The sequence below is a fragment of the Patagioenas fasciata genome, chromosome 2, assembly GCF_037038585.1.
Source record: "Patagioenas fasciata isolate bPatFas1 chromosome 2, bPatFas1.hap1, whole genome shotgun sequence".
Taxonomy (NCBI): domain Eukaryota; kingdom Metazoa; phylum Chordata; class Aves; order Columbiformes; family Columbidae; genus Patagioenas; species Patagioenas fasciata.
Genome location: NC_092521.1, coordinates 47,299,642 through 47,371,730, shown reverse-complemented (window position 1 = coordinate 47,371,730; position 72,089 = coordinate 47,299,642). Strand labels below are relative to the sequence as shown.

The 72,089-nt window shown below is 38.9% G+C and overlaps 1 protein-coding gene across 2 annotated transcripts; it reads right to left on the bottom strand.

Moving 5' to 3' along the window:
- Positions 1 to 41,522: 41,522 nt before the first annotated feature.
- Positions 41,523 to 67,390, bottom strand: LOC136098418 (desmocollin-1). Of its 2 annotated transcripts, XM_071804165.1 has the most exons (17): positions 67,113 to 67,390; positions 64,477 to 64,561; positions 61,776 to 61,978; positions 61,175 to 61,300; positions 59,858 to 60,013; positions 58,797 to 58,941; positions 57,413 to 57,579; positions 56,031 to 56,165; positions 54,464 to 54,649; positions 52,746 to 53,005; positions 52,395 to 52,537; positions 50,765 to 50,980; positions 48,928 to 49,161; positions 46,817 to 46,938; positions 45,278 to 45,514; positions 44,598 to 44,643; positions 44,429 to 44,512 (listed from the first exon to the last, which is right to left on the bottom strand). In XM_071804165.1, exons 1-16 carry the CDS (start codon positions 67,149 to 67,151, stop codon positions 44,608 to 44,610), a joined length of 2,490 nt encoding a protein of 829 aa, XP_071660266.1. In that variant the 5' UTR covers positions 67,152 to 67,390; the 3' UTR covers positions 44,429 to 44,512; positions 44,598 to 44,607. The 2 variants fall into 2 exon arrangements, with proteins under 2 accessions (XP_065687887.1, XP_071660266.1); XM_065831815.2 differs by lacking the exon at positions 44,598 to 44,643 and having other exon boundaries at positions 41,523 to 44,512; positions 67,113 to 67,387.
- Positions 67,391 to 72,089: the final 4,699 nt, after the last annotated feature.

Here is a 72,089-nt window from a genome sequence, read left to right as displayed (position 1 = left end):
ACACCAAGTTGGCTGGGAGTATTGATCTGCTTGAGGGTAGGAAGGCTCTACAGCAGCATCTGGACAGGCTGGATCAATGGACTGAGGTCAATTGTATAAGGATCAACAAGGCCAAATGCCATGTCCTGCACTTGAGTCATGACAACCCAGGCAGCGCTACAGGCTCGGGGAAGAGTGGCTGTAAAGCTACTTGACGGAAAAGAATCTGGGGGTGTTGGCTGATAAGCACCTGAACATGAGCCAGCAGTGTGCCCAGTTGGCCAAGAAGGCCAAGAGCATCCTGGCTTGTATGAGAAATAGTGTGGCCAGCAGGACTAGAGAAGTGATCATCCCCTGGTACTGGTGAGGCTGCACTTCGAGTACTGTATTCAGTTTAGGGCCCCTCACTACAGGAGAGACATTGAGGTGCTGGAGAGAGTTCAGAGAAGGGTAAAAAAGCTGGGGAAGGGTCTGGAGCACAAGTCTGATGAGGAACAGCTGAGGGTCAGATTGGATATTAGGAAAAATTTCTTCACCGAAATGGTTGTCAAACATTGGAACAGACTGCCCAGGGAAGTGGTTGAGTCACCATCCCTGGAGGTGTTCAAAATACTTGTAGATGTGGCAATTAGGAACATAGTTTAGTGGTGGACTTGAAAGTGTTATGTTTACAGTTGGACTCAGTTATCTTAAGGGATTTTTCCAATTTAAATGATTCTATGATTCCATGATTTTTGCTGTTCATATAGCTGCAATCAGTGGTGTGATGGAGTGGAAAAAAAAGCTGTGACTGGTTAGTTAATGAATGGAGGCTGCAGCAAGTTATAGATCAATGGTGGGAATCCAGAAAGGGGGCTCCTTCCAGAAAGCCCTCAAAGCCAATGCAACATCCCTGCTTTTGCTTGTGTTACAGGTGCTGGAACTTGACATAGAGCAGTTAACAAATACATTTATCTGTTGCCTCTTCTTTCTTTCTTTCTTGTTTTTAATTAAAGGCAAATATAATATTTTAGAAAATGGTATCAACATTAATGGGCAAGACAGAAGGCATTTTATATAAAAAAAAAGCATGATAATTGTTCTCCTTCACCAGTCTTTGAAAACAAGTGATGTACACTTAATTTTTTTTGCAAATTAAAAGGTTCTATACATTGACCCATAGTTCACATTTTGCTTTATTCCCTGAAGTAATGTTTTCTATACGATAATTTTCTTTCTCTGGGAATACATTGTTTGACCTAAGATGTATGCTCAATAAGGGACAGACAAAAATAAAAATACCAGGAATTTTCAGGTGCTTTGAAGGGTAAAGGCAGATGTTCATCTATTGGAAGTCACCTGTTACATTAGTTCTTGCTTATCAGCTGCCTGTAGATGTGTTGTCTTTTTCATATCTGTGCTTACATTGAATTAGTTCTGAAGTTCTCATTGTTTATTTATGAAAACATCTAATCTATTTTTTTTGATCTTCTGTTCAAATTATTTCTTTTAAATTAAGCCTGAGTCATGGTAGTGTTCCAGCGTGTTGACCTTTAACTGTCTGCATTAGTTGTAACGAATGCATCAGCATTGCCAGTCACAAGAATCCACTGCTGTAGAAACAGGAAGGCTTCAATTTCCCCCCATGAAACAAGAAAAGTAGGTTGTTGGGTTTTTTTAAACCCAAATAACAGCAGAAATAACAAGTCTATAATTATTGGCTGGAAGGTGCTAACTACTATCTTACCATGCCTTTTTCTTTATTTTTGTTAGCTGTTTACAATAAAACGGTAGTGAAAAATTACAACATATGGAGGTGGGCAAGGGAAAGGACACGTGGGTAATGGAATGTACCAAGACAAAAATAAGTAAAAGTCAAATCTGTACTGCTGGGTCATTTTGTCTCATCTCTGCATGAGGTTAATTAACAGCAAAATATGCCTTACATATACTAATGTGCTCACTGAGTCTCACAGTAAATTATTCTGTTTTCATCCATTAAATTGCAGGAATAGCTTGTGCTTCTCAGCCTTTAATTTTAACTTGAGCTGGTGAAACAGAGAAATAAATAAATGGGACTTCAAACTGAGCTTGAAAAGCATTTTGGGTCTTCAAAATATGTGACTTGGTTTACATGTGAGTCAACAATACAATGTTGTAAAACATGATTTTTGACTGCAGCTGGAAAAGGGATGAATTGTACTTTCTGTCTTAAATTCTTTAGAAGACCAAATGCTGGACAACATGAAAAGTTGTTTCCCTGGTCAAGCCTGAAAGAGCAACAATGCTTTAATTCTCAAATTCTACAGGTTTTGTTTGTGTTATCTGCTCCATTTAATTGCCTTTGTAAATAAATTCTTGGGCTTGTTACAAGCCTGACAGTATTCAAGAAGCAATTGGACAATGCCCTCAGACACATGGTGTGAATTTTGGGGTTGTCATATGCAGGGACAGGAGTTGGACTCAATTATCCTTGTGTGTCCCTTCCAACACAGGTTGTTCTTTGATTCTGTGATTCTAAGAAAAGTAAAATGTGTTCTGTTTTTAATTTAATTTAAGGGAGCAAGGAGAAGACCATGGCTTTTAGTCTTAGAGAGATGTTGTTTCTCCTGTTGACACGTGTTGGCAAAAGCAGCATTTGTGTTGCTGGTAGATGAGCTGTTGTGCTTTGACTAGCAGATTACAAGTAGTCTTGGCAGAGTCGGTAATTGTAACAGCAATAGATTCTAGCTACAGTAGAGTACAGTTTGATAGGATATAGTGCTAAATGCCTAAGAGATGAAAGGATGTGCATTCAAGTTCCCCACTGAGACTTTGGATCTCATATAGGACATACTGTGTAGTAGGACAAGCACTAGAAAGGAGCACTCTCTTGAATGCAGTGCATAGAACCCAGTCTCTTTTCTCTGTTTCTCTCTCTCATTCCACCAAAAGGCAGATCTTGGAGTGCTTTCTGAAAGAAGCAAACCTAACATAATTTTTATAAGCCTACCTGTTCTTTCTCTTTGTAAAAGAGCTTCTGACTTCAGAGACTATTTGTTAGTTGGTATTGAGCTCAGTGATGGTCGTATTTGTTCTCTGTCTTTCAATTTATCAAATGCTCTGATATGTACTTGGAACAAAATACTTTAAACTTTGGTTTATCATAACCTGTTAACCTCATTACTGTCTTATTTCTTTCTCTATTATGTGTACATACATATATATTTGCTATTATCTGGGCGTTTGTTTTCTGTATTTCTGGTTACCATTTGATTTTTAATACTAAGTGCTCAAATATTCTTTCCTTAATCATCAACACAAAACTCCCATTAACTTTCTTCCCAACTTCTACTTCAGTAGTACCAGGCTTTTTTGAGTCTAAATGTTAAGCTGTGGAAAGCAACAGGTTTTATGTCCAACTATGACTGATGTCTTCAGACTTGGACTGTTGTTTTGTAACATTCTGAGGCTGTGGTGTTATCTCCAGGTAATTGTTCTAATGGGGGTCTGACCTAATTTACTTAGCTGTCCAAAACCAAGCTATTTTATAAAATATTTTGTTTCTTAACAAGAAATAGAATGGTTGAATTCCACTCTCTCAAATACAGTGAATTTTGTTGTGTTTCTAAAACAGATTTTTTTTTTCAGTTTAGTGCATGACCAAGGAGTGGAGAGAGCTTCCTACCATTCATCCAGTTCCCTCATGAAGATCAATTAAAGACTTGCTCATCATCCAAGAGCAAGGAAATTGAATGAAGCTGCATCAGGGGAAATTCAGGTTGGACATTAGGAAAAGGCTCTTCACTAAGAGAGTGGTCAGTCACTGGAACAGGGTCCCCAGGGAAGTGGTCACATCACCAAGCCTGTCAGGGTTCAAGGAGCATCTGGACAAAGCTCTTAGTTATATGGTTCAGTTTCAGGCAGTCCTGCGAGGAGCAGGGTGTTAGACTTGGTTATCATTACGATGATGATCCCTTACAACTTGATATATTCTATGATTTTCTGATCACCTGATGCTAAAATGGAGCAGTATAAAGTGTTCTTAGGACAGCTAGATATTTTCTGAAAGCAATGATTTTCCAGCATGTGCTCTATGTGCTTTCTATACCAGTGGCTGAAAAGAACAGAAATGGGTAGAGGGAACTTGATCAGCTTAGTTCTACTATGGGGCAGTGGGAAAATCTTAGCTATGCCACAGCCTCCCTCTATCAGCAGAAATGTGCAGCAACAAAAGAATAACATACTGTCTTTTAAACCTGAGACTGTCATATAGAAAGGGGGAGAAAGCCAGGTGGCTTTAAATCCTGGTCACAGATTGTGGAATGTCTTACTTGTCTTTTGAGCTACTGATATTGATACTAACCTAATAGACTCCAGAATTGTTGCTGCTGTGCTTTTGGAGTGTAATTTATCAAGAGCTATATTAGGGTCCCATGCTATCACTTGGTCTAAGCATAATGAACACCAAAGGTGGCAAATTTTGGGGTGGTCTTGATATAGGGAACTAAATAGCTAACACTTAAAGAGCTAACCCTTAGCCCACATGACAATTGTGTAGCTTAGAGCTTTGTGTAACTTATTGTATGAGAAACAGGACTTCACTGACAACTTCACAGGCCTTGCAAAGATAAAAAACCCTAGTTACATCCTTGGGTGAACTAGATAAAGAATCTTGGGCACAGGACACGAGATATGCCAGTTCTAACCAACTCATCAGTCTGAGTCCCAGCCAACTCAGCACACAGGCCAGAGGTAAAAGTGTAGAGAGATCTCATCCAGGAGAATCTGGCCCACGACCACCAGTTGGCATCGTGCAGGCACCCCAGAACTCATTGTAATAAAAACCGCCTCCTCGGGGACAGGTTATGGACATGTATAGGAGTTCCTAGAACTTTCATGAATATGCAATACTTTACAGCATTTAACCAAGCTCGCAGCTGATGGAAATTCACACACGTCTTGGGCAGAGCTATCCCCCGTGTGTCCAGCGCTGAATAAACATACCTTCTTTATAATCTCACCGACTGTAAAGTAATATCTGTGCCTCAGTCTGACTCATCTTTCTACCAGTGACATGGCTGGGTGAGAGGCAGACTAAAGGCTAGGTTCACTCTGTGCATCTGATGGCTGGGCTGACATAGATAAAACACAAGTTTCTACTGATACAGATATTGTGATTAGGCCTATGTGTAGGGTTGATATCATCATCTCAGTCTATCAAAGTCTCCACCTAGGCTGATTATTCCATTATGTTTCTTATTTATTTGCAGTAACTTGAGTGTTGTCAAAGGCAAAATCTCTGGTATGTAATAGCATTCCTTACTTTCTCAGGGGAATCCATTCAAATAGTCCAGTGTCCTAGAAAACCTCTTGAATGTTGCTTCATTTTGAGTGATTTTGTCTCCTCCTTCATAACTGATCATTGCTGGTGGTTTTAAAACTATTCCTGTAATAATTACCTGTACAACAAGGAATGTTTCCCTTGGGCTGTTGCATGACACCATGCACTTAGTAGAATGTGGAACAGGGGGATATAATTGCCCTATGATTGCTATGAGGCTTTATGTGGTATATCACATCTTACTGGTCTGGACAATTCATCTGGGCAAGTACCATTGCTCTTCACACACACGTGGTGGCTTGCGGACTAATGGGTTCAAGTCTCTGCTAATTTGGGCATCTCTGCAGTTTAACCCTTTGGAGAGCATCAAATCTATTGATAGAGCTAAGAGCTGTCAGATAACTGAAGAATGAGGCCTTAATTGCTGTTCTCTAATGGGGACAGATCTTTGGAGGTGGTATATAAATGTCCATAAAACAAGTAAGCAAAACATGAAATGTGATGGGCTTCCCATTTAATTTGGAGCTACCTTTCTTATCTGAAATGAATACTCTTCAGGTAAAGCTCTTCTTTCTGTACTGTTTTAAATACAACTAGCTCGGAACACCAGAGTCAGGCAACCTAATTACTGGGACATGATTGTATTGCCTAAACTCAAGGGAAAAATCAGAAAAAAAAAAAAAAAGTGTCATTTTTGGCAAAAGAATGATAGTGAGGTCAATGCATGCCATTGGCTGCTGAAAAGTATATGTCCCAGAATTTCTGTCCAGTAGACCAATATTGCTACGTTTTCTGACTTGTTCAGTAGATAGAATTGGGTGACACTGATGAGTTCTTCCTATTATAACTGTGAGGCCTGCCTTTTATTTTTGTTACCAAAATTGTTTAACAAGTAATTGAATGGAAGATCGAAAAAAATATATCCTCTTTAAAAGCATTGATTTTATTTTTTCTTTGAAAGTTTGCCTTTTCACCTCATCACTCTAAAACAAAACCCTCCTTTATCCTAAAGGTAAGAGTATGCATATCCAGACTTTTAGAGAGCTGACCTCTACAGTGAAATAGAAGAGGCAGGAAAAGGTTCTTTGTAGAAGAGACATCTAAGTTCTGTTTTCACATCAGGATAGATTTATTTTACAATTTCGATGAATGTCAATAGAAATGTTTGTCTTTTCTGCAGAATTGTCTACATCTCTGTAAATAATTTAATTGAGCTGTGAATATGCAGTGATTGAAACCTAATTACTTTGTGGCTTAATTTGAGTACTGCCTGACTGCTCTGGAGTTGTGGGCAATTTAACAATGTAGATAGTACATGAACATAGAATGTTAAATAGTGACTGGGACAGTGTAAAAAATTAAAAAATAACTCCTACAGTTTAAAAGAATGCCACTGACTGGGCTGTTTATACCATCCAAGGGTTTTATGCAGACAGCTTATGCACAGTGCTTTCTGAAATATATGTGGGGATGTTTTTATACATCATTAAGTAATTGCTTTCCCCTCCCCATAGAATTTTGTAATCATTTTGCTCATAAAGATTAATGATGTAGCACAAGGAATCGCATTCACTCCTGTGAGCTTCAGCTTTCAATTGTAATAGCAGGTTAGGCATCATGCAGTTATTTTTCCTATGAATTTCTTTAAACATTTCCATCAACAGTCTCATTGTTTCTGGAGGGAATGTGAAGCCTGTTCTTTCCTTGAAGAGATATTTCAATCATATTAAATTGCAAAGCATGTAGTGCTTCTGCTTTGTGTGTTTCTGATACCTGTAAAATGCAGCCACCATTGAATATTTTACCTATAGGACTTTAATCCCTGTCTTCTGAGGTCACGACAAATCAAAACTGTTATTCCTCTTATATATGATTCTATGCTTCTAGTTTTGTCTGACTTGTAATAGACTCCTAGTATGAATGTTTACTGTTAAATTATGTACAGAATTAATATTTAGCTGCCCATAAAATAGTATACTTCCAAAGAACTCTGCATTTTAAATTGGATTCTCATTGTTTAGAAGTGATTAGGCAAAGTTCAGGGAATGTGTGGGGGAATTCATTTGCAAAAAAAAAAAAAATGCATACCATGGACTCTTCAGTGGAAAACAAGGGAAACACCAATAACAGAAAAATGGAAGCACATGAATAAAGATGATGCACAATGCTTGTATTGTTCATCTATTCTATGAATCAGTCATCAATAGTGATGTAATCAATAATTTACTAGCAGTTTACTGAGACAAATAAATATGAATTCCCATTAATTTTTCAGCCTATTATGTAAGTTTCTGTTCTATGCCCATATATCCCAAGGAAAAAGTGTAAGAATTGTCAGAAGAATGGGTTTAAGAGCTATAAGGGTTTCATGACAATGACCTAAAAGAATTTAAAGATGGTACTCTACTGATGTAACTACTATCATGATAAAAATATTTGTTGAGTTTGGTTCACTTTCCCTAACTATGTGCTTACACGAGTAAAATGTGAACTTTTCACAAGTAGTTCTCATCTTCAGTAAATTAGCTAAAGGCATAAGGGGAAGCACCTTGCAGTTCAGGCAGGCCTTCAGAGTCAATATGTAAGTATGTTAGATTACTGCATAGATGTTGCAAAACAAAACCTGTGAGCTTAACCCGAGCAATTCCTGAAGCAGGTCAGAGCCTGATTGTACTCTTTTAAGAAGAGGCCTCTCCTTATTGGGCATCACATTACATAAGAGATGGGTCTTCTGCAATGCCAAACAGAGTTCAGCGCTGCAAGAGCACCAAGAGGTGTCCCTGTGGCCTCATAGGGTTAGTTCTTGGGAATGACTGTAACAACCATTATAGCCTGATGCAGAAATAGTCAACCAAGCTACTGGTGCAGTAGGGAATCCTTGATCTGTTAAAACAAACAAACAACCTCCACAGGCATTCTTGATTGACTGAGGTGTTTTGGTATTTTAATATTTGTTCTGTCCTTTTCACAAATCACTGTAATAACACTGCTTAGTTTACATTATTTCCTTACTTGGTTTTTAGTCTACCAAAAATGTTTCAGCAATATTAAGGAAAATTTCTCCTCCCTAGGTTTCTTGAAGCAGAAACTCAGGCATGGATTCCAGAAATTATTCTTAAATAAATAATTTGTTGGTAAGGAACAACAAAGAGAGAAGTTTGAGCTGGGTGCCTTCGGAAGAGAGATCCAAGCAATTAAAACCCTGGGCAACTATCCATTTATGATCTAAGCATCCCACCCATCGCACATTGGTTGGGGCCAATTGTAAAATCAGAGCCTGGGGTCTCCCTGTTCTTTGTTGGATCATTTCATTTTCATCAGATGGGGTATTTCTTATTTCTGTGGGTGTTATTTGTTTTTCACCAACCAGACTGGGCGTTAATCTGAGTCCTGTCCCTCGGCTGCTGTTTTGTACCTGCAGCTGGAAAGAAAAATAAGACCTTGGCAACAGCCAAAACATTATTCTGCCTCCCATCTGCTTTAGATCTTCCATTCTGCTTTTTTCACTTATTTCTAGGGATGCATCTCCTACTGATGATAGAAAGCTCCTTTATCTTCAAGTTTGTACCAAATCTAGGACCCTTCTAGGCAGAAAGTTTGGAAGCTCATGGCTTATCGCTTAAGCAAACTTAGTTACTTATGCTAATTGAGTTGTGCAAAGCAAGTTCTATATAAGCAGTTTCTGACGATGTTCTATAAGAAGAAGTATACTAAATAATTCAATAAGCTAAGGCAGTCTATAATTCCTAGCAGTGAGTGTTCCTAAATTTGTACCTTGGCTATATCTTTACTCTGCTCATACGTATGCAATCTGCAATCTGTCAAAATAAACAGTAAACTTTTTAATCTTCGTCACATTCCAAACAATTCATAGCATGTTTAGAAATTCATGTTCTCCCAGAAACTGCACTGCATAAAGGAGACCAGAGCAGAAGCTTGATCTTGGATCCAGCCTAGCTATTGTGGCACTGCGCTTTGGCTAATACTCTCCTCTAAGAGTCCAAGCTCGTTCGGCTAGATATGTACAGTTTAAGTCCTGAACCAATGGCACTGCAGTGTATTGAAATAGCTTTGATAGTGTATCTTGCAGATTTTTCTGTTGTGATTTAGGTACTGTAGAAGGGGTGGAGGTTGGTGTGGTTTGGGTTGGTTGAGGCAGCCTACTTTGCCTCTGCTAAGAGAGGGGAAAGACCAGATTATCTCCACTACTGTAGCTTGATGGGTGGAATTGGTGATTAAACTCACCTGGTGCAACAAGAGCTATATGATTGTCTGTTTGCAGCCTGATGGGATCCAGACCTCTAGTTGCTACTCCAGGCTGTGTCTACAGGGCAGGTCCTTAAAACCTCCTTCTGCTATAGAGCCCTAGAGGCATATAATAGCTTGTGTAACATCTTTTTACTAGAAAGGCTTCCTAGGAGCCTACATAGTCCTTGGGGCAGTTGGGTGTTCCTCATCATCTCTCATAGGGTGCAAAGCTCAGGGAAGGGGTCTAAGTGGGATAAGACTTCAATTGTGACTACCATTGCTGCTACTGAGAGGACAGGTTTACCATGTGCATCCCCTTAAGGATTTGAACTGCATGAAAGGAGAGAGTTAAACTTGTCATACTGATTCAGAGCAGTAACCACACTGGATGACAGGAAATAGAGTCAGTTATCAGAAACTCCTCCATGGAGTTTCTACAGTCTGTGCCTTCCAGCAAAGCTTTCTAGAGTTATTCCGTATGTCATAAAACAGGGACAGAGCACTCAACTCACCCATAATGCAGAGGAGAGAATAATTCATAACCTGAACAGTATCCTGAGGACTAATGTGTAAGCTCCCCAAGGAAGGGTGATATTGCACTATCTTATTCAATAAAAAGTATGTAAGCTATTCCTGGATCAAGGATCTATCTATTTTTGTGGTATTCTTTTACTGCCCTATCTTATCAATCTTCCCAGTATGTCACAATACATAGTACAAAAAGCTCAGATTCTTTGAATCCTAAAACATTAATATCTGATCCCTGAAAAAAGTTCTCTGCACTCCAGAGGATATGAATAGCATCTTTCTCTGCTTCTTCTCTTTTTCCTTCCTCCACAAAACTCGCTGTGGTGGTGTTTATGAGCAACGTCTCTGGCATAAGCGGATCTGAACCCTTTTAGGGTATGCTTGCAAAATTTTTAATCACTTAATGATGTAGTTTGCCACTTCAAAGAGAACCCAAGAAGTGCCTTTAATACAATTTATGATTCCAGTTGCCTCTCCTAGGATTGTCTTCAATCCTGAGGATATTTTTCAGAAGTTGTGTATATCCAGAGGGTGGCCCCTTCAAAATTCCTACAAAATGCAGTCCCTTTACTCCTGAAAACACTATAAAAACATCCTGCTGGCCCAACCACTTTTTCCTAAAAAGTACTTTGCAACACTTGAGGTACACAAAGACCAGATTAAGTGTGAGGTTTTTTTTAACTGTAAAACTACATAGGAACAAAATAACTTTCCAAATTCCATTGGTGTAATGAACATTCTCTGGATTTATTTTTTTTTTTAACTCACAAATGCTCTTACAGTGGATACCAGTAAAGAAGTACTTCACAAATTCTACTTTTCCAGGAGGTATTTCTTCAAGTAACCCATGAATTCAATCCAGATGAGGTGCCATAAGACAACTGTAAAACTTTATTGAAAAGTAGGACATGACAAAGGGTTTTGTTGTCCTGTGTTTGAGAAGTTGGAATGAAGAGGCTGGCCATGAAAAAAAAAAAAAAAAAAAACAATCACATATTACAGCTGCTTTTTGAGACAAGACATCATTATTTTCCAGTGCTGTTATTGCTGTTATTCAACTCCACCAGTAGCAGTAGGACAGGAGCTGCAACACCGGGAAGCACAGAGAATCCTGTGCATTCTGTGTCAGATGGATAACTGAGGGATGAGTCTGTGCCAGTGTGCTCTAAGGAATATGCTGCAAGTTATGCTGCAAAATGTAGAATTTTTGAGTGACTCAACAGATTTCTATACTCCCAATGAGTTAGAAGTTGAAGAACAGGATTATCCACCACTGTGGTTTACTTTGCTCTATGAAGAGCAAAGAGTTCAGGTGAAGTCCTAGTAGTGAATGGGAGCATCACAGTAGGTTTGCAGCATTAGAAACATTTGTCACCACCAAAACAGGTTCAGTGACTCACCACAGCTTGAGTCCTTATACTGACTCTAGTCAGTAAATGCAGTGCAGGATACTTCAGACTTCCTTGTCGAATAGCATTTTTTTTCCACCCAGTATTTTGTTCCTTAATTAAGTCAATCTTCTTAAAATGTAAAGTTAATAGTGGTATGTTGTCAAATGGAACAGGTGGAGAGAGTAACCATTTGTTTAATGGGAATGGTAACAGTGGAAGTGAGTCTGCTACAGGGTTCAGTGTTAATAGCATGTGATAAGAGGGAAAAGTATCATGAAATACAAAACTAACACTTTTATTGGAATCACAGAAAAAATAGGTTGGAAGGGACCATCAGTCAAAGCAGGGGCAACTTTCAAGTGACATCAGACTGTTCATTCCAAACATAATTCAAAGTACCTCCTGGCAAGACAGTGAAGAAGATTCACATACGGATTTTTTTTGTTTCTTCCATGGCCCTGAGGAATCAGTCCATTGCATTCGCAAGTTTCTGAAGGGTTTTGATCAATTGCTGTTTAAAAGTACAGGAGTAAAATGCAAGACACAGCTCAAAAATATTACATGCTGTGTTTCTACTCTTACTCTTCCCTGGGTCTTCTTTCCTTGATGCGATTCTACATAGCACAGGGTAGGTAACAAGATAAGGTAGCAGAATTCATATAGGGAAACTACAGGTATCTGAAGTTAACCCGAGCTCAGAGAGGATTAGGCAGAGCACCAGAGCTGAAATCCCATTCTGAGCTGTTCTTTGGAACTCTGTCTCTACTAAGTAGGAGACTAATTTCCAAATCTAGGTCACTGTCAAAAGTATGAATGCCTCCCAGGATGCAAGTTGGTGTCAAACAAGAATTCCAAAAGGCCTAGGTGGCGTTACTATCCAGGAGGTCAGATATTCATAGCCAACTTTTTGCAGGTTGTCAACTGCTTACTTGTGTCTTATCTGGGTAATGCAAAGATTATTTGGGTGCATATAAGCAATCTGGCCCAGTACTATAAAGATTATACAGTCCCTTCACACACAATACACTGTTGACTTGAATTCAGTGAAAGGAATTATTTTTCTCCTGCAAAATCACCACTAGTTTCATTTTTTTTTCTTATGCTTCTAGCTGTTAAAATACTTAGTCATTCTAACGTGCTTCCCTACTCTACTTACTTTTCAGCATCTGAGTAAGTGATAAGTGGAAATAGCCAATTAACAACTGTTTCTTAGTTGTATTTTTCTCATTTTAGGGAAGCATTCTCTTAGTCAATTTTGAAACAGATACTGTAGCTCCTCATATGACCTGACACTTGTACAAACCTGTCCCTCGTATAAGAAGTGTTGTCCAAACTGGCTGCAAACTGGGAGCTTCACATCTACTGGTAACGGTAAACCTTCCTCTGGAAAGACTGAGACGTTATTGTTTGCTCCCCTCTGTACTTTTGCCTCCTCTCTCAAAGGAGCTTCCCAAAGTAATTGCTATTTAATGCAGTTACTTGGATCACACACACATGCACACACACCCCGGCCATGAAGGATCAGTAATTACTTTGACTTAAAATTACTACTCTTAGACATTTTCATGATGACTCAGGTCTTTCTTAGACCTGTGTTGACCAGCAGAGATTCAGATGAGCTGTTTCTTATTCACATTTCTTCATGGATGACTAGTTTGGGAAGCAAGAAGCCTGGTTTCTTTTGTTCTCTACTCTTGAGCATTGCTTTCACAAGCATGCAAACACTCTTCTTTCCTATTGCCATAGCTGCAATGAAAACTTCTTTATAGATTTAAATTACATTCATTTATTGTTTTGAGGGTTTTTTTGTACTGTTACCTTCATGTAGAAGGGAGATTTTCTAGCTATCAGTAAATTTTGTGAAGACTTTCAAGCCAAGCTCTTCTTGCAGTTTGAATAGCAAGTGATCACTTGTCAGATTTGATGTACATTTGCCTCAGGTACAGATAGGAAATGGATAAAGTTAAGAATTTTTCTTGCTGTCTTGCAAATTTGATCTACTCTTCCCACTCTTGCAGGAACAGTAGAGTAACACAAGCTACTAACTACTGTTTCTTTCCAGTGTAATAAAGATCTGAAGGTCTCTCTTCACAGTTTCAAATACAACACCTTTACATAACACTAATTATTCTTCCACTAGGATTAGAGAACTACAGTCACGCAATTTAATAAAAAAAGGTGCTTAAATATGGCATCTTTTGACTTAAAAGTGCTGGACATTGATAAAAGAAATGTCAAAAAAAGGTCCTTGATACAGGCAAAAGAGAAAAGGAAATATATTCAGCTTACTCTAGGGCTGGCTTGCAGCATGCAGGCCGTAGATATTGAAGGGGAACCTGCCTACAGGTTCAGTAATGAAGTTCCTCCTGTCAGATGAAGGGAATTCAAACTGCTTTACTTCTCAAGGGGCTACTTCCCCAGGTAAGGGCAAGAAAAGAATCCTGTTTGAACGCGGAAACTACACTTAAGAAATGTTATGTGATAGGATGTAGGACTGAGCTGACAGAGAAATGTTTTTCTTTGAACTTAAACTAGCTTTGCATGTGGTGAGACTGTACTTTTTACTCTCTTCATGCATTGTATCTCATTCAATATTCCCCAAAGCCTTTGTTAATGCTTGAATGTATTCCAGCAGATGGATCAGCAGGAGTAATGAAGGTTTACCAAACCTGGGTAGTCCAATCCTCCTTAAAAGTCCGCTGAAGCTGTAGGGCCTTGGTTGGTCAGTCACTATCTCCAACAAAAATTCAAGTTTCAGATTATAGCAATGGTTCTGTTTATTCTGATGACTGTTCATTGTGTTCACTGTGTATTAATCCTTCACAAATATATGACAAAGTATATTTTAATAGAAAACCTAATTTTCCTTATCACTGCTTTAGCATTTGAACTAACTTGAAATTCTGATATAACTATTACCAATGGATACCGTAGGATAATATCTAGCATTTATAGTCACATTTATCCAATACTAAATGCAGTAATATTGCTTGATTAGTCCAAACTGTGTGAAGTAACTGAAAATAAGCTTATTAACATACAGCTTGGTTTGAGGTAAAATCACATAAGAGACCTTAAAGTATAAACTATTTTCTTCATATTAACCCTTTCAATAGCACAAAATGCTAAAGCATAAGTTTAGAACATTAAGGAAATTCAGAAAAGAGGGATGTTATTTATAGTGTTTTTCAGCGCAGCTATTTCTGTTCTCAATTATTATGGTTTTTTTTCTTATTTGCCAGTCTGTAGTTAATCTCTAAGGCGCTGCTGTATACTATCATTTTCTACCTTTCAAGACATAGATACAATCAATTGTTTAGGTTCTGCACACAATGCCAGGGGAAAGAAATTTGAAACTTTATCCTTCTGAGTGCCATAAATAAATAGCATCAGATAGTGGAAAAAAAAAAAAAAAAAAAAGAACACCAATACTTTTGGGCATAAAAAGAACTGAGAAAGCACATGCTATTACTTTCATTTTTACTGTGCTCCCTAGACTTTCCCTTTAACCTGATTATGCCTGAGATTGTTATGGAAAGCTAAGAATCTGACTATATTTGGTTCTCACTGATGGTTTCTGTGAAAGTCTGCAAGCAGTAACAGTGCTCTGAAACACTGCAGCGATTCTGAAATGGGAATTTCTCTCTCTGTCTTCATACATATTCCAAAGGATTGTCCAGGGTCTCTTCTCAAGCTGTGCAAGAGATATCAGCTTTCCAGAACAGTCCAACATAACCAGTGATGGAAAGCTATCTAGCATTGACAGTATAATATTTTACTCTCACATACTATTTGACAATGTTTGGGATTAACATTTTTTTATTAATTCCTTTGAGCTTTAGTCTAATATTTCTTACCAATCAGGGGAAGAATAAGTCAGAAACAGTTTTATTTAGAGAAGAGCTTTCTTAAAAGGAAAAGCACACATGCAATTTTCTGCTGTATTACTTATCACGTGTTTGAGCGGTTTTGTATGTTTTATAAGTAAACACATAGTATAGTAAACGCTCTAACAAAATATATTGAAAAATTTGTTAAAGAACAAATATGACAGTGACAAGATTATTCAAATGGTCACCTTGTCAAAGAAGGAGATTGTTAGTTGTCCCATATGTGCCACCTGATGGCACTCAGGATGATCTGCTCCATGACCTTACGCAGCGCTGAGGTTAGACTGTCAGGCTTGTAGTACCCGTATCTTCCTTCCAGCCTTTCTTGTAGATAGGTGTCAAATTTTTCAACTTCCAGTCAAAAGGGACCTCCCCGATTCGCCAGGACTTCCAATATAATAAATAATTGAAAGTGGCTTGGTGAGCACCTCCACCAGCTCCCTTGGTACCCTTGGGTGGTTCTCACTTGAATGTGTTGAAGTGCCTAAGTGGTGTAGCAGGTCACTACCCAGCTCAGGGGCCTGGGTACCTGGAGAGTCACTGGTTTTACTATGAAAGGCTGAGACAAAAAAGGCATCAAGTACCTCAGCCTTTTCCTCATCCTTTGTCACTCTGCTTCTCATCACATCCAATAAAAGATGGAGATTCTCCTTACCACTCTTTTCGTTACTAATGTATTTATAGAAACATTTTTATTGTATTTTACAGCAGTGGGCAGGCTCCGGTTTAGTTGGATTTTGTGCCTTTTAATTTTCTCCCTGCATCACATCTTTGTAGTCTTCCTGAGCTGCCTACCCCTTCTTTCAGCATTCATAAACTCTCCTTTTCTTCCTCAGTTCCAGACAAAGCTCCCTGTTCACTCCAGCCAGTCTTCTTCCCTAATGCCTCATCTTTCAGCACATGGGGACACCCTGGTCCTGTGCTTTTAATATTTCCTTCTTGAAGAATGTCCAGCCTTCCTGGACTCCTTGGCCCTTCAGAATTGCCTCCCAATAGCTTCTTTTTAACAAAGACAAGCCTGAAGTATCAAAAACATCAGCTCCACTTTGTTTGTATTAGGTTGTTGCAGAATACATATTTGTTTAAACAGATTTCATAACCACAGAATAATTAGGTTTGAAGGAATATCTGAAGCCATCTATTCCAACGCCTGCTCAAAGCTTATCAAATAAGATCAGGTTGCTTAAGATGGTGTCCAGTTGCACCCTAAATATCTCTAATATTATGAGCCTATCTGGGCATGTTTGTGTTTGACCACCCTAATGAGTTGGAATTTTTGTATATGTTTTGAATAATCAAAAATGATCAGAATTTTGTGTTTTCTGAATTGTGTTAATTGGATCTTGTTTTATCACTGTACACTGCCAATAAAATCTCAAAGTCATCTTCTGTCTATCTTCTAATAAAGTAGTTATAATACTCTTCCTCATAACTCCATGAAGAAAGGTTTCATGAAAACTACCAATAATAATAGTATGTGTTGCTCATTTTTTAACCAATTTTTAAATAAATTGGTCATGCCTGAAAACAATACAGTGTAGGCAAAAATATATAGGCTGCAGAAGTTCTTATTATGTCATTAGCTGATTTATTCACCCTCTGACACTGTGGAAAAAAATGTAAGAAATCATATAGAATTCATAAAGCTTTCAAAGTTTTTTGAAAACTGAATTCATTAGATGATTTATTTCTAGGAAATAATTCAGCTACTTTGACTTATAATGGAGCCTGAAGTGGGGAAAACAGTATCCTCCTAACAAAAATCAGACAGATTGGTTTCTAATTACGCTCTTATATGTTCCAGAGCCATGTAGTCTTTTGGGTTTTGTTTGTATTTTTCTCTGAGAAGAAACATCCATATAAAGCAGCTGCAGCTCCAAAAGGACTTTCAGTGGTAAATTGATTTGATTGATTCAAATTTGATTACATACTGGAAACACATTTAGTTCAAGTTAAGCACATTAGCACACATCAGCTAGAATAAAATTCCAATTGCTTCTTTGTTATTCATTAATGGAACTTAATTACTCCAACAAAACATTAATGAAGAAAAAAATGCTGGCTTGCATAATTCATTTGGAAAAATTAATTAATTGTTGTATTAAGGGCAGCTTGTTCGATATAGTAATTACTGAAGCTTTGGTGGGGAATTACTTCACGATATTTATTTTGCAAACTGTTGTTTACTCCTTTCATTTCACATTGATTTTGTTATGAAGATATATTTCTCTTACAGAAATAAATTAAACGCACTTTGAAATGATCATAACTAAGTATTTACAATTGATATGGTGACTGGATGTTTACACTCAAGCTGTTAACACAATGTTTACTACATTCAGCATCTGTTGGAAAGATAAGAAAAATTGTCTAGACATAATATATGAAGTCAGGAAAGACATTTGCAAGAACTAATTAACCAGTTCCAGTAGATAACAGAAATAGTCACTTTGGCTGAGCTGTACCATTTTAACAAGTAGAAAATAACTTCTGGGGACCTATTTTCTTCTTGCTAAGTTCTGTTAAGAAATGTGTGAGGACTTTCCATAAGATCTTAATATTAAGGCATCTTCAAGAAACTTTTTTTTTGTTCTTTTGTTCACAAGTTACTTGACAGCCACAAGCAGAAATTTATTTTAATGGACCTAAAACTTTAAGTAGAGCTAGACCTAAATTAAGTCCCTACATCAATCAGGTAGGAAGACTTGCAGTCCAATCCCCTTTCCCTCACACATGGTTTAATACTACGTTTATTTCGGGTCTAATGGAAGAATAAATCCAGTACAGGTGAGATTTTTACAGGTTATAGTTTGCAGTGGAGTTTTTTGGTGCGGGGTTTGTTTTTGTTTGTTTATTTGGGGTTTTTGGGGGGTTTGGTTTGGTTTGGCTTGGCTTGGTTTTTAGGCTCCTAGCACCCAGAACTAATAATCAATGAAGGCCTGGGTCTGCTACTTACTCCGATCATGTTTTGTTGAAAGTACTTTGCAGCTCTCACAGGTGCTATAGGTTGAAGTTTACTTAGCACGGAATCCAGATCAGTACGGAAAGAAAGGGATGGAGCAGACTGAAGTGTCGAGGGGACTGGAGTGTGCCCTAAACCCCAGAAAACGAGGTGTTGTGAGGTTCCCATATCCATCCATCTATCTGTGAGTGGCTCCAGCTTACATCCCAAGCATTGTGATATATAAATGAAACACATAATAAGGAAGTCCAAAAATGTAAACTAGATCAAGCCAACAAAAGTGTTGCACATAATTTTTTCTCTCCTTTTTGTTCTAGGTTCATGGTTCAGCATGCTGCTCCTTTTACTTTATGTCAGTGTCAGATCAGTTTCAGTGGAAGGGAAGGATGAGCAGATAAACACTTAGGAAGGGAGAACAGGTGCTCCTCTCATGATCCTGGCCCTATTCTGTAAATTAGGCCAACAGAAGCTCAATATGTAATTCTCACTTTTAAAGGAGTCTTAGTTCTTTACTGGAGCTAACCTTTAGCTGATTTTTAATTGAAATCTGACATGAGAGTGACTTTAGGTTAAATAGCAGCCAGCGTCATTCAGTAGTATTGTTGACAGCAAAACCAAAGTTTGCCTGGAGGGATACAGTTGAGTGGAGCCAAGTGTCACTTACTTAATAATGGACAACCAAAAAAGAAAAAAAAAAACACAAAACAAAAACAAAAACAACACAGCACTTCTTTAAGTGTTTCCCCAAGGGCAGTAGGACTTTGGTTTTGTTCTGTTTCTGTCCCTGGAAAAGAAATGTTCTTTTATCAGTGTAAGGTGAAAGGGAAATATGTGAGTGAAAATATTGCAGGCTTCTAACCAGACTCCCAGAAGAGTCAGTTCACCAAACACTTGGAAGATTCTCCAGACTCTAAATGTAACATGGAACCGTAAGTCATCATAACGATAAAACTGTACAAAATAAATAAGAGGTTTGTTTTGTAGTTGGCTTCTCATTGCTGCTTAGAAATTTGGGTGTTTCAATGAACAGTGCTTGGTCATTTAACTACTGCTTTAATAGAAAAGTAAATGTTGCTTATATATCTTTTGGCATTTTGATCACAGCCCATGTACCATGTATAGTTTGAGTTTTCTTCTCTTGCCTGACCACAGGAGATATGATCCAAAGCTAACTGTAATTTATGTGATCTTCTTGCTGCATTTAGTAGGATTTGCATTAAATTTTGTACTTAGAAATATGCATTAAACTTACTAGAACAGAAAACAGATACTGGAGATGCATTAATTTAGGTGGTCACAGTTGAAATGAATTGCTAAAATCCTCTAGAAATAGTTTTCTTAGGTGGCTCTTTTTCTACAAGTACAAAGTCCTCTCATTTTATGACTGAGGCATGAGACAAAACAAACTAGGTAATTCTCTTTTATGGTTTTAGGGGATCAAGAGAGGACTTTTATCCAATTTCTCCTGTGATAATGGTTAAAAGGACAAATTGTTTATGTAAACTAAGGTAGAAAGTGAAACTCTACTACCAAATAAAGACAGAAGTTTCATTCATCATAAGTGACGAAGATATGATTAGTGGAAAATGTCAACATTATTGTCATTAGCTTCTGGTCACTAGTATGTAAGGCTCTTTCCAGTGAAGCTGAGAATGACCCACAATATCAAAGGCTCAGCAGGGATTGACCAGCATGACTGGCTGGATTTTCTGCTGCTTTTGCAAGTAAAGGACGAAACCAGGAAAGAATCTGAAGAAAACTCCAAGGCACTAACCGGGATTTAAGTCTTCAGTCTCTCTCCTGACAGACACTTCTGAGCCAGCAGCATATGAAAGGGCAAGAAAGAAATGCTGGAAAACAGATAAAATTTATTTTAATTTTCAACAGATGAACACGTAACATGCCACATGATGGCAGCACAGGCTGAAAAATGCAAAGGAGTTACCGTACATGGTAATCAGGGCAAACAGAGAAGATAAACTAACATTGGACCTCCTGTGTCACAAATGCTTCTGAGCGGTAGGGTATCATTGAACACAACCAGCTGCAAAGTGCAAACCTGACCTTTTCCCGTACACTACTCATGTCTATTGAGAGCACTTTTATGGTAAAGACCCTCTTCTTGAGTATTTCTGCTCAGAATGATAAGGAATTATCATCTCTAAAGACCTTCTTTTACTTTTGCACCACCCCAAATTTTCTATGCTCTCTCTAAAGAGTAATTCCTTCAACTTAGGATACACTTGCTACACTCTGGGACCTGTTCAACCTGCGTAAAGTTAAGGTTAGAGATCAGCAGGGCAGGAAACATTTCTAGCAGAAATCTCTGCTTTCCACATACAGCTGTCTGTGACACCATTTCAAAAAATTCAGGTTTCAAAAGAAAAAGTAAAATGAACCACATTGATCATGGGAAGGAAAATAGGTTGCAATTTCGCTCCATAATTGAAGGTGAGCTTGGAATCTGTGGTGAAGAAGGGATCACTTCGACAGCTGACTAAGATTAACACTTCTGGACTGCCTTTTAAATTTCTCTTTTCTTCTTTTTTGCTCCCTTTCTGTCCAAGGTTAATCCTGACCATTGGATTCTGTGCTGCTTTTTCATGTGTCAATGATTAAGAATATAGGAGATGAACATGCATAAAATGAAACTATGAAAACCATAGCACTTACAAACAGAAATAGCAACCTAGAAACAAAAACTAATAAATCACTTTATCTGGATATGAGGCAGTGGTGCCTTTTAACTCTATTTTATCCTAAACTGATTTGTGGAAGATTTTGGCCGTTTAAGAGTTACTGCAGTGTTTATTTTTCATTTTGCTTGTTTACCGCAAATCAGGATGCATATTGGGGTTGGCACAGGTATTTTAAACTCTCGCTTTACTGCCATCGTATGCTGCCATCCTGAGGCCGATGCTTGCAGCGCATATTAAACCGAGCAAACTGCACAAAGGCTGTGCTTCACTGCTTAGTGAAATATAACTCCAGATCACCATTTGTGTCTATTTTAAATCATTGCCATTTCAGAGGTAGCACATGATACTTTTTAATTTTCATTCCAAGTAGGCAAATTAAATTTCATTTTTATAACCACACAAGATTCTACTGCACTTTTGACATGTATTTTTGGTTTGAAACTGTGCTAATCACTATTTTATGATTGAAGTCTAATTTTATGTTCTCCTTCACTAGATACATACAAGTCTGCCTGATATAATTATTCTTTGACTTTTGCAAATCATAGATTATCTGTCTAAAAGTGGTATATAACCTACAACTTGTTATCTTTGAGTTCTAAATGCTACCCTAGAATTTGAGGAGTGAATATGTTATCTTCACAGCTGCATGCTATTTCTAAAGTATGTTTTGGTCATAAGAAAAAAAGCCTGAAATGAAACTTATAGTTAAGCAATGATGTATGGAGATAGGGAAACTAGGAAGTTATATTTTTATGATTACTCAGAAAGCTGAAATACTTAACTGAACTAGTAAGAACCTTTGTAGATTATTTCCTTTGTGAATGTGTATGTAATATCTTCCTCATCTCTTTTCATTGACTGAGTCACAGAGAGTGCCAAACCTATTTTTTCACATCTTTTTAATGTCAATGATTATTTAGGTACTCATTATTTGACCTGCTCTCCTTCCTTTTTTTTTTTTGTTTAACCCTGTTTCTCAAGGAAGGAAATTAAGAATTTCCCTGAGGAGAAACAGGGTTCCAAAAGTTTCTTCCACAACCCACTAAGGCAGAACTGGTGAAAGATTCAATGTAAGATTCAATATGAGTTTATCTCATCTGTTTGCCCCAATGACTGTGTACAGTAACTCCTGTGCAGGAGATTTGCTCCTCTGTTCAACTGTGGGTTGCTGTGTTCCAGGCAGAATGGAAATCGAAATATGAACCAAGTCATGTTATAGTAGTTAATGTAGTTCTGTATCATGTTTCACATTTTAAATGACGAAGCAAAAATCCTAATTATTAGCAATGAAATTGCTTGTTTTCAACTAGTGTTGGTCTTACAGTCTGAAACGTGATAGCTTTAACTATTGTTTCTGACATCCTCCCTAATGTAATTGCAATGTTTTCTTCTTTGTATATAGTATTAACTGCTTTAGAACTAACTGCATTAGAGTTAGCCTGTCTTCTGTGGCCGACTGCAATATTTAAGATCAGTCGACACATTCAGGATGGAGCTGTATTGACAAGAAGCACAGGACAGAGCTTCAGGACATGCACTTTCTGCAGAAGGACTCAAGTTTCTCAGGCCCACTTTCAATCAATTTGAAATAGATGCTGTCAGGATCTTCAAGAAACAACAAAAAAAGCTCAGCTAAGCATCTTCTAAGGGGTTTGACATCTGGGAAGAGGGAAATATAGGAGTAGGAAGTCATGGGACAGGAGGCAGAAAACTTCCAAGCTCTCTGTACTTACCATGGGAGAGAGCATTGAGCTGTAAAACTGATTCAGTATCTTTATGCTGTGATTTTAAGTTAGATCAAGAATACCTGTAGCTAGATGCCCTTTTCAGAGTGTCTACAAACACAAATACATGAAATACGGAACTCTAATGGTTTTCTGCAAGGGTTTTTTGAGTACGCTTGAAGGCCTAGTTCCAATAAAAAGACAGTTCTGGAAATACTACTGGAAATTCATACTTCAAGTATGAATTGATATGAGTATTTATCTCTTAAAGTGCATGCAGTTAGATTTGCCTTTTTTTTTTTTTAAGCTAATTTGTGGTTTGATTAAATTCTTGCTTACGGAAGCAAGCTTGGAGAAAAACAGCTTGTAACATATTTGTTAGAATATTGTAATTAAAATATTAATGTCTTGTCAAAAGTTGTATAATTATGAAAACTGATGCAGTAAAGACACTCAGTTATCATATATGAATATTAGGAAAAGAGGAAAAGTACACATGAACTCAACTGAAATACAGAAATTTCTGTCCCTTTACACTAACATGAAATAAATTAACATGAAGTTTGTGAATAAGTAACTGTTTTACAAAAATGATAATTATCATTTTGAGAAAAAAGGTCATGTTTTCCATTGTAATCTGAAAACAAATATTTGTATTCCTATGAGTACACAAGAGAAACAGCATAAAAATAGCATCATATGATAAATATCAGGTGGAATACTTCAGTGCTGTTACATCTGTTGACTAGAGAAATAGCCAACTATGTTAGGCAATGTTTTACATCTAATGATGCTATCCGCCTTTCAATAAAATGCTTTTTAGGTTCACTTCTGTAATGGTTTAACGCTGGTGGGCAGCTAACACAGCCACTCAGTCACTCCCCTGCAGCAGGACGGTGGAGAGCATCAGAATGGTAAAGGTGTAAAAACTCATGGGTTGAAATAAGGAGAGTTTAGTAGGGAAAGACAAAACTGTGCAATAGCAAAACTAAATAAGGAGTTCATTCATTCTTTCCTATTGGCAGGCAGGTATTTAGTCATTTCCAGGAAAGCAGGGCTTCATCATGTATAATGGTTACTTGGGAAGATAGACTTCATAACTTCCTCTTTCCTTCTTCCCCCAGCTTTTATTGCTGAGCACAAGATGATACCATATGGAATATCCCTTTGGTCAGTTGAGGTCATCTATCCCAGCTGTGTCCCCTCCCAACTTCTTGTGCACCCTCAGCCTACTCACTGGTAGGGCAGCGTAAGAAGGAGAAAGGCCCTGATGCCATGTAAGTTCTGTTCAGCAATAACTGAAACATCCCTAAGCTATTAACACTGTTTTCATCAAAAATCCTAACTGCAGCACAATACAAGCTACTATGAAGAAAATTAACTCTACCCCAGCCCAAACCAGTGCAACTTCTTTAGAATATATACTCTATAGTGTGGTTTCTTTTCGTTTGCTATCTCCTTTTATAGGTTGGGCACAGTGAACCTCTGACCTATGAGCTTTACCGTTAATGGGAGTGACTTAAGACACTTAAGTCTTTAGCTACAAGGCTAAAGGTTCGAGGTAAAGAAAAATATCTACTGCAATCTAAAAAGCATAAGCAATTTCTTCAGCATTAAACACCATCATACTTTTTTATTCCCAACCTTCATTCCATTGTTGTTGGTTCCTTTCCTAATTTTTTGCATGCAACTGGAATAGTTTAGGCTAATACCTTGGCAAAAGAAGTTACTTCAGCCAGAAAAAATATAATAAACCAGTTACTGATTAGAATGTAGAAAGTTACACTATGTTAAAATGAGGAATTGGACAAAGGTCTGCTTCTGTCTGTCTTAAAGTACTTCACAGTGTTATCAGACACATATTTAGCTAGAGGTGAGCAACTTAGGTGGCTGAAGGAATACATAACTAAACCAGCATTTGTTGCCAGTTAAGTAAATGGGTTTAAAAGAAACGAGCAGGATGTAAGCGTCACATAAGTTATTTTAAGAAATGAGATTCAAAATCCCAAACCTCTAAGGAGAACAATATGCCCACAGGTACTACTGACTGATTATACCAGGACAACAATGGCAGTGTTTCTCTAATCTAAGTCCATGAGTGTCTCTTCATGGAAATTCTCTGTCAAGACAGGTTTAGCCCTGAGAATGAACTGGGAATTTGAATATTGAGGGTATCAATGGAAAGCAGGGGATATGTCTGATACGACTTACATTGTCTTCTATGTCTTGGAACATGCAACTCTTTCAAGGAGATCTGCGTAGTATGTTCTGCATTACATTAGTAGCACTACTATTTACAACACTAATTCTGTTTTATATAGATACAGTCAGCACACTGGGCTGAAATGACACCTAATACAAAGCTGCCTTTGACTTTAACTAAAATCTTGCTTCCTTTCCAAAGTGTAAATGTTTTTTGTGTTTTTGCAGTGTTTCCATTTCTTCCTTTCAGAAGGTTTAAGTGTCTGTACCCCAGTAAAATATCTGCTCATGATACACACTTTATATGTGCTCATACCACACAGCCACATGTGATTTCACCATTTAGGATGGGCATGTATTTGTGAAAAGGTGATTGGCCACTGTAAAACTGAATATCACTTACCACTAAATAAATGAAGCAGCTGTCATTCCAGCAATTTTAGAGCAAAACAACCCATGTTGTTTTGTCCCTGCAAAATGGTCTTCACCCACACCCAAGAGCAGAACTGACATCTGCCCAGTCTGTGACAGGATAAATTCTCTGCACCCAGCAAAGTAGCTTTTGATACTTTACCCTGCTGTTCTTACTGATGTCAATTCATTGGGAATCAGTCCAAGAGATGAATACTGCAAGTGTGAAAGGACACAAAACTTAAAGAAGTACTGCCAGCTTGCTCTTTCTTGTATTTGTATCTTAGATGGCAGTGAAGTCTATGCACTCCATCCTGGTTCACTTCACCTGTGAACCTCAAGAGTTACTACTTATACCCAAGAGGCATTTTTGCCACTGTTCCTTTTGCTTACAGTCTTAATTTCCTCTGACAGCTAGTATACTACAATATTATAGTAGAATAATATACTATATATAACATATATATATTTTTATATAATATATAGTATAATATATGCCATCCCCATAGAGTGAAATCAGTGTGCTCAGCTTGCTCCCTGAAATGCCTGTACACCAATGCACGCAGCATGGGCAATAAGCAGGAGGAGTTAGAAACCTGTGTTCGGTCAGTAGTTTATGATCTGGTGGCAATTACATGGACATGGTGGGACAGCTTGCATGACTGGAATGTGGTCATGGGTGGCTATGTCCTTTTCAGGAAAGACAGGCCAGCCAGGCGTGGTGGTGGAGTTGCTCTTTACATGAGAGAGCAACTGCAATGTGTTGCGTAGTGTCCAGGAACGGATGAGGAGCAAGTTGAGAATCTGTGGGTGAGAATTAAGGGGCAGGCTGGCAGGGGTGATACTGTTGTGGATGTCTATTACAGGCCACCAGATACGGGTGAGGAAGTTGATGAAGCCTTCTGCAAGCAGCTGAGAGCAGCCTCACAGCCATGGGCCCTGATTGTTGTGGGAGATTTAAACTTCCTTGATGTTTGCTGGAAGGACTACTCAGCCAGTCAGCCACAGTCCAGGAGGTTCCTCCAGTGCCTTGATGATAGTATTCTGATGCAAACGGTGGAGGAGCCAACTAGGAGAGGAGCACTGCTGGACCTCATCCTCACTAACTAGGAGGGTCTGGCTGAAGCAGTAGAGGTTGAGGGCTGCCTTGGCTGGAGCGAACATGAAATGGTAGAGTTCAGGATTTCATGTGGCAGGATCAGAATATCAAGCAGAATTGCAACCCTGGACTTCAGCAGGGCAAACTTTGCCCTTTTCAAACAATTGCTAGGGGAAATCCTGTGGGCAAGGGTACTTGAAGGTAAAGGGGCCCAAGATAGTTGGTTGGCATTCAGGGACTGCTTCTTTCAAGCTCAAGATCAGAGCATCCCGACATGTAGGAAGTCAAGGAAGAGAGCCAGGAGACCTGTGTGGTTAAACAGAGAACTGCTGGGCAAACTCAAGTGGAAGAGGACAGTTTACAGATCATGGAAGGAGGGGCTAGTCACTTGGGAAGAATATAAGGCTGTTGTTAGAGCATGTAGGGAGGCAATCAGGAAAGCTAAGGCTTCCTTAGAATTAAACCTTGAAAGAGGGTTCAAGGACAACAGAAAGAGCTTTTTCAAATACATGGCAGATAAAACTAACATGAGAGGCAATGTAGGCCCTCTGATGAACGGTGTGGGTGCCCTGGTGACAGAAGATACAGAGAAGGCAGAGTTACTGAATGCCTTCTTTGTCTCTGTCTACTCTGCTGGAAGCTGTCCTGAGGAGCCCTGCACCCCTGAGGCCCCAGAGGAAGTCAGGACAATGGAAGAGTCTGCCTTGGTTGATGAGGACTGGGTTAGGGACCAATTAAGCAATCTGAATTTCCCAGATCCATGGGTCCAGACGGGATGCACCCATGGGTGCTGAGGGAGCTGGTTGAAGTCATTGCTAGACCACTCTTCATCATCTTTGCCAAGTCATGGGAAATGGGAGAGGTGCCTAAGGACTGGAGAAAAGCAAATGTCACTCCAGTCTTCAAAAACAGCAAGAAGGAGGACCCAGGTAACTATAGACCGGTCAGCCTCACCTCCATTCATGGAAAGGTGATAGAAAGACTTCTCTTTGGTGCCATCTCAAGCCATAAGAGGGTCATTAGGGGCAATCAACATGGCTTCACCAAGGGGAAGTCATGCTTGACCAACCTCATTGACTTTTATGAGGACATAACGAGGTGGATAGATGATGGCAGAGCGGTGGATGTGGTCTGTCTTGATTTCAAGTAAAGCATTTGGTACAATCTCCCACAGCATCCTTGCTGCTAAGCTAAGGAAGTGTGGTCTGGATGACTGGATAGTGAGGCAGACTGGGAACTGGCTGAAGGAAAGAAGCCAGAGTCGTGGTCAATGGGACAGAGACTGGTTGGAGGCCTGTATCTAGTGGAGTGCCACAAGGATCGGTACTGGGACCAGTACTATTCAACATATTCATCAACGACTTGGATGAGGGACTAGAGTGCAGTGTCAGCAAGTTTGCTGATGACACCAAGCTGGGAGGAGTGGCTGACACGCCAGAAGGCTGTGCTGCCATCCAGCGAGACCTGGACAGGCTGGAGAGTTGGGCGGGGAAAAATGTAACAAAATATAACAAGGGGAAGTGCAGAGTTTTGCATCTGGGCAGGACAGTGTAAGTTGGGGAACGACCTGTTAGAGACCAGTGTAGGGGAAAGGGACCTGGGGGTCCTGTCCACCTGGGTGGACAGTAGGATGACCATAAGCCAGCACTGTGCCCTTGTGGCCCAGAAGGCCAATGACATCCTGGAGTGTATTAGAAGGGGGGTGGTTAGTAGGTCAAGAGAGGTTCTCCTTTCCCTCTAACTCTGTCCTGATGAGACTGCATCTGGAATATTGTGTCCAGTTCTGGGCCCTTCAGTTCAAGAAGGACAGGGAACTGCTGGAGAGAGTCCAGCGCAGGGTAACAAAGATGATTAAGGGAGCGGAGCATCTCCCTTATGAGGAAAGGCTGAGGGAGCTGGGTCTCTTTAGCTTGGAGAAGAGGAGACTGAGGGGTGACCTCATTAATGTTTATAAGTATGTAAAGGGTGTGTGTCACGAGGATGGAGCCAGGCTCTTCTGGGTCACAACCAATTATAGGACAATGGACAATGGGTACAAACAAGAACACAGGAGGTTCCACTTAAATTTGAGAAGAAACTTCTTCACAGTGAGGGTGACAGAGCCTGGAACACACTGCCCAGGGAGGCTGTGGAGTCTCCTTCTCTGGAGACATTCAAAACCCACCTGAACACCTTCCTGTGTAACCTCATCTAGGTGTTCCTGCTCCGGCAGGGGGATTGGACTAGACGATCATTTGAGGTCCCTTCCAATCCCTAACATTCTGTGATTCTATGGTTATTATTTTAGATATGAACATCATAAACAATTTGAGAACACGCTCCATACGAACAGCAGTGAAAAAAAAAAGAAAAAGTGATATAGCAGTTCCCTCTACATAGCACAGTGCAGACAAATAGGAACGGACCTGTAGAGCAAACTAACAGATGCTGAGGAGCAGTGTCTGCACTGTATGTGTCTCAGGGGAATTTATACTCAACCATGGATATAGTATATACCAGTTGGGTATACATGTCGATTCTGATCCCATGGACTGTGTGTTCCTGTGTGTTTCACTCTTCAAGGTGAGGGCCAAAAACAAGACAATTAAAAAGAAAATATAATGTAAAAACAAAGAATTCTCACAAGCAAGTAAAAGAGATTATGCTGATGACACGTACCTAAGCAAACTAAAAGGAAGATCCACCCCCCAGCTTCTGAACTCCCGCTTCCAGGCCTTCACTGATCACGTTTGTAGTTTGACGTTCTGTAATAGGTTATTCACTTTGAAGACTCTAATCTTCCTTATAGTTTAATCTTCCTTTCAAATATGATTTTCTGATGATTGCATTGGCCCAGTTGCCTCACAGAGCATTGTATTTTACTATTACTTTTCAGGTGAGTAAACTACAGAGTATTTTGTCTTTTGGCAAACTTAGCTTTCCTGAGTGTCTCATGTGGCAGGAGTCAGTTTTAGTTGCTCAACATCTCTCTTCTTCTATTACATTTATGTTTGATCTTGTCCATGACTAAGTCATTGTTGCGGGAAATTTTGCAATCATTGCTCTTTGACAATTTTTATTATCATAGTAATTTGATGAGAGCCAATTAAATCATGTTGGTAAGACATGTTTGGACAGTAAGAGGAGACTGCCTTGTAGCAGAGAACAATAATCAGTAACAGTGTCAAATCACATCAAGAAGAAAAGTCATGAACAGATATATGAATTTCAGCTTACTTTTTAAAGCAGGTTGCATGACCAAAATAGAGACTACCAAGTAAGCTGATATAGAATCATGGAATAGTTTGGGTTGGAAGGGACCTTCAAATGTCATCTAGTCCAACCCCCTCTGCAATGAGCAGGGACATCTTCAACTAGATCAGGTTGCTCAGAGCCCTGTCCAGCCTGGCCTGGAATGTCTCCAGGCATAGGGCATCTACCACTCTCTGGCCAATATGTTCCCGTAATTTACCACCTCCATTGTAAAAAACTTCTTCCTAATGCCTAGTCTGAATCTCCTCTCTTTTAGTTTAAAACCATTACCCTTTGTCTTGTCATAACACACCCTGCTAAAAAGTCTCCATCCTTCTTATAGACTCCTTTTGAGGACTGAAAAGCCACAATAAGGTCTCCTTGGAGCCTTCTCTTCTCCAAGCTGAACAACCCCAACTCTGTCAGCCTGTCCTCATAGGAGGGGTGTTCCAGTCCTCTGATCATCTTGGTGGCCTCCTCTGGACACTCTCCAACAGGTCCATGTCTTTCCTGTGCTGAGAACTCCAAAGCTGGATGCAGAACTCCAGGTGGGGTCTCAGCAGAACAGAGAAGAGGGGCAGAATCACCTCCCTCGACCTGCTGGCCACGCTCCTTTTGGTGCAACCAAAGACATGATTTGCCTTCTGGGCTGCAAGAACACATTGCTGGCTCATGTCCAGTTTTTCATCTACCAGTACCCCCAAGTCCTTCTCTGCAGTGCTGCTTTCAATCCCTTCATCCCCCAGCCTGTATTGTTAGTGGTGGTTGCCCCAGCCCAGGTGCAGGACCTTGTGCTTGTTGAACCTCAGGAGATTTGTATGGGCTCACTTCTCCAGCTTGTCCAGGTCCCTCTGGATGTCATCCCATCCCTCAGACATTTCAGCTGCACCACTCAGCTTGGTGTCATCTGCAAACTTGCTGAGGGTGCACTCAATCCCACTGTCTATGTCATTAATGAAGATATTAGACAGCACTGGTCCCAGTACTGACCCCTGAAGGACACCACTTGTTACCGGAGTCCATCCAGACATTGTGCCATTGATCACCATTCTCTGGGTGTGACCATCCAACCAGTTCTTCATCCACCAAACAGTTCCCCCATCACATCCACACCTCTCCAATTTAGAGAGAAGGACATTGTGGGAGACCATGTCAAAAGCTTTACAGAAGTCCAGGTAGATGACATCCATTGCCCTTCCTTTGTCCACTGATGTAGTTACTTTATTGTAAAAGGCCACTAGGTTGGTCAGTCAGGACTTACCTCTCTGGTGAAGCCATGCTGGCTGCCCAGAATCACTTCCTTGTCCTCCATGTGCCCTAGCATAGCATCCAGGAGGATCTGTTCCATGTTCTTCCTAGGTACAGAGGTGATGCTCACAGATCAGTAGTTCCCAAAGTCCTCCTTTCTACCCTTTAAAAATTGGATGCAATGTTTCCCTTTTTGCAGTCATCAGGGACTTCACCTGACTGCCATGATTTCTCAAATGTCAAGGAGAGTGGCTTGACCACATCAGCCATTTCCCTCAGGACTCTGGGACGCACCTCGTCAGGTCCCATGGACTTATGTATGTTCAGGTTTCATAAGTGTTCATGAACCAGATTCTCACAGTGGGAGGGACTTTGCTCCCAAAGTCCCTGTCTTGTGGTTCATTTTCTACTTGAGAAGTGTAGGAAGAGAGCTTGCCTGTGAAGACTGAGGCAAATAAGCTGTTGAGTACCTCAACCTTCTCCTCTGTTGTTACCAGTTTACCAGTCTTGCTCATCAGGGGGCATGCTTCCTTTGACCTTCCTCTTTTGGTTGACGTACCTGTAGAAGCCCTTTTTGTTATTCTTTGCATTCCTTGCCAAATTCAGCTCCACCTGCACCCTGGCCTTCCTGACCCCATCTCTGCACAATCAGGCAGTGTCCATGCACTCTTCCCAGGATACCTGTTCCTGAGTCCACTCCTGGTGCATTTCCTTCTTGCCCTTTAGTTTGACCAGCAGGTCTCAACTCGGCTACATAGGCCTCTTGCCCTTCTTACCCAATTTCTTACACCTGGTGATCGAGATCTCTTGTGCTTGATGGAAAGCATTCCTAAAGATCTGCGAGCTCTGTTCTGCTCCCTTGTCCCTGAGGGCAGTTTCCCAGGGGATCCTGTTGACTAACTCCTTTGAACATCTGCTGATGGATGCATAGGTGGAAGCAATACTTTTAAATATAGTTATCATCTTCTGTCTTCAGAAATTTTGTTCACTGAGCAACTAAGAATTTTGAAGGGTTTGCTGGAATACACAGTCTCTGCTCATTTCCTCTTATAGTCTTTCTCTGTCCTCTATTTGCCTGGAAGGAAAAGGAGAATTTGATGCAAATTTCAAAGAAAAAAAAATCAGAAGTACCATTTTGAGAAATAGAATAGGTTCATTTCAGAATATAAGGAGATTAAGGTGATATTCCTTCTGTAAATGTAAAGAATTACTTCAGTGCATTAAAGTTGTAATGATTTTTTTATATGAACTCAAATATGTGGTTGGTATAATACAACTTTTTTTTTTTTAAACTTGGCTAGAAAATTGTTTTCAACAACTCATATTCACACAGCCATTACTATACTTACGTTAACTAGTTTTGATATGTGCCTTCTGCCTTGATCTTAACTACTTTTAATATTCTCTTCATTCTTAGTATGATGCTATCAGTTGTCCCAGATTCTGCACTTACTATGTCATCAAGGGTTTTATATGCTGTGCTAGCAAGATGTTCACCAGTTTCTGCACAGCTATAGACTTACTAGTTGATCCAGACAAAAAAATCCTGTTTTCCTTCTGCACTTGTGTTTCATAGCCTGGGGTGCACATGATCTTGGCTTTAAATGATATCAACAAATTTGTCAATTTAAGTTTTTATAATATTAAACTTGTCTCCTTTCTGCTTTTATTGCAATGAATCTGTCTTTCCATTTGGAATGCCAGAGACAAATATGGTAGCTGTAGCTGAAGGTAACTAGCAAAATATCATATCCTCATGTATATTTAGTGAAATTTGATATGAAGTCCACGAAGAACCTCATGAAATATTAACTTAGGGATGTCTTCTTACTGTGTCAGAGGTTCATAGCAAATCTTAGATCTCACATTCCTTTGACAAGCTGCTGGATCGTACAATCCCTTCATTGGGCAAGAGTCCCCTAGTCATCAGCACGGTGTCTACATCGACATTTTGCTCTAGAGCATTTTGAAGTGAACGTCCCAGTCATCCTTATCTACTGCATGCCAGTGCAGTTCTCAGACCAGTTTTGGTACCAGAAATCTGGATTTGTTAGGAGGAAACTCAATCAAAATTTCCACTCTGTGTGTTCATCAAACACACTCATCACCTGTAATGAAAACATAAAGCTTCAGCCGGTGAACAGCCCTTTGAATAGCCTCTAATCACAGGAAGAGGACATTCAGGTCAGGGAACCAGGCTAAATCTTGATTGAGGCCACCTGAAATTGCCATAACCACCTTCAGTGTATAAGCAGAGGCCTTGGCAGCATGTGCTTTAACCAACTGTTCCAGTGTCAGTGTGCCAGAGTTTTTGTTAACGTAAAAGTAGCCTGAGACTCCTATAGCCCCTGCTGAACTAGTCTTTGGGGCTCTGGTTGCCCTTTGTGTAGTATGCAGGGAGATTCTGGAAAATTCATCTTGTGTTAGCAATTTCCAGCACTGTCTTGCAATGGCCCAGCTGCTCGATTTCAAACAATATTTGAAAAGGGAGTTCTTGCTCCCTTGTAACCTAACAGATCTATGCAGATGACATGTTATTTCCAAAATCAGTTTTTACTTTGTCTTAAGTCTTGCAATAGTTAACTTATTGCACATTTTACTTCTTCAAAAATGTTTCCGTTTACTTTCAGTAAGAGTAAACCATGGTTTCAAAGTTGTCTGTTCTCATGATATTTATTCATCAATGTTCTCTCTAACTCTCCCTAAAATAGATTGTATGTGAATGCTTATTAAGGCATAAATGTTGAATGATTTGCCTATTTTTTGTTGCAATGTTGATCACAGCACAGGCTACATATCTTGGGATGGATGTTCTGACTATCAGTCTGTTATTTTAATGTTGAAAAGAGTCAATTAATACTTCCTTTTTAAATCTGAATTTACATGTATCATAGTACATTTATACTCTGTCATTCTACAAATAGCTAAATAATGCTCTGTTCCCATCTTCTAAACTTCCTTTCACAGTTTCTGTTTCTACTCTGCTCATGTTCCTGTCACTAATGAAAACAATTTTCGGTCATAGCTGTGGTCCTTATTAACAACAGTACAGCACTAATCGCTTCATGCACAAATGTCAGGGAAGGGAGTATTCTGTCAGTCAGTGCTGTTAGTCTCTGTACTCGCTTATCTTTACATACATAAATGTGTGTGAAACAGCCACTATCCAACACTTTGCTATAAGTCTGCAATAGCAAACATAACTGCCGCTTCCGGGATCAGCTGATTACACAGGCTATCTCCTGCTTAAATCAAACCACACTTTTCAGCTGCAATAACAACTAATCAAACTGTAGTTTATTTTATTACACCACCTACCCTGCTCTGACCAATTAAACCATCTCTTATCATTCAAGCAGAAGTAACTGCCTTGGAACTGCAAAACTGTCTGACAGCTTGCAAGGTTCATACTCCCTGTTAAAATCACATCAAACAGATTCTTCATGTCATCTACATGTTTTCCTCTCTTTTGCATATATAGAATCATGTGCATGTGTATCTTCTCAAAAAAGAAAACATCTTGATGTCTAGAAAATTAGTTCCAAAATTTGTATTTGTCAGAAGGGCAGCACTGCTGTTTACTCCAGCAAACTCTCACAGGAGAGGTTAGGGTTAAGTGATATTCAGGAATGAGTTCCAGTCTTTCTGTAACTGTATTAAATTTCAGAAAATTTATAGTGCTGCATTTATGACAGGCATGTATTGCATCACTGTCTGGACTCTGGTCTTCCCCACAAACTCATTTCCAGAAACACAAAGCGCAGCACGCCTGGCATGTTGGCACGTTCTCCTTGGCTTGGCATCTCCGACAATACCAGCAAGAGCTGCCTCCTTGGGAAGCAGAGATGAGAATGCTGTATCAAGGTGCAGCCTTGCTACAAGGGAGGATGCAAGAAATGAGGCAGATATTGGTGCCATAAACCCTAATTCCTGCTAACAAGTCATCCTTTAGTAAGAGTTTCAAATGTCCTGTCCTCTCACATGCTTCCTCTTTGAAGTGAATACTATAAAAGGAGTACTGAGAGCAGAAGTCACATTTTTTTAAGCACTCAGGAGGGTACTTAAAAGTAGAAATAGAAAGAAATACATTTTCATCCAAAAGTGGTGGCTCAGAGATCTTTCACATAGCGTTTTTTACCTCATTCTCATACATGAAAATGCAGTAGCAAAAGAGGGTGTCAATGCAAACACCTAACAGAAATCAGAAGAGACTTTGGCAAAATGCAAGAATTTTAATAAGAATGGCAAGGCAAACAGACTTTCACCAGTCAATGTTTACACTTGACTTCATTCAATGCTAAGTGAGCCTTGTAGTGAATGGAGAGGACACAACTATTTCTAACATCTTCTTGTCACCATGTCCTGCCTTAACACAGCATTAAAGCAGCTGCTAGAAAGAAAATCAACTCTATCCCAGCTGAAAACCAGGACACAGCATTTTTCTTGTAAGAGTGGGTCAGGCTTTCTTTTTTCCCAATTATCATGTTTAAGACCAGTGGATCCATGCTATACTGTCACCAGTACACAAACAAGACCATTATCCCAGGAAACAATGTCATCATTTAAAACATCACTAGTTAAAGGATTTTTTTTTCCTGAATCTATACTGCACACTAGGCTTAATATTTTATCAAACATTTTTTTTTCTCCCATACAATTTATGTAAGATAAATAAAACTAATAAAGCTAACACAGCAGAGGTTATGATTGTCTGCAGTGCTACCTCACATAATGGTATGATCTTTGAATTTTCATTTTGATATTGTTATTTCCTTCATTGCTTTTAAGTGTAAAAGATAATATGTTATGTAAATGCTTGCTGGTGTTTAAAAGTACTGTGATTCTGGAGTTCTAGCTATCATCTGGTTAATTCTTGTTGTGAGGTAACAATTAAAATTTTATTTTGAGTGACTTATTCAGCCATCCATCATCAACGAAGCCTCTTCTGTCTTACTACAGAATTCAGCAGTGTGAGAAAATCATGTATCCTTTGATTATTATCTAAAGGCTTCCTGCATTTGCTTTATGTTAGGGTTCTGTGTCTAACCTCTTCCCTTTAATTTCGTTACTGATGTAGCGACTGTTTGAGCTGTGTACAAAACAAAATCCAGGTTATAAGATGATCTTAAAACCATGTGTTAGGGTGGCAGGGAAAAGGTGCCAAATGCTTTTGTGTTCGAGAGCACAGGTGGAGCATAAAACCTCATCATATACCCTTTGATCTGGTCAAATTATAGCCTCCTTAAAGTGGGAGGGAAGAGATGGGTCTTTACGGGTCTATTTATCTGTTTAAATATTTATGTGATAAGTTTGTAGTGGTTTAGTTGTAGTTGTGGGATGGCTTAATTATAGGTTGATCCAGCAAAGCTACCTGTATTTAAAGAGTTGCATAATGCTTCCTTGTTTGCCCAAAACTACTTTCAGTCACTCATAATGATTTCAACAGATGAAGATCATTTGCATTGAAAATGTAAGTTGTTTAGGATAAGTGGAGGCTGATTTTTTTCTCAACAGCCTGTTTACCTTTAGCTGAAAAACATAATGTTTTCTTAGAAAATGAGAACAAAAATAAAATAAAAACCATTGCATACATACACACAACCTACCTGTTCAAAAATTTCAGTGTCTCTAGCTTTTGAAAGAAAAGCTTTGCTATTTCCCAGGGATTACTCTACTGTCAGGTATATGTATATTGGTATCATGGCTGTCACACTTGATTAAATCATGAGTCTCATTTGCACTTTGCAGACAAGTCATTAGTGTCTGTTGGCTCATATGCAAAGAATGACCTTTCTGAAGTGTGTTTCATCTAAGGGTATTTGAGGCTGACCAAGGCTTTCCTTTCAGTTGTCACTGTAACCATAGAACTCATAATTGAAATTAGGTACACAGGTCAGATTTGCTTGACTAAAGTGAATCCTTTATCTCAGATTAAATGAATCATTATCCAAAACTCTGCTAACTATAAATTCACTGCAGGATGATTACCTTATTTGTATTTATTTACATTTTAGATGCTTATGCTAAGTTATTTGCTTTTTCCTCACATACCCCATACTGCCTCTCATGGTGTGCAGATAGCCCACTCAGAAGCAGATGACAGAGGAGATGAACTGGAAGAAGAGAGGGTAAATTGGAGCAAAGGTGTTTGAGGTATGAAAAAAAAAGAAAATAGACCTTTTCAGATGTAAGTGATTATACCAGTATATAGAGACATGTCCTGCGGCAATGGCTGAGAATAAAAAAAGAAGAGACAAAACTAGGGTAAGAGAGTGATGTGGAGGCTAGAGCTAAAGTGGACAAGTCCTAAAATAGTATGAGTAGGCTGGGCTCAGAGAACAGAACAAATTGTTTTGGGAGTTGCTTGTATATTAATAATGTCAGTTCTCCAAACCATATGAAGCTAGCAGTTTGGGGTTGCATATTTCTTCAAGGTACCTGCTGGTGCAAAGCACTGCATACAGAGTTTTCAGCGTGCTCCAGACAAAACAAGACTAGATATTTTGAAAACTGTGCAAAACAATGTATCACTTCTGTAGACCTCCTTGCTTAGGTTTGCTTATCATCTGTATTACTTGAGCAACTTCCAATCAATTTTTATGCATAAACTCTTTTAATGTCACAGATTCACCTGAAAATATTACAGAGTTTTGAATTCATATCCATATTTTTCCACTTGAAGTGGATATATAGTGAAGGTTAATAATCCATGAATATTTCTGTAGTAATCAAAAATACTCGACAGGAAAATGCACACAGTCCTCTAAGAGAGATAAACCTACTAATGTTCTTAGGCCAAAACAAAACCCATGGCAAACAATGATAGTTTTCATAGTAGTCTATTTTCAATGTAAGTAACTCTATTAGACAAGTCAGTGCCTTTCTCATCTCAGGTATATTTCTGTTCTAATAACACAGTTCTTTTAATCTAAACAGCTTGCCTAAAATGCATTCAGAAGGCTCTGAGGTGGATTAAAAGAGCAAGAACAGTGTCTTGTGTAATAGTCTTCTGAAAAAAGAATCCTTTTCCCCCTTGACTCCTCCTGGGAAAATACTTAAAACATGGAAAAAAAGCAAGATTAAGGGGAGATTTTGAATCCCGTTTTCATCGTAGTGTTCAAGTATAGCCTCATCTTGAGATTGACTGAGGTTGTGGTGACTCAACTCAGTTTCAGGTCTTTTTTCTCTTCCCTCCCACCAGCTTCTCCCCAGCTTAGCTACCCCAGCACTCAGCACTGTGGATGTAACAACTCTCCATCTCATGAACATGGCCCGCACACAAGTGCTGAGCTCAGCCCTCTGACACCTGCTGCTCAATGAGGCAGCAGGGAGTGCCAGGGCACGCCGACTCTCTCCATGCTGCCTGCGTGCCCACACTCCTCCTTGCCTTACAGGCTCCAGAATATCAGGTCACACAGGTCTGGAAGAAGTGGCACGCTTCGTATGAACTACAGCTGAAACTCATAAATTGCCTGAATGTTGACAGAAGGTGAATATTGAAGCAGATCCACTGCCCTCAAAGCTGAGAAGGAACCAGGTGTGCTGTCAACAGAAGCATCTGGGCCAACTTACTCTAAATCATGCAGAAGCACCAGGAGGAAGCAGCGAGTGATAGCGATAGGCGAATCCCTGCTGCAAGGAATGGATGGACACACCCATTTGCCAACCCGATCTGTTGTCTAGAGGAGTTTGCTGCTTGCCAACTGTGACCTTATGGGTAAGAATTAAAGAGCAGACTAATATGGGTGGCAAGGTAGTGAGTGTCTGCTAATGGGCCCCCTGACCAGGAAGAACAACTGGATGACGCCTTCCGTGGACAGCTAGAAGCAGCCTCCCATTTATGGGCCCTGGTCCTGAAGAGGTATTTTAACCACTCTGTAATCTGCTGGAGTGGCAATAGAGAAGGGCATAAGCAACTCAGGAGTTTCCTGGAGAGCATCGATTACAACTTCCTAACACAAGTGATAGAGAAGTAAGGGAGGTGCTCTACTGGACTTCATAATAACCAACAAGGAGGGGCTTGTCAGTTATGTGAAGGTCAAAGTCAGTCTTGGATGCAGTGACCATAAAATGGTGGAACTTAGCACCCTGGGTAACAGAGCAGGGCAAAAAGCAAGATCACAACACTGGACTTCAGGAGAGCAGATCTCACCCTCTTTACATATCTGCTTGGTAGAGTTCTATGGGATAAGGACCTGAAGGGAAGAGGATCCTAGAAAGTTGAATAGTATTTTCCTCTTCCAAGCTCTACAGTTCCATCCCAATGAATATTAAGTCAGGGAAAAATGGCAGGAGGCCTGCATGGATGAACAAGGAGCTCCTAGCCAAACTCAGACACAGAAAGCAAGCCTACAGAAGGTGGAAGCAAGGACAGGTAATGTGTGAGGAATAAAGAAACACTTTCCAAGCATTCAGGGATGCAGTTAGGAAAGCTAAAGCCAAAATAGAAATTATTCTGGCAAAGCATGTCAAAGGCAACAATAAGTGTTTCTATATGTACATAGGTGACAAAAAGAAGACCAGGGAAAATATGAACTCATTGCTCAATGAGATCGGGGACCTGGTTACACAGGACATGGAAGAGGATGCAGCACTGAATGCCACCTTTGCCTCAGTCTTTACTGGTAGGAGCAGCCTTCAGGTATCCCAGGTCCCAGAGATCAGCAAGAAAGGGTGGAATAAGGAAGGTGTACCCTTGGTGGAAAAAGATTAGTTCAGTGAATATTTAAGCAAACTAGATGTACATAAAGGGTACACTGCAAGTGCTGAGGGAGCTGGCAGATGTCTTTCCAAAGCCATGGCAACTGGGAGAACTGTCCAAGGATTGGAGGAAAGCAAATGCCACTGCTGTCTTCAAGAAGGGCAAGAAGGAAGACCCAGGGATCTACTGGCTAGTCAGCCTCACCTCAGTCCCTGGGAAGGTGATGGATCAGCTGACCTGGAAACTATTTTTCAGGAACACAAACAACTAGAAAATCATCAGTAGTCGTGAAGGGGTTTCGTTAGAAGGAGATATGTTGTTGAATTAGTCAGGCCCAAAAGAATCTCAAGGCCACTTCGAGAAGCTGAGAACAGAATCTGCTGTGAGAAAGAGGGGCGTTTCTTCATTAACAGGGCCTCAGCATGGCGTGAGTCGTCGGACCTATCATCGGTGGGGCTCCAGCGTGTGGACTGCCCATGATACTCATTTAGCGAATCCATGCTTGGAGCGTGGATTCATGATTAGAGAATAGTTGCGTATATAAGGAGACATGTTTCTGTAATAAATGGCTTTTGCGTGATTCACATTGAATCGGAGTGCTGAGTCCTTTATCGTTCCAACAAGTGGTCAAGTGCGGCTTCAGCAAGAGGAAGTCAGGCTTGACCAACCTGATAAACTCCTACAATGAAATAACTGACCTCATAGGTGAGAGAGCAGTGAACATTGTCTGCTGGGACACTGGTAAAGCCTTTCACACCGTATCCCATACGATTGTCATAGAGAAGCTGCTGATGTATGGGTGGAGTAGTGCTGGGCTAAGTACAAGAGAGACATGGACATACTGGAGTACAATGAAGGACCACAAAAATGACAAAGGGGCAGGAACATCTGTCCTAGGAGGAAAAATTGAGACACACAGGACTGTTTAGCCTTGAGAAGGTTCAGGGAGGATCTCATTAATGTACACAAATACCTGAAGAGAGGGGGCATAGAGGATGGAGGCAGGTTCTTTTAAATCGTGCTCAGTGACAGGACTAAAGTCAATGGGCACAAACTGAAACACAGGAGGCACCACTTGAACACCAGGAAACATGTTTTTACTGTGAAGGTGACTGAGCACTTGGACAGAATTCCTAGAGAGACTGTAGAGTCTCCACCCTTAGACACACTAAAAAGCCATCTGGTCCTAGACAACCAACTGCAGGTGGTTCTGCTTAAGCCAGCAGGTTGGAGCAGATGACCTCCAGAGGTCTCTTCCATCCTCAGCCATTCTGTGAACATACCTCTTCCCTTGAAGCCAGACAATCAAAGCTGATATTCTGCTGGTCCCTTGATCATTGATTCATAGGGATTGCACAATCCCTAAAATACTAATATCCTGCAGCTTATGACTGCCAAATATGTGAAAGTTTGGTATCTGCTGCCATTGGTTTTCCTCGACAGGTTTTGAAAATGGGCACTGTGTATTTTTTTGCAATTTATCAGTGAGATGACAGAGTAACACTTTGTACTTTTAAGATCCTGAATTCATCAAGTGTTCCATGATCATTTTAGGAGCAACAAGGAAGCTCCAGACAACCGTCCAACTTGTGCTATAAAACTTCATCTAGAACTCACCACTGCTCATGCTGCAAGGACAAGTACTACTAGCATGACAACACTACAACCACACAAGAACACTTCAATTAAAATTTTAAAATCCAATCCCCTTCAGAAATAGACATGCTTATCTCCATAAACTAGTTGATGTACAATAAATGAACAGTTTTTGTAGAAGATCCTTTTATTTTGAAAAAAAAAAATTTATTACTCACTGTTGTACAAAATATACCCAAAACATGATGTTAAGATAATGTTGACACAACTAGATAGTTTGCAAATTATCTAGTTGAGAAGAACAAATCTTCAAAATTTTTAAAGTGATTTGAGACAGTAACAACAAGTGAATTATACATTTTGAAATATTTCATTTTTAGGCTTCACCAAATGCTATTTGGTACTTATATTTGTAAACCTTAATGCTTTATACAAAATTTTCATTTAGGTTAGAAGATACAATGAAAACAATGATTTACAGTTCATTTTTTAAAGCATCTCAATTATCCTTCTACTCTTGGTTTTACAGAAATAGCTGGTTCAGTTCAGAACTTTAATTTTTAAAAGAGACAAACAAGTAGAAGTGCTTGCAAATTTGTGCTTTGTTTGAAAACGGACAAAAAATACACATAACCAATTATCTATGTTTGTTGAAATGTAAAAGAAAAAATAAAAACATTTTTAGGTAAATTAGACTAGAAAACATTATTTTGGTTTCAATAAGTTATTATTTTAACCAACAGAGTGGAAAGTGGACAACCATTTACTTAAAATAGCCAACATCAATTAAAACTCATACATATTTGGTCTATTCTTTTAGAACAGTACTAGTATTGTATTTCATGAGGAAAGAAAACATATTTGCAGAGATATGTCTATGCCATCCCTCAAGTAATTTTCAAGAGTGCATTCTGTTATTTATCCTAGGTCCTTCTGAACTATAGGATTTTTATATAATTTAAAAAACAAAAGAAAACACCAAACACTAAAAGGAGGAAGGGGAAGACATTAACACAACCTTAAAAAGTGTATAGCAAATAACTGAAGATAAAGATGAAAGACGTAAAGAAGTAAGGACATCACTGGGGACAGATCTTCACTTGGCATAAAGTCAGCATAGCCCCACTGGCATCAGCTGAGCCATCCTGCCCACGTCAGCCCCCGATCTGCCTGCCCATGTGCAGCAAAACTCATTCACATTAGTGATAAAGAAGAGTGGTGTCCAGATGAGTACTGTTAGCATGCATTTTTAAAATCAAGTAAGTTCATAACATCTTGGTTCTCATCTGGTGTTTTGCTGCTGGTGACTATTGCTCTTACCATTGTCAGTGTATTCAGTTCTGGATGAACTCATCACCACTTTCAAATGATGGAATATATTTAACATTGGTCCACAAAGTTATTAACCACAACTAGTTCTTATCAGAAATAGTCTGAAGCCCATTTACAGTGTGAAACAGAAGGTTTCAAAAGTACTATTTTATAGCTTTGGTAAGTTTTTATACTGTTACGGGTTTTCACTGACCATAACCTGTGTGGAATGAACTGCAACCACTGGAAGTCAGCAGCAGATGCACACTGAAATTCAGAGCAGCGTGACTTTTTGTTGTTACTAATAGTTCCTTTTACAGATCATTAGCTATAGTAAATTTTTAAAAATATTTCCATAAAGCATATGTTTACAAAGCAACTCATAAAAGCAGAATTATAACAACAGAAATAAGTAATTGCACGAGTTTCTCTTTCTGATAGGCAGGAAGACAATTCTTTTAAGGCACAAGAGAATTCCCAGATTGCAGAGGACAGACTGGTTAACCCGGAGTGCAAATATTAAAAACACAGGAAACCTGGGAAGCAGAGGCTGAATTCCAGAAATAGCTTATGGCAGTATTCAGGTCTCACTACTCTCATCTGCCAAAGGTATTTCAGACTTTCATATATATATAGTGTATATGTATGCTTTATCTAGTAAAATAACAAATGGGATTCAGATGATTTCTGCCAGAGATCTGTGTAAATGCACACCTCTACATCCACCACATAAATACTCAAAATAGTTTAACCCTGTGTAATTTTGCATCTCAAATAAAGCTATTTTTAAAACACATTATTAATGCAGTGTATGCTCAGTCCATTTGAGTTGTATCTTCTGTGAAGTTCTACTTACAGAAAGAAACATTTTAATGAAGTTGGTAACAAAGCAAGTAAAAAAGGTAGTGGTAGCTACACCGAACAAAACTCTTGGCAATGCTCATCATTTCTGCAATGACACTGTGTTAAAACTCACAAGAAACTGAGGTACAAACTTATGTGAAGTAAACATGAGATTTGTCTTGCACTCATTAGAATTACAATAGTCACCCCATTTCCTGATTTTGTTTTAAATCTTTTATTTCCTTAAAAGAAAAATATATACTCGCATACAATGCTGATACCCTATGTGGTGACGCCATAATCCCTTAGGATAGCAAGTTTGATGGGTGGTAACCCATTAGGAGAAAAATATATTTTTGAATATTATTTTACATATATACAATATATATATATTTAATTTTCAATCAAAATATAAAATTTTCTAATGTATTCATCAGTATTTTTAATGTGAAAAATGAAGAAGTGTTTTGTATTTCAATTCATTTAAGTTAAAAATTAACAAGGTATTTGATATCCACCAGTAATGTTTTTTTTGGTTTATTTCTACAGCATTAAAAGAAAACAAAGAAACAACGAGTTAAAAAGCTTTCCTTCTCCAAAGCCAAATACAATAAAATTTTGAAGCTGAATAATGAAATAAAAGGGCAACACCAAGTTTTGCATTTTGAGTAATCACAAAGAATAGGAAAGAATCTAAGTAGAAACTAGCTTCACTATATTAACATAGTCTAAAGAAAAATCATTTTGAATCCCTTATTTTTGATGGAATGTGTCTAGCAGAGATAAAAAAATAGTTGTAAATTTTAAGTAAGAATTAGTTACACTCTCATCAGCCTATACTACTTTTGATAAACTTCTCTCTCCCTCTATTCCAAAATCCCTAATATCACAAAAGTATAACAGCCACTTATTTACAGGTCTTTTTTCAGCACTGTGAAAGGCACATTTATCTTTTTACGCATGCTTCTGCTAATGTCCTAAACTTGGGTTCCAGCTGATCTAAGAAGTCAAGTGCCTCTTCTTCATGCTGATCACTGCAGCAGCCTACAGAGCCAGCCAAGGATCCTTTTCCTTCATAGTGATACGAAAGAAGATAATCTTCAGAATGCTTCTGTTCTTCATCCTGTCTGCATAGGTGCACCTTCTGCATAGGAACAGAACACACCGTATTAGTTTCTTAAATTGATTATCCTAAACATATTGCATAAAAATAATTTCTTTTGATTTACCTTTCATTGATTAATTTTTAATCAGAGTGTGTCCTCTAATGGATTCCTACATACAAAAAATGCACATGATTGGTCTATATCATTAAGACTACAAAATATAAGTATTTAATAAAGAAATCATTTCTATTAACCACGTAGGTAACAATAAAAGAGGAAGAGCCTGTTTAAATAACCTGTCAAGCAACTAAAATTCACTCAGTATTAAAAGTCTGATTTACACATAACTAGTCAGGCAACTAGTGAGAGTTTGTGATCTCCAAAGCATGGAGCAATTACATTTCTAATGTTGTGCATTCTCTCCTGCACCATTGCTAAGTATCAGGCTTAAATTAGTACAAAGCAAGCAGTTAGGATAAAAAGCAGACAGACATTCTTAGGAAAAAAAAAAAAAAAAAAAGCTTGAGTAATTATTCTAAAGTAGTAAATATTCTACATGAAAAACAGCATACTGTCCATAGTTTAAGCCAAGAAAAGTGATTTACACTGATGTCTAAAATATGTGAAGTGTGACTTTTTGAAAGGGCAATATTCCAAAGGGGATGCAGAGGAGCAAAGGAGAGGATAAACAAAACCAAAACCAGAAAGCCACCTTTCTAGCACAAACATGTCTTCCTTCAAAAGTCTGTATATACTGACCACAATCTACACTCAAAAAAAAAAAAAAGTTTCGGAATACTTACTTCACCTAAACGGGGATGTGTGAAATTATGCCATTCTGAGTAGGAGTATCTACACGTATCCATCATAGTCTGTCCTCCTCCTTCTTTAACTGATCCCAGAGTCTGATGTCCACCTCCTTTGACCGATTCCAAAGTATGCCCTCTTCCTTTTACTGATTCAAATGTTTGTTGATCTCCTGTTTTTATTCCATATCCTCCTTGATCGGTTGTAGTTTGTAGAGGAATTATATTATGATCCTAAAAAAAAAAAAAAAAAAAAGAGGCACTAGTGGGGATACCATTACTTTTCTTTTTTTCTCTCCCTCCCCCCCTTTTTTTTTTAATTCAAAAGATGAAACAGCAATCAGGAAATGTTGATACTGAAAACTAGAAAGCCTCCAGCTTTGCCCTGTGATATCTTGAACAAAAACCTATTCTTAGTAATTAGTGTAAAAAGATCAATACGTGGTCTTTGGAAAGGATACTATGACAAGTGGGGGAGGAAAATCTGCCTTTAAATATTATATGAGATACAAAAACTGAATCTTTATCCCAATGAAAGCTGTACTATATTGCATATACTAGTTTCTTAAATTGTCATGTAAAACTAATGTTTAGTTTTCAAGTTCAACAACCTGTAACCCATTAGGTGTGTTATATAGTCATATGCATCAGTTTCAATGTTTCTTCACACATTAAGTCTGTATACTGTGTGAAATACGGAAAAACTAGTATGGGATCACAAATTAAAAACTACATTATCAATTTTTAACAGCACTGCATTACGATTCATACACAACAAGAAATTTAACACTTGTCACCATTAGGATTTCTTGGTTTTCAAGGTGAAGTAAACTCAATGGGCTTTAAACTAATCTCCTTTTCTTGTAGAGGGCAAAGTCAGAGGGTGGAGGGCAGAGGAGAAGGGGAAGAGTCCAAAGAGCTTAGTCTTTGTGTATAAATGCAGTCCCAGACTAGAATATGATCATGGTAGGCTGAATCTTAAAGTTTAGATGCCAAAAGCAATTACATATTTCACAAACATGGACTAATAAATTTTATTTTTTCCACTGGCTCAAAAAATCAACTGTATTTGGGGTCTTTTTTCAGGGGAAGGGCAGAAATTGCACCTGATTTTACAATGTCTATCTGTTAAATTTAAAAATCCTTCTCCAGGGAAAAGCAATAACCGTTTTTCCATAAACATACATTCAACATAGGCAAAATAGTAAATTTCCATCTAATCTCATTGTTGAAAATGACTGACACGATTAAAATAGTCATCTGAAAGTTCCAACCAAACAGTTGAAGTCTGGAAAAATTATAAGCAGCTGGGCTAATAACTACAGGATATGTTTAAATATATATGGTACTACCAACTGTGCCTAAAATACTAATTTTCAAATTCTTGTTAAATAGCAAAACATATCCAACGATACGTGCATTTATTGCTTATTTCCTTTACTAAATCACTTACTTGCAGGGGGTCTCATTTTCAGACTAAAATGGTATGGATATCTTAATTACATGCTTCTACATTGAAGTAAATAGGTGACTTACCATCACTTCTTCTCCTGGAGCTTCTGTATTCGAAATTATTAAATTGTGATTGGCACAATCATCAGTCACATGCCTGTGCATTACCCCAGTGCCACAGCAGCCACAAATTGTTATCAGGATTACTGTGGAAAGGAAATCAGTGAGGAAGATACTATGAACTTTACATCATAATGGTATCTACTTCTGTTAGATAAATAATTTTGTTGTATTAGCTTTTTTAAATGACTAAGCATCAAATATGGTTTAAAAAAATAATTTCTTTCCAAAAATGCCCATACTCAAAACTGTACATATGTACATTTTTTTTTCAAACAGTATATGGGGTTTTCACTAAACTGTTGAACTAGTTCATTATTCTAAAATTCATCTTGGTTTCTCTGAAAGAAATGCAAGCATCCTTTATGAAAACACTGTGACCGCAAAATTTCACAGTAAAAAAAAAAAAAAATTAGACCAAATCCACATGAAAAATCATGTCTTATGTTTACAACAAAGTTCTACATAAGACATTTTTCATCTGTGAATATGCAAACATCAATTTATATCATAAGGAACTAATACGCAAGCTAAAGGTCCCAATACCAGAAACTTCTGTTTCCCAGAAAAGGTCAGCAGAACCCTGGAGGATTTCAAGCATTATGCTACAGCACAATCTTATTTAATTCCTTGTATTCAGCTTATTCCTCCTACAATACTACTTCATGTTGTCATGGAGACTCAGCCAGAAATGACTTTGTATAAAAGAATCACGAGCAACTAATACCGCTCCTAAACAAAGGACTAAACATTTCATTCAGAGAACCACTCTTTCCTTCTCTTTTCAAGTTGACAGCTTAAAAAGAAGCCCAGGAGGAACAGAACAGTTCTGCCTAACTGCCCATTGAGAAATCTGATCTCTGAACATATAAACTTCTGTGGAAACTGGCCAAGAGCCACTTTCAAGTTTATTTAGCTTCTGCAGCTATCAGCTGTCAGCCAGATCTGCATCAGTGGTTCCAGCAGGTTGCTGGCAAATGGGAAGAAGACATCCATGACAGTACTGAGCAGAGAGAGGATACACACAGTAAAACCTAGCCACAATAAAATAATGGCTCTATCTGGAAGGGGTGCACTCAAAGAGGCAGTGCCAAAAAGGTAGCTGACATTTCACACAGTCCCCACATCTGAATGTTCCACCTCCAGGCTGTATCACAAACTTAGGTACCTGTGCTGCTTAGATAAAACATGGCTCTATCTAACCTTCAGAACATGTGCAGGTCCCAGTGTTCTATCTGTCTGAATAAGAACAGTTAGCTGAGACTGAACAGGGGCAAGATAGGTTGATCATTCCAGAAAAAATGGAAAAGAAAGAAAAGAAAGAAAAAAAAAAACAACTCTGAAGGATTTATTACTGTAGTATATCCTCTGGTAATTAGTCAGACTATGTCTATTTCTGGTTTAAAAAAATGATCTGACTTTGCTATTACGTATCACTGTCACCACCTCACTGGTTAACAGCAATATTAACTTGCTAAGAATCTGTTTAGTCTTTGGGCAACTTCAGTAATACAACATGTATTCAAGGGTTTGGTTTGTTGTGGAAGTCTCCAACCTGTCCTTCAATATCATGTTGGCTCTTATAAAATCCCTTGTGAAATCCTGCGTCTCAGATAGTCCATGTTTTAACCCTTGACATAAGAAAGGTCACAAAAAGCTCTAGGAAACTGATGTCAGCATTCCCACAAACAAAAACATGCATCCTGACACCAGCACTAACCTCACAAAAAACCTTTGCTTTCCTCGCCTCAAGATGAGATCTGATAAGCACTACAAATCCTATCTTCTTTCGGTTCAAGTGCTGAATGCAGTTTTTTTTGCCTTGCTAACATGAACACACAGAACATCTCACATAAAAGATACTTAAAAGAATAAACAAAAATCCACACACAGTAACTACAGGACAAGATGAGAGCGAGAAGCTTGTGACACTGATACAAACAGAGCAGATACATGAGGGCTGTGCAATTGTCTGAATAAAAAAAGAAACATTTGAATCAAGTTTAATCAGGTCCTCTCGGTTAATTTTAAAATTAAGTGGTTTGCATTTTATGTTAAAAAACAAGTGTACTTACACAGCAGCAACAGTGATCCTAAGATCATTGCAAGAATGGCCCATATGCCAAGAGTAACGCTTCCTTCACGAAGCTCTCGGGTGTTACCACTGCATTCAGTTGGAGTCATGCAATCGCAGTAGTTAACTTTTACATGGGTCTCTCCTACCTTTCCTCCATTATCAGTCACACTTACAGGAATATCATATATTCCAAATGGAATATCACCCTTTGGTGAAAGATACACAGAATTATCTGTAAAAAAGGAAGACAAAACCAGATCTAGTGTTAACAATACCTGAAACTCTGCTGTCACAAATGCAGCTGTAATCACCATCTTCCCTTCTTTCACAGCTAGACTGCTACCAGATCCACATTAGCTAGTTTAAAGCTAGCTTAAATATGTTGACAAAAAACTACATCTTGGAAGGATTTATACTATCAGCACCTTTTAAATGTTAGAACTGAAAAAGCAAACCTTATACATACTTCTGACAACATGTGATTTGAAACTCTGAAGTTGATTCGGTTCATTATATGAAATTACACTATTTGGGCTTACTAGTAAAGAACCATCAGCTGAACTGACATTTACTAAAAGGACTTGTAGCAGTGTGATTGGAATAATTAATCATAAATTTAATTTATAGCTCTTTCACTCTTTAGGTCTATTGCTATAGTCACTGAGAACATGTATATCAGGTAGGGAGTAAAATTCATTTAGTCAGCTGCCCTGCTTAGTGGCAATGATTAGTGGCCATTAAAGGGTGAAAACATGTACAAGATAGACACTGATGTACATAATGGTTGCTTCATTATGAGATATATGAAACTGCATGTGCCATCTAAAATGTTTTTTCAATTCACCCAATATAAACCTTAAAACTCTCAGATGTCTTTGCTCTCAGACTTTGCTGTCTTCTGCCTTTCATTGGTGAGCGTTTGATGGAACACTTCGGAATCAGATTTTTTCAGGATAATTCATGACAACACAGTATCAAATGTACATGCTGTTCTTATTGCCATCATCTGGCACCCACCAGGAAACCACCATCAGCTGTAACTTTTTATATTAGCAAACTTTATGAAACAACTATTCCTATTGTAATAAATTGTCTATCTACTTCTACCAAAATTATAAAAGTCAACATAAACATATATTAAGAGAGATAGTAAAGTTTTCTTTCACCCAGCTCAGCTTTACCAAAAACGTGCTGGCTGACAGCAATACTAAGAGAAAAAAAAAAAAAAAGTCATGATATTTTTAGTCAGCTTGAATACAATTTTAAGTAAAGTTTCAGTTTCCAGTCCTTGACCATATCAGCCTAAGAAAAGTTGCATTTTTCATTAGAGTATTACCCATTTCACTCTTTCTTATGAATTATGAGTGTATACTTCCTTTTCCAGAGGATTTGATGCAATGTATTACATCAGTTCTTGTTTTTCCAACTAATCTTTTTATATCATAATTTCAGACAGCAGCTGATTGCTGACCCAATGACGCTAGGACAGATGCTTGTTCAGGCTTTAAAAGACAGAATATCATATCCTTCTCCTTGTCTTTGTGATGCCAACAGTGCCACCTTCTTATCTTCTGCAAACTGTTTCAAACCCAGGATGGTCAAGGTAAAGAATACTTCAACTGTTCCCCTTTATTCCTGGCATACTCTTATCTCCTGTATGGGAAACGAAACTGAGGAACCACTAGAGATCATCAAGGCTACCCTGTCAGTCCCACTAACTACACCGATTCCCAGCATACATTCATCCAATTTATCCTTACAGCCCACCCAAGGCAGAGGTGGCAAAGCCTCCTCTGGCAACCAACAGTCAAGTGAGGAGGAGTAAGTCAACATACCATTGTGTCGAGTTATCTTCCATGAGGAAGCCAAGTTACGGTCAGTTATGCGATATACAAAGGGCGTGCTGTAAGGAGATGCATCACCATCCTGTGCAGTAAGGCAGATCGGTTTTCTGTCCCTGCACATTACATAGTCAGTTTTCAAGATTCGTGGGTAATTCTTGTTCCCAGGCTGGATGACAACCTGAATTGTTCCAGTGCCTGTTTTGCCATCTATGTGAAAAAAATAACTCCTTTTAGCATCTACTTTTAACATTCACATATTTATTTATAGTCCAAACTTTCACAATGAAATATCATCAACTGTAATATCCAAGTTTAGAAGTAAGTTGGAAAGCAGCTGCTGATTTAGCCAAAAAGAAAGAAGGACTACCCGCAGTCTCTCTTGGCTGCTTTTCTTTGCTTGGCTGGCTGTAGAACAGATCAACAGCTCCCAGAGTTCCATATTCTGCATGTGCAGACATTGTATTTTGTTGAGCATGTGTATCTGTGTAGAGACAGATACTGTTCTAACAGGAGGATAAGAGAAGAAAGAGCCCATAAATCAGGGGCAAAGGATGCTAAGCCAAACTCAGAGTCAAAAGCAGAAGGTCTCCAGCCTTTCCAGTTCTGGAAGCAGAAAATAAATTATGCATTCCCTTGGGAACACAAACACTTTCAGAAACAGTGGGCTTCTTTCTGTGCTCTTCCCTCTGAGTCACCATGCAGTAGCATGATTCAGCAGTGACACATACTATGTCACCAAAGTCTACATGCAAGAAGTGAATAAGCTCTCCCTCCTAATTACATTTTTTCCAATAAAAGAATGGGAAATGCTTGAATACGCATTCCAATGAAATTACATCAAGTCTAATTTTCAAATTTCTCTAGAGATACCTGACTGCAAATGATCATGTTTACTAAGTGCTAAACAATTTAAATCCATATTATTTACATTTAATTTTAATATGCGAGATTTGGATGGAGTCAGAATTTTTAGCTGTAAACCAACTTCCAAAGGTCTGCTCTTCACTCCCATTGGTATTCAAGCACATAAGGGCTCAAACCAAATCCTGTGCCATTGGATTTATAAAAACAGATCATTTTTCCTTTTTAATGTAAGACATATTTTGGAATTAAAAGTGTAATCTATAAGCCTAACATTTTTCTTTGTTAATCCATTTGCTAAATTTAGTATTTGGGAAGTGAAAGGCGTATTAAATCTTCTTGGCCACATGATGTTGAGGCAAAACTATGTCTTTTCCTACAATCAATGCATATACCCAAATTAATAAAAAAGAAGAGATGATCACTCACATTAAATCAGAACAAAAAACTGTTTTAGAATGAGAAGCTGAGTGTACAAACCTTCCTTTACAATCAGAGCAATTTGTAAGAGCTTGTCACCTGAGCAACATATAGTGTGACCAGTTACAGAACCTGGATGACTCAGAATAAAAGCCTCAATTTCTTAAATGCTTTCCCTGCTGTATAATATTCCCTCAGCATTTGACAGAGCTATTCCAAAGACAAGACAATGGACTAGGTAGGCTTATGGTCTAAAACAATGTACCTTTGTCCACACAAAACTTGCACATAAACATCTTGTTATAGATCACAAAGAACACTGGCAACATTTAGTACTCACTTCTGTCTATTGCGAGGACTGTGATATTGCATTGACCTTGTCTCATTTCTGCTACATCTCGGTCCAAGACTCTAATGGTTCTGACTTCACCAGATTTTTCATCTATGCTGATCCAATTACATTGGCCAGGTGCTATCCGGTAGCTGTCAAGAATAATTTGTTTGTTTAAAGATCTCAAATACACAGATATACATACATACATGTACATATATAGATATATTTATTCATATACACTCACATGTGCACACACACACACACATATATATATACACAATCAACAACTATTTCCCTCTTCCCACATACCATCCATGCTCTACTCAAAAAAAACTAGCAGATAGTGTTGTTTCATACCATATGCCTTCACTATTTCCCGTTTCTGGATCTTCTGCTACATATCTCCCAATACTCGTCCCAATGTCTTCACATTCTTTAACGTCTATGCGTAAGAGACAGGGCTTAAACACTGGCCCCTCATCCACATCTATGACATACACAGTAACGGAGCTGGTGCTCTGGGAAACTTGTTGTGAATGTGGTGCCAGCATGTAGGGTGCCTCATTGTTGACTGCAATCACCAGAACCCTTTGCTTGGCAGTTTCATAGTCCAGTCCCTGCAACAGAGGTGGGGTGTTGTTTTTTTTTTCTTCAAACTAATACAAAACTTGGTACAGTTTTCACTGCTCAATTATTAAATAGGTACCACATTTATTTGCAAAAGAAGTTAACTATCCTTCTAGAGCATCCAGCTGGAGACACGAGAAAGGGACATGATTAAAAAAAAGAAAAAAAAAAGAAAACAAAACCGAAAACCACGTTAAGTTCTAAGTCAAAGAAAAGAACTTGAGGAACTATCCCTAATAAAGTAAGCAGCAACACTGTGAAATTTTAGGTGAATACTCTGACAATCAATTACTTATAGAACTGAGATAAGAATTACATGTAGTGGGGGATTTTCTCCTTCTGTATCTAGTTGGCCATTATTTTTGGTTACAAATACTTCCTTTTCAGCACAAGTCAATCACACTTCCCACTAGCACCTACATTTATTTCCTAGTAAGATTTCACCTATGGCAAACACATCTGAACTTGTGGGGTTGCTAAGTATCTACCACTTATTCTTTTGAAACCTTCTCCAACGTTGTCATATGCCTTTAAAAGAGCTATTTATATCCTAAAGTCATAATACTCTCTAGCCTACTACAGTATAACACTAAATATTAGAAATTTTAACTGGGTTACTATACCAGGGACACAGCCTTAGAAAAAACTTTAATGATTACCAGCAACAAAAAAAGCAAACAAACAAACAAAAACAAAACCAGAAAAAATGAACCGGCACATCTACCCTTACAATTTACATCTTCAAATTTTAACATTAACCTTCTCTGCTCCTTAGAAGTTACCTGTTACTGCAGTTTTAATAGATAATGAAAAAGAGGTACGAAGAGGCAAAAGGACATGCTGGAGTAGAGCTACAGTGGTCTTTTTACCTCACATCTGTAAACTATGGTGTATAACAAGTAACTAAACTAACAGAAACTCACAGGTGTATGTGGATTCCCCCACACCTCAGACAAGCAAACCTGAAGTCACTACCCTGCAAAATAAAACCTGGAGAGTTTTATGCCAAGTCAGTAAGTTAAATCAACTCCTGGAGAACACAAGACTGAAGGAGGTGCTCACCCTTTCCCCCCGCTTTGCCACATTCCCATTTCTGTTAAAAACCCAGCCATGACGCATTCCTCAGTTACATCCCTAACTCTGAACAACTTCAAAAGCTTCAAGTTCTTCTGGAACGACAAACCAAACGGAATTCCTTGAATTCTGCACACACAAAACTGAGTAGTCTGGAATATGAGTTTTGTAGATTATGTATCACATGAGCCTCATTTGCATTATGCATTAGGCAATCTCCTCTAGAAGAGAGTTCAGATCAGGAAGAAAGCATGATTTGCATGATAGTTACAGATATTCTTTGGAAAAAAAAAAAAAGACTTCTAGATTATTGGTTTTAAAAGCAACACCTGAAGACACACGAATTTTCCTCTAGCAATTCCATTTTTACTTACCTTAACAACACATAGTACTCCTTCATTTGTGTTTCTGTCTGTTGTAATTTCAAAGGACCGATCATCATTTCCTCTTATAATTTCAAACACTGCTCTCGAGGCAGGCGAACGAGGTTCATCGAGATCAACAACAGCGATTCTCAGTATTTCTACATTCACTCTGTTTTCCTCCACTCGTACTTCATACTTGGAGTGTGCAAAAAAACAATACATTTATATCAGAGAATACTGTTCCATGATGTCAGACTGAAGAACATTATATTTATATATGACTATTTAAACCCAAGGGGTCAATCTACCAAGCTACTGTAACCATTTCTTTTGTTTTCATGCATTATCATATTTCCCCCACTCCTCCCTCACAGCTTAAGTGAAAGAATAAACCTTTCTTGCCAGCACAGCTGGAATCTCAGCTCCTTTGTACACTCAAACTATCACCGATTAAATTAAGTCTGGAATTCTTCTTCCAGGAAAGGTAAATTAGCATAGTTTCCCCCAGCTAAATCAGCTATAGATGCTAATTCACATACAATATGATCAAGCTGAGCATTAGAAAAGGTATTGGGGTAACTTAAATATTTATATATATATATAAAAGTATATATATATATAAAGTATTTATATATATATATAAAAAGTGTATATATATATAAAAAGTATATATATATATATATAAAAGTATATATATGCACACATGCACACAAAAAAACCCCACAAGAATTTGAAGAAAAGCCAAAAAGGGTGAAATACATGTCTGTGAAGATGGCAAAGGATGAAAGGATTTTTCTTATTTTTTAATCTTTTTAAAGAGCTGTGTTATTCTGTACAAGCTTGATAAGCACAGATAAGAGTGAACCTGAATTAATATTACCGACAATATTCTACAGTAGCGAGTGGAAAGGATAAGGTACATGTATTCCTCACGAATAATGAATTATCTTTCATAAATTTCATATTACAAAATCTCCTGTAGTATTTTGAGCTCTATATATGCTTATTGAGACATACTCTGTCCTGAATAATTCAGATGGCTGCAACAAGCAAAACCTTGAGGCTGACTTATTGGTGAACCAGAAGTGGTTTAAATAATACTTCTGTAGAAGAAAAAAAAAGTTGGAAAAGCACTGAAAATCTCAGTGAAAATCCTTGCATCTACTCACTGACACCAACATTTTATTTTGCAATACAGAGTATCCAAAAGCTGGTGAATGGTAACAAGATCATGACAATGCTTAGGAGTATCCCCTCCCTGAAAATGGTTATACTATGGGATTTCTAAGACTATGCATTGCAGCGGAGGTGAATGAGTGAGTCATGTCAGCTCTCTCCCAATGGAGACAAGGCAAATGACTCAATATCTAATATACCAACAGGTCTCATTACCAAACAGCACAAGCAACAGAGCATTCTCAAATTTCTCAAATGCCTATTTTTGCATTAACGGTCTCAGGCTTCATATTTGAGAGACTGCCCATGAAGAAATCAGAAAGAGGTTAAAAATAAAAACATTCCTTTTTTTTTTTTTTTTTTTTACCTTTTTACAGACACTTAACTTATGAAGACTTACTTGTGTCTGTCTAAAGGATGGTGCATTGTCATTTGTATCTTCAATTCTAACAGTAACTGTTCCTGTGGTGCACAAACCAAAAGGCTGACCTGCCATATCTCTTGCTTCAATTAACAAAAGGTATCCAGATTCCACCTGAAAAGATGAATAAAACGATACAGAAGTTTGACATACTCATTTTTCTTAACCACATAGTTACACACAAGAGTAGAACTAAATATTTTATTCCCATTCCCCAACTCTGCTCTAAATTCAATGCTTCCCTACAAAATGAGGCAACTAGTTTTGGGGCTTTTTCCCCTGTAGTTCCAAAAGGAAAACAAGCAAAATATTTTTCAGCAGCTAAGCAACACCGAATTCAGCATCTGTAAGTAAATGTGTACACCATATCCTGCATCAAATAAAGCTTCTCACAATGCCAGCTTTATTTTCCAATACTTGAAGTTTTGGAAAACACATATTTTGCATGTCAGTGCGTGTCTCTTATTTCAGTGATGGTCAAAAACAGTGCTGCCATCTGCCTTTGTCAGGGCTATAGGTGACAAGGCAATAGCTGCCGTTCCCCAGTGTCTGGCACAGGAGTCACTGCCCTTATCAGTTTCAAGGCAATCACTGATAAGCAGCCCACTTAAATCCCTGACTTGACTCACAACATCAGAAGGCTTTTTTAGCCTTAGTAATACCTAAACAATCCAGGGATAGGGGAACTGGACACAAAATGAGGTTGTTTGTAAATCAAGACAGTAACTCTCATTCTGAATGCCTGGAAGAAGCATTACATTTCTCAGGTGGAGAATATAGATGTCCTGTTCAGCTTGGTAAGTTTATCTTTAAAAGATAGGCAGTGGACTCCTTTTTGAAGCTTTTCTTCCCTCAGTAGTTACTGTGATTGTTTCCTTAGTAGACATGGGGATGCTAACAGTCACTGATAAGAATAATGGTTTGTGCTTTAATTTTAGGAAATGTTATACTACTGTTTAAGTTTCAGATATCGGAGATATTTCTGTTGAGTACAGGATGACAGACTACTTCCAGAAAAGTTGGCTCATCTTTCCTGTAAGGAAGCAAGAAGCACCTCAAATGGAATTTGATTAGGTGGCTCATGGAATTCATGGACAGAGAAAGAATAAAAATCTGTAGGATTTTTGACCCATAGGTCAAATAGGAGAGCAGATAGAGGGCCCCTGCCAAGAATAGCTAGAATATGGTAATCTATGCAGAAATTCTTTGGACCAATTACAGGACATTGCAAAGCTTCAGAAGCTCCTTAGGGAAATAAAACCAGAAATTATTTATCTGGTGATTTCCATGCCAGCAATTCAGAGTTAAGAGGCTATTTATGTGCCCTAGATGACAGATAAAGATGTTTCAGGAAAGATCACCTCTCTATCCAGCTGCGGTGATGCTACAGAAATGACACCTGTGTCACCGTGTAAAGAAAACACTGGGGGTATTGGTGGATTTTGCGACACAATGCGGTATTTCAAAGCAGTATGCAGAGTATAAGGCTCATCTTTGTCCTCTGCAGTCACTTTTCCAACAATTATACCTGTGAACACAATACAGCAACTTTTAGTTCCAGAAAAAATGTAAATAATCAAATATTACTTGAACGGGGACTTCTACTTTAGATGCATGAAAATAGCTATTCAATCATTTAGCTCTAAATTAACATAATATTGATAACACAGTAAATAGTAGTGAAAATACAGTAGCAGTGTAAAATTGTCTATTTTAATCCTCTGGCTATTTTTTCTCCCTCTTAGACAAAGCTGTAATTATTGCAGCTGTCACAAAGTATAACTAAAAGAAATACTGAAAGTTTAGATTTCAGTGGTTTTGACAGTGACTTCTAAATGAGCATCCCAAACACAGCTGAAGAGGAGTTGCCGGGGGTGATGAGGTGGAGTTTCGGCATCTGACACATTTCGAGCTGCAGTATCGCCTCTCAGGAACCACTGCTGTCCTTCATCCCTATAGCCCAAGTGGTTTTGGAACTTCACTCTAAATCAGCAACTCACCCAGTAAGAAGTAGAACAGCTCAGAGAAAGAAATGCAACTGGTGTTTTGAGGCAAAGGGGAAGATACTTCGCTTCCTTTTTTTGTGAAACAAGTTAGGTTTTCCCCACGGTGATGCTCCTAGCCTAGGAGATGAGCGAGGAATGGCAAACCAGGGATTTGGCATTCCTTATTCTCTGGGGCCCATCCTTCTCCCTGCTTTTGTCCTCTCTTACACAGATACATAAAGGCAGTAATACTCAAACCCCTGCCTTTTACAGGTATGTGCAGAAAAATAAGATTTTCTCCCTGCCATCCACAGGAAAAGTCCCACCCTTAGTTTACCAGCTTAAACATTGTAAGCTTAATCAAAGGCATTTTATACCTTAGAAAACCACTAATTTAGTTGTTTAGGAATCTAATTTGTTAGAAACTTCTGTTCTGTCACTGAAAATATTTTATAGAAACAGGTGACTTTGGATAAAGCTATAAGAATAATGTTCTGAAGCTCTTACATATTTTTAGGAACACTAAATCATCTCAGTTTTTAAGAACTTTTTTACATGATACTTTTCACTATGATTGAGATGGTATTTTGGAATTTCTAGTCATTAAGAAATCTTCAGCTGCTCTTTGCAAATCCAGCCTTCTGTGTAAACAAACACTCATGAGGAAATCCCACTGAAATTGATTAAGAGGCAAACTTATGCCTAGTCATACTGGTATGTAACTGAGCTGAGTAGTGGTAACTGAGTTCACAAGTCTTACCAGGTTTGGAATTTTCTGGGACAGAAAACTCAAAAAGGTCTTGTGTAAAATATGGAGCATTATCATTATCATCCTCTATCCTGATTGTATGCACAAGTGGTACCTCTGGTGAATAACCATCAGGAGTGGTTGCAAAGCAAATGATCTGTGAAACATAAATTAAGTAATTTGCTTCATGCTTAAGCAACACAAAGTATTATTACACTTTTAGTTCAATAGAGGAATCAATAAAATGAAATACAGCATGCTAAGTATGTTCTTCTCAAAACCAGGCTCTTCAGCCACATGGAAGGAGAAGTGATTGGTGTCTTAATGAGGACAGCAACACAAAACCTTCAAATGCTTCCCAGTCTTTCCCCTTTCTATTCCTCACACTACAGGTATTTGAATCACTTTTTTTTCCCCCCTAATTCTGACAGACACTTTTTCCAAGTCTCTTGAATGCATTTTTCCAGGTGTCTAGGAGACAATCTCAGGCCTTTCCAAAATTCCAGATGTAATATTGCTATTTAAAAGAAAATCAAGAACAACAGCAAAACTATTTATCCATTCCAACATAATGTAATAAAATGCAGTAACAGGTACTGCAAATTCAGAATCTGTTTCTACTGTCTTCTTACACTTCTCAGCCAGTAGAGAGAGCAGTGTACCTTATTAACAAAATACCAAAGCTGAACAGCTTGAAAGAAAGACCCAAAAAAACAAACCTGTCTAGAGTTTCTCATGATTTTGGTTTTAGGCAGACCTTTTCAACCTTCCCTGAAAAACGCTGGGATAACTTCAAACTCTTCCTAAACGTGATGAAAACCCTCTAGCTCACTACATTTATGGTGTAACTAAAGTCTAGGCAGTGAAAAGTGAAACTCCTCTTAAGATCTAAATGACCAGCTATTTCTTTATTTGTCACTGATTTCATCTCTACACCTCCAAATATATTACCCAGAACAGATAGCTGATTCCAGATCTTGTCTGCTCCTGGTTTCTCCTGTAATCCGGCTTTCAAATACATGCATGACAGAAATAAAAAGATCTAATTATATTTACATAACATAGGCCTGTACCTGAAAGCTTGGATATTGTTCACGGTCTACTGCACGAGTAGCAAAGATATTTCCAGTTTCTCTTTCTATGTAAAACAAACCCTTTGGATCTTGATCAATTCCCGGTCCACTTGCAGAATAATAAATGGTGTAGTTCTGAGCTGTGTCTGACTGGACCTATAAGGAACACATTTTTAAGCTCAAGAAAAAACAGCAGCATCATTCTAATACATTTTTCAATTTTTCGTGATTATATCTTGCACAAGCAGAAATTCGTCAAAAAACAAACCCCAAACTTCATCTACTTCTTTAGCAGCTTAAACTTCACAGGATAAGAGAAGAGCTTGCCATGTAACTGCCATCCTTTATAATGTGTTTACATGAGAAGGGGTAGTTAATCCAAACTCAGAAGTGTTTAGGTCTATGGAACAATTAAAGAAATAATGGTGTGCATAAAAAATTATCTTGAAATCTAATTTCTCTAGGATACTGCACATATAAGGCACATTCAGATACAGATGGCTTATTATTTCTGTCCCTGTTCAAGAAATTTTGGCTTTGGTGCACTCATTGAGAATTTGGTTTGCAACTTTAGAAAAAAAAGCAAAGCAGAGAGAAAGAGACCACCTAGACTAAAGTCCAGACATCAGCAGTTACCTATTCATAAACACTCTCCTCCCCCAAATACTTGCTTTACCTACTGAATGCTAGAAGTGAGGAAGGTAAGATTAGTAGAAGAATGATTGCTCTGCACAAACTCTGTTATTACACTTGTCTCTACACATCTGCTACCAGCCACTCTCTAATCTAGAGAGGGCTAGACGGATCTATGATAACTTTAGTTCTTGCTTTTCTCTTTCATGCCTACTTGTTTTCTTACAGTAAGTACTCTTCCTAATAATATAGGCCACATTCAGTCTTCAGTGCTAGAGGAATATACCTCCAGTTCCAGAAAGGATGTAGATGTGTGGGTAAGGTTGCCCCTACTCTGTGTCTACAAAACCTTTTCCTAGGCAAGGCTTTGTATGGGGTTGTTTGTTTTGTTTGTTTGTTTTCTATTACACACCACTGATTCGCAGGTCAAAGAGCTCTCTTCTGAGAGTATATCACTCTCCTTTTTACAACTTTTTCACATTTCCATTTCACCCCAATAACTATGACCCCAAGTTATTTCAGTTACAAGATCACAGATATACAATGAACAGGAGAAGACAGAGGAATAATAGCAGAAATGGCATCAGTAGGAAATATGAGAGCTCACTTTTGTTCCTCTCTTATTATAAAAGTCACATACAAAACTACCTTGTGTCATAAAATTAGGATCCATATGAAATATACCTGCTGAATTTGTAGCGGAAAAGGTCCCAGTGAGTTCTCTATCATAACAGATGGAATAGGGCCCCACCTTCTTTTGGTTCGCTTGAGAACTGTATCTCTAGCATGCCTGGTCCTCTCTGCCTGTGTCTAGAAGATAAAAAGACAGGTACGAATATAACCAGCTCTATTCTTAACTGTGTATATTTTTGCTTAACTACTGTCACGCATTACCATCTTTTTTTCCCTCTGCTCCAGTTTTCTCACTGACCTTTTTTTTTTCCCCAAGGTCTCCATTTCTGATTATATCTGTGACAGTATTCCAAGAGTTTTTTCATTTATTATAATAATTTCCACAAATAAAATCTGCTCTGATTCCTCAAACATGGCTTTTAAGGTTCTTGATATACCTGATTTAGTTCCTTGCTATCAGTTCCTGTTTCAGAAGGGACATCTGCTGACTTGAGTGACAGAGTAATCAACAACTGCTCAATAAAAATACATTCTACATCAGAGTGCTTTGCCTGATTATTTGAATTCCAAAATTCAGCTACAACTACCCAGCATGAAGCTGTACTCTGTAAAACAGTATGTCAAATAAGTATGGTTGATATTAGAGGTTCACCTTTTTTTCTTCTTTCACCAAGCTAACATGTATTTTCTTTTGTACATGTTCTTGAATGTCATTAAGTAATATGGTAAAATTCTTTCTCTCGGCAGACAAAGAAAGAGTTGATGTTGTGTACACAGAACCATCCTCTAGAATTTTGAAGTTCCCATCAGTGGAACTGATGAACTCTGCAGACGGAAGGCATTCTTTCAAATCAACTGTAAGAAAAAACATTCAGACAATAACTCAAACAGCAAAAAAATAACAACCCTCACAAAACAAAAAAAATGTTCCCTAAGTAAAAATTACATTTACTGACACAGGGAGTCTTCAAACATTTGTTATTTCCGTATTTAAGCATCACAAATACAGACTCTAGAACCCATTTGTCCACTCAAATTTACAGAGTCTATGTGAATTGCCACTCTGGTGTTCATAAGCATTTCATAAAGGACACAGGTGCATCATGGATATCTTTCAAGACATTATTACACTAGTAAAATAACTGAAGTATCAGAGATGAACTAATACATTTAAATGCAAAAAAAACATTGTAGACATGCTCATTATTGGATCAGTAGCTATTACATTCACCTTGTGCTCCATGCCCCACAAAAATCTGTGATGATGATGAATTAATGCAAATGCCCAATGGAGATAGTACATCTGGAAGTTTTGCCCTCAGGAGGAAAGCAGTGACTGGTACTATGTGATTTAATAGTCTTAGGAGGACAAAGACCTTTAAATTATGAGGCAGACAGATGGGACAGATAAAGACTAACTCTAGAACAAACGATTGGCAGGTTTTTAATATGTACATGATAGAAACCCATGCAGTTTATAGAAGTACCAGGTAAGTTCAGCATACTCCTCAAGTATTTATTTTTTTTACTGCATTTGCTATCACTTGTGGCTAGAATAAACTTAAATACACTTCACTAAACTTGGTTCATCGGTAGTAATTCATCACTCTGTAAAATCAGAGTAAGCATAATGACCTGCAGTAGGACCACAGCACTAAGCAAGAATGATCTGACACCCTGAAAAAGATGAGGGCCAAGGACCTAAACTCTAGACAAATGACCCTTGCGGAGTACAAGAGGTGTCAGTGTAATGTTCCCAAAATCAAAACTCTTCAGTACTTCTTCCATGTTACCATAGCGGATAAGGTATTGCAAAATTCCCAGAGCAGATTCACAATTTTACCCCATATATGTAGATTATATTTTTAATAAAATATATTTCACTTCTCTTTCAAGAACACAAGAACTGATGGGAAGGATAACTTTAAATATCATGCAATTTCTTCCTTCCTCTTGTTAAGACTTTCTTTTAACTGCTCAATTAGATGTTTCCTAGACTTTCTGTAGCACTGCAGCAGTCACTACTCTCCCTTGTCAACTTGTACAACGAAAATTTAGTATTAAAGAGAATACCATTGCCTCACTCAAAAGTGTCTCATACTGCTGCATATTACAGCACTGCATTTCCAAAAATACCAGACTGGAGATTTTGTTTCTGGTGGTTATGTGAGTCAACATTATGCTCAGTTAGCCATAGCTTTGTGGGATCTTTTTTCTTTACAGCCTCTCATATACAATGCACAAGTCAGAAATATAAAAATATCTTAAAACAACCAGGCAAATTCTCACTTATTTTATTGTCAAGGTACGGACCTTGCATCATTGCAAAATATAACATGCTTTCCTCAATAAATGTTTAAGTAATATCATTCAAGCTATAAAGATTTTGTTAAATATTTGAAAAAAAAAATTAAGTTCAATGTTCTGCAATTTCTTTCATAGCACTGTAACAGCATGGAATTTTGTTTTATATAAATCAAGTTTATTTACACAGGGAAATGCTAACATCTCTGAGAACATGTTAAATACTTAAAACAGCTGTAGCAACCTTTCATTTTAAAATTTAACAGTAAGGTCAATTAATTTTTGTTTTTAAAGCTAGATTTTCTGAGCACTTGTCCTGTGAGGAACTACTAAGCCACTTTATTTGTTCCTTCTATAGGAACACTGAGTAGGATTTCAGATTTGGAACACATTCCTCTGTTGTCCTAGAAGACACATAGGGCAACTCTGAATCCTCAAATTCGGTCTCAGGCAGCACAGAACCCTGTAGCAGCTCTTACACCACACCTTTAAAAGCCACCTTTCAAAGACTGGCCTGAAAAAAAAAAAAAGAATAAAAAAAGAATGGGATGTTTTCTGATCTGCACGATTCTTCCTGTCCCTGTGTGTCCTGAGTGCCCCAGCACTGCTGAGAAGTCACAGCCATGTTTCATGTTTCAGCTTCTGGGTGACTGGTTGTGTGGGTTTTCTCTTATTTTATTTTCCATTATCCGAATGACTTCTTCGTATGACTCGGAGGGTTACGGGTGTGCTTTGGAATATTAAGCCACTTATTTCAGTACTAAGCCCTAGACTCCAAATTTTGAAAACATCGAACTCTGCCGTTCTAGTTTTAAAATAAACAGCTGCTTGCGCAAAAGTCAAATGGATGCACGGTGCCAGTGTTCAAATCCGTAACAAACGCAGGGCGTATCCTTCATAAAAAGGCTGATCCAGCTGTTTAACTGGCTGTCCAGTCATCCATTCATTCCATTAAAAAAAAAAAAAAAAAGGTCTCCTTCACTGTTAACAGCATCTCCAGCAAAGGTGCAATGTTGTATTGTTAACACAGGGATCTCATAGTTTCTCACCTCTGCCAACTAATGTGTCAGCCTCTAGTTCAGAAGGAACACGAAAAGTTACTTTCTTGCAAGCTTCACAGCACAAACTCAGTACCTAGAAAACAAATTAGAAATCAGGAAAAAAAAAAAAAAAATCACATGGTATTTTGAATAATATCTACACTCATTGAAGCTACCTTTGGTTTGTTTAAGACAAGCCAGTTAGACAACACAGAAAGCACAATTCAGCTAAAAATTCAGGTACTAGGCAGCACAGCATGTAAAATTTCAAACTGAGAACAAGATCTGACTATAGCCCCTGGATCTGTCCATGGTTGGTGGTTTTTTTCCTAAATTACTGCAGCACCAACACGAACAGCAGGATTTCCCTTTGACTAAAGATTTGACCTACACTATTACTTTAGTAGTGTAAAGATAAAATACAGTTTTGCCATCCACTCCCTTCAACAAAATTCTTGGCCAATTTAGATGTAAGGTCTCTGAATATTAAGGTTCAATCCATCAACACCCAGTTCAGTAGAACTGTGGTGATGCTCAATATTAAAGGGACAAGTGTCTTATTAGAACCACATGACGACACTTGCACTTACATAGCACTTTACATGTTCAAAGTACATTCTCAACAAACTAATTACATCTAGCTTCGGCAATTAGATATGACATAAATAAAGCATTGTGTATCACAGCAGTCCACTCCCATATAACCAGTTACAAAATGGGGTCCTCCTCAAAATTCAAATGAGTAGTAGATAACCAGACCTTTTTATAAAAAGTATCATACAGAGGTACAAAGACTTCCCTCAGCACAGAGCAATTTAGTCCTGACTTCGCCTCGTTTCTATCCTGATGTTTAAAATTGTAATCCAAAACTCACATAGCCAATTAAAAAAAAAAAAAAAACAAAGAAACAGAGAAATGAAATTACATGTATTCACCCTTTTAATGATTAAAGTCTAGCAAAAAGGAAAGTAATTTTTATTTTGTACATACCTTTAGGATTAAAGGTATAAAAGAGCAAATAGCTAATGGAAAATCTGAAAAATACTTGTGACGCCTATTAAGAAAATATTTAGACAAAAATACTTTAAAATCGTCAAGGAATTAGGAGCCTATAGAAAAACTATTATCAACTAAAAAAATTGAAAGTTGAAATGTGGAAATGTGGAAATTGATCTCATATTAAAGCAATTTACATGCTGTGTCTGCACCACATTAATAAAAGTTCTTCACAGTGTTTTTACATATATACAGAAACATAAAAAATGTGTCTGTAAAACAATTTAAACATCCTTGCTTATGTATTAGTAGACACTTTTCTTATTAAAAGATACTTAATAAAACACTCTCTCCTGACAGACGTATTAATTTTAAGTTATTAAAATCACACCATCTTATTACATTATTCTGAGATATTTTAAGAATCAATGACATCTAAGTTTGAAACAGTAATGCCAAGCGAGTCTGATGTCAGCACAAAGAACTATTGAGGAGTTAAATGTAAATGGTGGTTATTTGCACATATAACGATATAAGGAAACACCAGGCAAAAATAAGCTGTGATGTCCTTTCACGTCATACAAAGAAGACACTTCAGCAGTTTTTTTGGTTTTGGGTGTTTCTGTTTTTTTCCTACTTGACAGGAGAATTTCTTCTTTTTTTTCTTCTTTTTTTTCCTTTTTTTTTTGGTGTGTGTGTTGTGTTTAATTAAATATATGAGTAAACTCGCTTGGGTTTCTTTGGGTTCCATTATTAATATCCTAGCAAAGGCAGGCATGCATAGTGTCTGGAATAGTAACACTTTCATTAAAATGTACATATATAATTAATATAAAAATAATAAATTCAGTGCTTCAACACTACCGAGTTTTTTTTCTATCACGCTAAAACAACCACCGGCCCTCTTTTTGTGAACGCAATGATAATACGGAAGAAAGGGGGTAAGAAACAGAAGACAAATCACTTTCACCCATCCACTAAAAAAGGGGAAAAAAAAGAAATAACTCCTCCGCTTTCCCCGACAGTGGCCTTTCTGTAGCTGATAATTATGTACAAATACAGCAAAATGAAGGTAAAAGGAAATCGCTGACATTGTCCAAGACACAGCTAACTCTTCCAGAGGAGCTTAAGACACTCCATACCACACGCACAATGCTTCCCATGGAAAAGAGACAGCCGTCGGGGGGAGCAGAGGGGGAGATTTAAATGAAATTAGCTGCTGCTTAATTTTTCCTGTGAATAACCAGAAACAGAAGCAACGACCAGAGCATGTGTCCACCGCATAACCTCACGGCACACTCCAAAATCCACCCGACCGCCAGTCCGAAAGCTGACTGAACCACCAACTGGTGCTCTTACTTTTCTGAACCCCCCCACACCCTCTCTCGGTTGCGGCACCCGGAGATGCGCCCCAGGGCCGCGCAGCCACCGCGCTCCCCTGCGCTGGGCACGGGCTGCCGGCCGCTCCTGCGCCCGCACCCGAGCGCGCCCCTCGCGAAAGCATGTTGGGAATAAAGAGCCGCAGATCAGCTCCCCCAGAGTTTCTCCTCTGCGCTGCGCACCCGCGGTAAAGCAAATCACAGCGCAGAAGAAAAGCGCCGCGGCCGCGCACCACCACCTGACCGCTCCGCACTCCCCCACTCACTCACCAGAAGGCCGAGGACGAGGCGGGGGGCTGCGGGGACCATGGTGCGCAGGGGTGCGCGGGGGTACGCGGAACAGGGGGAGCCGCCGCCGTCTGTGCTGCCGCGGCGAGCTAACAAGTGCGCGGTAGCGCTGCCGGAGGTGACGCGTCTCCGCGGCAGGGCCGTCTCCCTCTGTCCCCTCCCGTCAGCCAGAGAAGCCGGCCCGTGGGGAGGGTGGGACCGCGCGCAGCAGCGGCGACTTTAATTACTGTCTTTTTTTTTTTTTTTTCCCCCTTTTGAGAAATGCCTGTCCCGGGCACGGCGCTGGGACACCCCGCCTGCTCTGCCCCGCCCACCCACCTTCGCGGCAGGGCACCGCCCGTCCCCTCCCCTCGCTGCCCTGCCCTGCCCCGCCCCGCCGCGGCGCCGGCTCTGCGCGGAGACGCACCCGCGGAGGCCCAGCCCCCCCGCGGCCCGCGCCCGACCTGCCCCGGCCCTGCCCTGCCCCGTCCCGTCCCGTCCCGTCCCGTCCCGTCCCGTCCCGTCCCACCCCGTCCCGCCCTGTCCCGATGTGCTGCGCTTCTGGGGGCGCAACGCAGCGCAATGTGCGCAGGTACCGCGCACGAGGGTCCCGTCCCCGCGGGCGGCGTCAGACCCCGGCCGGGTCGAGAGGGCAAGATGCACCCGGCCGGTTGGAGGGGTGAGGGTGGTTGTCGCGAGTGAAACCTTCGAGTTTTCGGTCGGGTTTCTTTTCATGGGTTTTGTTTTCTTTCGTTTCAGGCTGTATGTGCTCACCTGTGGCTCCTCGCCTTGTGGGTTGCAGAGTGGCTTCGATTAATAAAAGCAGAAAAAATAATAATGATGATAAAAAACATAAATGTGGTCACACACACAGGCGATTGGCTTTCCACAGAAACACTTTGCAACTGAAGACTCTTCAGCATGAGTGAGGAGCAATGATTCTATTGGAACCTAGTAGATACAAGGATTTTTATTTCATGCTTTGCTTCAGAAACTGTTATGACTGATTTGTAACTTTTTTATCTGCCAATCATAAAGTACATTCAAAAAGGACATCAAGTGGATTCGTAGATACATTTCAATATTTGTTTACATTCAAATGCACAATTAAGAAGTTAATAAGGGGGATCAATGACCTTGTTGCATCTGAAAGCATAAGACATTCACTTCTTAAGGTCACTGGTATTGTAGGTGGCAAGGAGTTAGGGAGAGGTGTAACCATCAGGCAGATGCAGTGGGACACTTGAACATTTGTGTGGGCATGAAAAATGCCGGAATGGCTGAAACCACAGCCATGGTCACCACTAGTCATGTGTGCAATCTACAGAGGCGTGCGCCCTATGGACTGGTTGCAAACAAGTGCACCCTGGGCCCAGTGTGCTGGGAAAGCACAAGGTGGATTGAAAGAGTTCCTTGGGCCTAGGGCACTGTGGTAACCTGTGATAACCCATGATAACCTATGATAACATACACAACTGTGTGCTGCAGGACTCCATTGCATGTTGGCGTTGCAGACTGGCTCTGTTGATGGTTGCACCGTAAATATAAACATTGCACCAGGCTCCAGCATACAGACTAAGTGGGAGCAGAGGAAATATAGCTGCAACATTCCCTTTTTTTTGTTTGTTTGAACCAGTAAGGCCAAGTTTGTCTTGAGAAGCAACCTCGTATCCCTGGTTTCACATCAGTTAGATTCACCTGGCATGACGTTAATGTGAGCAGACAGCGAGAGCCCGGACCCCCATGGAGTCCCCTTCAGCTGTGCCCAACCCTTCACTTTGCCATAGTGGGTTTTGCAGCTAGGTGGGAAGCACAGGGCCTAATTTCTGAATATTTTAATTCATTATGCTCTCTTCAAGTAATTGTGGACATAGAAAGGGAATGGATTTGTTTGTACCTGCAATAATTTCCAAACATAGTAACTCAGAATACTAACTTTATGGTCAGAACTTCATTTTTTGAGCTTTTTAATTCTCTGTTTAGTGTCATTGTGGGACAAATCCACCTCTGTCAGAATAGATACCTAGAGTTGATTGACCCTGACTGTCTGTTCCAAAGCCCTAATTAACAGTCTTAAAGCTCTGGCCTGACTTCACACTAATCATGTTTTCCTCCTCCTGCAGTACTTGAAGTAACACACTGGACCCCTACACTGAATGCAAAGCTCCTTCCGTGGTTGTGAGAAGTCTGCAGGAGTTCAAAGAGTGGGCAAATACTGGCAAAAGACATATAGACAGGAATAGCAATGGGATGGGGTTGTGGTACCTGCAGCCCAAGGCTGTTGGAAATGTCATAGCTCGCAGCCTTGTTCCTGCATTTCGTGGGCATCAGCTTATGGCCAAAGCTGCAGAAAGCACACTGGGCTGGATAGGCTGATGCAACATGGTTGGTTGCTCATGTGCTCCTGTGCTGCTCTGTGCTCCTCCCAGAAAATCTGGAGCCTACTGTAGTGTCAGTAGTGTCAAAGTTGCTCTGCTGTTCAAAAATCTGATTGGAAATTCCACCTGAGTGAGTAAATGCCTTTTTGTTGCAGCACTTTTTAGAGTCATTCACGCCTTCTTCATCACCAGGAAGCATTTGTGCAGCAGAGAGTTATTTGAAAATGGGCTGTCCTGCCCATCGAGAGAGTGGTGTTGTGTAACTGCAGTAAATCCCTGCCCTGTTTGCTACATATCCATGAGCCTATGAATGCATTTCAAAGCTTTTGTTTGAACATGAGGAATCTCTCATAGCTAGAGCTCTGAATTAACTTTAGAATCCATCATAGAATCATAGAATTGTTTGGGTTGGAAAGGACCTTCAAAGGGCATCTAGTCCAACCTCCCTGCAATGAGCAGGGACATCTTTAACTAGATCAGGTTGCTCAGCCCCATCCATCCTGGCCTGGAATGTCTCCAGGGATGAGGCATCTACCACCTCTCTGGGCAACCTGTGCCAGTGTTTCACCACCATCATTGTAAAAAATTTCTTCCTCATGTCTACCCTGAATCTCCCCTCTTCTATTTTAAAACCATTACCCTTTGTTCTGTCATAACATGCCCGTCTAGAAAGTCTATCCCCATCCTTCTCATAGGCTTCTTTATAGTACTGAGAGGCTGCAATAAGGTCTCCTCAGAGCCTTCTCTTCTCCAAATTTTCTTCCTTTGCGGTGCTTTTGACCATGGGTATGTATGGATGTGCTTATATTTAAAGTTTCTTTGAGGGAACTAGGGGCTAGAATTAAGGAACAAGAATGTGAGGGGAAAAGCAATCCTTTATTTCGTGCTACTTTGGGCACAGAGAGTCTAGAAATGTCAGAGTCACATTATTGCAGAATGAATCTTCCAACAGTGTTAAGTCAAAATTTGATAACAATATGTATCATAGACTTGGAAAAAAAAAAAAGGTATTTGTAACTTGCTTAGCTTGGAGCCCACTTAGTATATGAGAATATTAAAGTCTCAGTGAGCACGTGAATACCTATATAATATTGGAGATGAATTAGCATGACTTTTATATAGGGAAGTTATTTCTCACAAATCAAATGCAAGGTAATGCTGTACTCAGTAGGTGTATTGCTAAGTTACACCTAATCAGTGCAGAAAAGTTAAAAAAATTTTCTAAAGCGTATCACAGAAAAAAAATCCTAGTGAAAATTGCAATAGGAGGAGAGGTTTTACTGTGATCATAGGTGGTTTAAAATGGCGAAAAGAAGAATTATACAAGTTCTGCTGTAGGGGAGGTTGACAGCTGGAGCATGTCCATATATTCATATAAGATGTGGGAAGGGAGGTTAACAGTAACAAAGTAAGAGTGGAGGCTGTCATGAATATGAAGCTGACTACCTGAAGTTACACAAGGATATTAAGTGAATGGGTGATAAATTGATAACTGAAATTTTAAATTAGCATCATCATGGAAAGGTTAACTAAAGTGGTAAAATCAGAGTGATAGGCTCTAGCCTTTCTGTTACCTCGCTGAGAATAGATTTGGGATAGTTCTCTGGGAATATCGTGGGCTCAGTGACCAATGTCAATCAAAGGGAAATAAACCAGCAGGAATTATTTGGAAAGAAATAGCATAAACCTCTTTATGTTTTATTTTATGTATTCTCTGTAATCACAGGTGCCTTCATATTTTAAATACAAGTTTGCAATTCTATTAACCCATTTCATAAAGGAGCAGTAAAACAAAAAAAATAGTACAAAAAAACAACAGATTGTGGTTATGAATACTAAGTGGAGCAGAATTCTTGAGATTGGAATAAATAAATTGGTGTGGTATTGTAGAGGTCTACACGGTTATGATACAGAGATGTGTTGTGAAGGACTGCTTACTGTTTCTCATAGTCCAAGTACCAGAATAATTAGACCACAAATATTAAAAGCAGTGCCACCTTTGGTTCAGAAAGTTGTAAAATGCTTATTGCTGGAAGCTAGCAGGGTATATGACAGAAAGTAAATCCAATATTTTCTGATTTCTATTCTTTACTCTAAAACTCAGTGACTTTTTACTGCTGAGGGCCACAGACCGTTGAGGTAGAAGACCAAACCAGTTCTTACTGCTTCCTTAGGTAGCTCAGAGTACGTTCCTGGCTGGCAGTACTCAACTCCTCACAATACACAGTGCAACGTAAAACCAACAAAGGAGTGGGAAAACATGGAGGCCACTTTTCCATGTGCAGTGGGACAGTGTAAACTTTATTAGTTGAGTAACCAAGAAAGCTACAGCCAGATGTTTATGTTGGAAGCATCCTGCGATGTGAAACTTGCTTCCTTGGTAGGCCACCTCAGAAGGCAGAGGCCCAGCACATATTTTGACCAAGGGCTTCTGTTACTGTGCATTGCTAATAAAACATGCTAAATGTTCTTAATTTAGGTCAGGCATACTAATTACGTTAAGGGTGCCTGAACAATAAACAGCAATGACCCTAACTGAGAAACTAATTAGCTTTGAAAATTTGGCTTTCTTCATCATCAAAGAAGATCCGATAAAGCTCAT

Bases quoted from the DNA above. Each gene is read 5' to 3' on its own strand.
- LOC136098418 (XM_065831815.2), bottom strand. From the start codon at position 67,151: ATGGTCCCCGCAGCCCCCCGCCTCGTCCTCGGCCTTCTG. The intron at 58,942-59,857 runs GTACAGGCCTAT...TATGTTTCACAG, and splicing joins AACAATATCCAAGCTTTCAG to ATCATTTGCTTTGCAACCAC. The intron at 56,166-57,412 runs GTGATCTTTCCT...TCATCTTTTCAG, and splicing joins CACCGCAGCTGGATAGAGAG to GTGGAATCTGGATACCTTTT.